The sequence below is a fragment of the Andrographis paniculata genome, unplaced genomic scaffold (genome assembly GCF_009805555.1).
Source record: "Andrographis paniculata isolate CXL003 unplaced genomic scaffold, ASM980555v1 Contig46END, whole genome shotgun sequence".
In the NCBI taxonomy this organism is placed as follows: domain Eukaryota; kingdom Viridiplantae; phylum Streptophyta; class Magnoliopsida; order Lamiales; family Acanthaceae; genus Andrographis; species Andrographis paniculata.
Window position 1 is genome coordinate 2366719 of NW_026137580.1, and position 72089 is coordinate 2438807.

Here is a 72089-nt window from a genome sequence, read left to right on the forward strand (position 1 = left end):
ACAACGTAGCTTAAGCTTCTGCCACAATTCATAGCTTGTGTTGATAAGGCTAAATGCAACTGTAATTTGTGGGGAAATTGAATTCAACAACCAGCCGAGCACCATGTTATCATTTCTCCTCTTACTCTAAAGCTGCGGTTGGATCCTCAAGTTTTTTTAATTTCTTCAGTGACAAAACCCTTCATTCCTTTTGCATATAAAGCTCTCAAAACAATTGTGCTCGAAATCAAATAATTTGTGTCCATGAGTGGAAGATGTGCGAGGCTCATATTTGGTTGATCATGAGAAGAAATTTCCAATTGCGCCATGGAGGAATTTGGAGGGCTTATAGTAAATGAGTTCATAACTCTAGTTGAAGGGCTTGTAAAACTCGGGGTAATAAAGTATTTGTAGCTTTTTGATTTCACACACAAGATCAATCAGATAATCTATCTAAGTGGAGTTAAACATAAGCAACAACACATAGAGCATAAGAAGAAAAGAAATTGATCTTAAGCAAAATTTGTCATACGCTCTGATACCATGATGAACGAATCAACAATCGAATAGGGAAAATTTGATTTCATTGAACTCGGAAAACTGAAAATTGTACAAAGAAATTGGTTTTTCACGCCGCTAACTAACTGCAATATATATTCGGAATAAAGTAGATATTTTCTAATTAATTTACTTGGACGATATAAAATAGTGAAGTAAAGGCCCAATAATAATGGCCCAAATATAGCAACTTCACCTTTAACCTCTGCACATTATTGCAACTGCAATTGAAGCTCTGTGCATTTCGCTCATCATGAGGGAGTAAAAAATTCTCTTGTGGTTTTTAGAATTTGCTGAAAATTCTCCATAGTCTTAAAATTTCATAAAACCTACTCGTGGTTTTCAAAATATTGCACACTCGCCCCTCATTTTAAAATTGGACTAACGGTGTTAATTTTTTACTTGTTTAACATACCCCTTGATACTTTTTATTTTTGACAACTTATTCTAAGTTTGACCTAGTTTTATTTTATTTTTTATTATATATATACATACACACATATTTACATAGATATACATACATACACAAACACACACCTATAACACGCGGCTACTCACCTATTCTTCTTTCTCTTTCTTTTTTGTTCTTTCTTCTTCCTTTCTTTTCTATTTTTTTTTCACCTCTGTATTTTTCTTTTTTAAACATAAAAATACACACATACATACATATTCTTTTCTTTTTTCTTTTTTCTTCTTTTTCTTTTTATCAATTTTTTTTCACCTACGTTTCTTCATTTTTTACACATAAACACACATATATACATATTGATTATCGATTCTTTTTATTCTGTTTGTTAGATTTACAAATCGAGTACCTAAATCGTAAAATCTAATTGTTTTTGTACTCATTCGAATTCGATTAAAACTCTTACCAATTTGAATTTGGGGAGTCTGAAATTTAACCCAAATCTTGAGAAAAACATACCTAATTTGAGAAATCTTGCAAAAAAACATGTTTGTTTCAGACATAATATCATTGTCCGGTTCTAAATAAAGTTTTTATTGAGTTCACGCACATAGTCGTTGTAAAAGCTACTGGAAATGTGTTATGAATAAGGTTTTTATTGTGTATGAAGTTTCTGATTTTCAAGTCGAATTTAGATTGCAACTGTTCGAGTCTCGTGATGTGCTTTAAATTTAATTTAAATTTTTGCTCAAATTTATTCTATTATGTAAATTGAGGTGAGTTGAAATTGAGGAATAAAAGAAAATGAAGAAGAGAAGAGAGAAGAGGAATGATAAACGGAAAGGGAAGGAGAAGAGGAAGAGGAAGGAGAATGAGAATGAGAGAAGATTGCATATAATAAAGTCAAATTGTCATTTTAGTAACTTCATAGAGAGATTTACCAAAAATCGCATTTGAAGCGCGTGAGAGACACTCTCCGTTAAGTCCTAACGAATGAGTGTTTTTTTGTAACGTTTTACAAACCACAAGTAGATTTTTTGAGTTTTAGAACCAAATGAGGTTTTTAGTAAATTCAGCAAACCACAGGAGTATTTTATTTAATTTTGCCAACTTTTTACCATGAGATTAAAATTGATGATTTTTTTTTTTTTTTTTTCATATTGAAAGCAAAATTGATATCATTAAGTTGTATTGAGACTAATATTTATTTTTTCCATGTAATTTTTAACTATATCAACTATTTTAAATTCAATATATATTTTTTTAAAAAATAAAAAATTAAATTATAGATCAAAATAGAGAGTAACATGGTTGTGTACAATTAAACACGGTGCTATGACAATATGAATGTGTATAATTGTACACAACTGTGTAGACACTAAAAATATATGTCTAAATTCAATTAAATATCATATATTTTGGAAGAAAATAAAATTTCAATAAAAGAACTATATGATATTTAATTATACACATATGTTAATTTTTTTTACAATAAATATCAACCATTAAATCTGCTAAAAATGGAAGATATCATACAAATATTACGTACATAAATAGCGTCATAATAAATTTGACAGCAAAATAAATTAATCTTATCAATTAAGGAAGTATATAAATTAATATCTTCCGAAAAGAGAAATAATATAAAGATCTTGACAAGATAGGAATACGCACAATTAAATCCTTCAAGAATGGAAAACGACATCTGATGAAAAATGAAGGATTATAAAATCTTTCTATTGGTCAAACGGGATGCGCCACATGGCACCATCCGAAAAGGAAGCCAAGGCCACCCTCCCCTATAAATAGAAGTCTTGGCCAATTCATTACACACTGAAGTTGCATCGAGGATCCAAGCAAAGTAGTAAGTCTCTAGACTCTTTCTGTATTGTTCTTCATGTTCTTCGTGTCTATCGTCGAAAGTCACTGATTTGGACAAATGATCCAATATTGGTTGATGAATCAATGGAGTTAACGTTCTTCGTTGTATGTCCAAGCCGGAGGAAGGATCAAAGCTCCCAACGCCGTTGAGGAATTCGTCAAAGCCAAGGGAAGGTCTCCAAAGTTCCTCTCAAAGCTTCAGGATGTTCATCGCGTTCTTCAACAAAACATCAACTAGGCCCTCTTCGATCCAAAACTCAAATGGACACGCCACCAAAAGTGTCATGGAGCACCAAATCCACATCTTTAAGGATCAAATCTCCAAAAGCTGTTGAAGAATCCATCAAAGCCAAGGAAGAGTATCCAAAGTTTATCCCAAAGCTTCAAGGTATTCATCGCGTTCTTCACCAAAGCATCAACTCGACCCTCTTCGATCCAAAAGTCAAAGGGACATGCCACCAAAAGCGTTATGGAGCACCAAATCTACCTCCTCAAAGATCAAAGCTCCAAAAGCTGTTGAAGAATCAATCAAAGCCAAGGAAAAGCATCCAAACTTCATCCCAAAGCTTCGAGGTGTTCATCTCGTTCTTCACTAAAGTATCAACTTGGCCCTCTTCAATCCAAAAGTCAAAGTGACATCCACCAAAAGCGTTATGAAGCACCAAATCTACCTCCTCAAAGATCAAAGTCGCGGATCATCAAAAGAAGACATTAAATCCAAAGTCGATGATCAAATCGCCCACATGGAGACTGAAGTCCTCCAAAAGCGGCAAAGCTAAACCAAAGATCAAAGCTGTGGATCGTCCAAATAAGACATCAAATCCAAAACCGATGATCAAATCGCCCACACGGAGACCAAAGTCCTTCAAAAGACGGAAAAGGCAAATCAAAGATCAAAGCCGCGGATCGTCCAAAGAAGACATCAAATCCAAACCCGACGATCAAGTCGCCCACACGGAGACCAAAGCTCTCCAAAAGGCAGCAAAGCCAAACCAAATATCAAAGCTGCAGATCGTCCAAAGAAGACATTAAATCCAAAGTCGACGATCGAATCACCCACACGGAGATGAAAGCCCTCCAAAAGGTGGCAAAGCCAAATCAAAGATCAAAGCCACGTATCGTCCAAAGAAGATATCAAATCCAAAGTTGAGGATCAAATCGTCCACACAGAGGCCAAAGCCCTCCAAAAGGTGGCAAAGCCAAATCGAAGATCAAAGCCACGGATCGTCCAAAGAAGACATCAAATCCAAAACTGAAGATCAAATCATCCGCACGAAGACCAAAACCCTCCAAAAGGTGGCAAAGTCAAATCAAAGATCAAAGCCATGTATCATCCAAAGAAGACATCAAAATCCGAAGTTGAGGATCAAATTGTCCGCATGGAGACCAAAGCCCTCCAAAGGTGGCAAAGCTAAATCAAAGATCAAAGCCACAGATCGTCCAAAGAAGACATCAAATCCAAAGTTGAGGATCAAATTGTCCGCACGGAGACCAAAGCCCTCCAAAAGGTGGCAAAGCCAAATCAAAAATCAAAGCCACGGATCGTCCAAAGAAGACATTAAATCAAAAGCTGATGATCGAATCGCCCATGCGGAGACCGAAGCTCTCCAAAAGGCGGAAAAGACAAACCAATCCGCGAATCGTCCAAAGAAAACATCAAATCCAAAGCCGACGATCGAATCGCTCACACGGAGACCGAAGCTCTTCAGAAGACGGAAAAAGCAAACCAAAGCTCAAAGCTGTGGATCGTTTAAAGAAGACATCAAATCCAAAGCCGATGATCAAATTGCCCACACGGACACCAAAGCTCTCCAAAAGGCGGAAAAGACAAACCAAAGATCAAAGTCGTTGATCGTATAAAGAAGATATCAAATCCGAAGCTAATGATCAAATTGCCTATACGGAGACCAAAGACTTCCAAAAGATGACAAAGCCAAATCAAAGATCAAAGCCTTGGATCATCCAAATAGGACATCAAATTCAAAGCCGATGATCAAATCGCCCGTACAGAGACCAAAGCTCTCTAAAGTTCGGCAAAGTCAAATCGAAGACCAAATCTCTTCGGATCAAAGAAACTATTGAAAACCAAATTGGAAAACAAATCGACCCGGAAAGAGAATCAAAAGACCCATTTAGAGAATATGATCCGCTTTAAATCCAAATTAAATATAATTTGCACAAATTTTTGGGTTTATTAAAAATAACACAATTTTTTGTCTACACCATGGACATGTATAATTTATACACGACTGTGTTGTTTCAATGTTAGGTGCCACGTCACTCCAATTATGTCAACGTCAATAATTTTCGTTAATTTTTTAACGGTTATACCAAAATTGGTTAAAATTGTTTATAATGAGACTAAAATTGATGTATTATATATATTAAGACAAAATTGATATATTTTAGTTATATTGAAACTAATATTGATTTTTTTTTTCAATTTAATTTTTAACTATATCAACTATTCTAAATTAATATATATATTTTTAAAAAATAACAAAAAAAATTAGATCAATACAAAAAGAAATATGGCGGTGTACGATTGAACACGGCCGTATGAGAATGTCGCGATGTACAATTGAACACGGCCGTATGAGAATATCGCGATGTACGATTAAACACGGATGTATAACAATATGAGCGTCTATAATTAATTGTATACGACTGCGTGACAATAGACATATATAATTGTATATAACAGTGTTATTTTTAAGTCAATTTCCATAATGTTACGTTCACATCAATAATTTTAATATTCTAATTTTTTAATTATATAAAAAATTAATAAAATTTTACTTTGAAAAGAATTATACACTTTAATCTTATTTTAAAAATTTAAATTTATATTTTTTTTAAATTTTAATTTATCTTCATCTTAATCTAGATAATTATATTTATAGTAAAGTGGAGGGAGTATTACTTATTATTATTATTAATTAAATATTACTTGAACATGATAGGTGGGATAGAAGAAATACTATGTAATAATAATAAAGATTCCATTTATGGGAGCGAGGCACTAATAACATCTCCTGTGCATAGCAAGTTACCACGAGTAAATATAATACACGGTTTTTTGTTTTTTCGCGACCGTCTCGTCGTCGTAAATTCAATCAAGTTCACTCCGAGCACAAAGCGAGTCGAGGTTAACAATGCAAAATACAGAGATTCAGACAACACCTCACGTATTGAATTTGAAGCTTTCTTCTTCTCCCACTTGTTTTACCCAAAATTAGGGTTTCTCTTTTACCAATACTTGTTCTTGCTTTGCTGCTTCACTTCCTTTCTTTAGGGACTAGGGTTTATACTCTTGCATCACATTTTCTTTTTTTGGGGGCTGTCGATTGAGTTTCGTGAGTTCAAGTCCGTTTTGGAGAATCTTGGTTCGGTAAAATCCTGGGAATCATGTCAATTTCGCAAGATCTATATCCGAGCGAAGAGGATTACCTCTACGAAGAAGAGGTTCTCCGCAATCCCAACAGTATGAAGCTGTGGTGGCGATACTTAATTGCCCGCAGCGGGGCTCCGTTCAAGAAAAGGGCAATTATTTACGAGCGTGCGCTCAAAGCTTTGCCAGGGAGCTACAAGCTGTGGCACGCCTATCTGCGGGAGCGTTTGGAGATTGTAAGGAATTTTCCTGTTAGTCATCCTCAGTTTCAGACGCTGAACAACACATTCGAACGAGCCCTCGCCTATATGCATAAGATGCCTCGGATATGGACAATGTATCTGCAGTCCTTGACTCAGCAGCAGTTGATTACTAAGACAAGGCGCACCTTCGACAGGGCATTGTGCGCCCTGCCGGTCACTCAGCATGACCGCATCTGGGAGCATTACTTGGTATTCGTGTCTCAGAAGGGTGTTCCTATCGAGACATCGTTGAGAGTGTACAGGAGGTATTTGAAGTATGACCCAAGTCACATTGAGGAATTTATTGAGTTTTTGATTAATTCAGAGTTGTGGCAGGAGGGAGCGGAGAGACTAGCAGGGGTATTGAATGATGATCAGTTCTTCTCCATAAAGGGCAAGACAAAGCACAGGTTGTGGTTGGAATTGTGTGATCTGCTGACCCAACACGCCAGTGAGATTTCTGGATTGAATGTGGATGCTATAATAAGAGGAGGAATTAGGAAGTTCACGGATGAGGTTGGGAGACTATGGACCTCACTGGCTGACTACTACATAAGGAGAGGTTTGTTGGAGAAGGCAAGGGATATTTTTGAGGAAGGGATGACAACAGTGATTACAGTGAGAGATTTCAGTGTTATATTTGATGCATATTCACAGTTCGAGGAGAGTATGCTATCCATTAAAATGGAATCATTAGAGGATAGTGAGGATGAAGATGATGAGGAGAATGGGGTGGTGGAAGAGGAGGAAGAAGAAGAAGTAGATGATCGGTTGGATATTGAGAAGTTAAGGAAGAGAATTGACAAATTCTGGTTGAAGGACGACAAGGATGTGGATCTGAGGCTGGCAAGATTGGAGTATCTGATGGATAGGAGACCAGAATTAGCTAATAGTGTGCTTTTGAGGCAGAATCCTCACAACGTAGATCAATGGCATAGGAGAGTTAAGCTTTTTGAAGGGAATCCAACAAGGCAAATTTTGACGTACACTGAGGCTGTGAGGACTGTGGACCCTATGAAAGCTGTTGGGAAACCACATACTTTGTGGGTGGCATTTGCTAAACTATACGAGAGCCATAAAGATGTTGCGAATGCCCGTGTAATCCTTGATAAAGCTGTTCAGGTTAATTATAAGGCTGTTGATCATCTAGCTAGTATTTGGTGTGAATGGGCAGAGATGGAGCTCAGGCACAAAAATTTTAAAGGTGCCCTGGAACTGATGCGGAGAGCCACTGCAGAGCCTTCAGTTGAGGTTAAAAGGAGAGGTAGTCTGTCTATCCTATACTTCTTTCTTTTTTTTGATCTGCTATCTACTGATTATTTTGTTGTAGGATACTTGTGGTAGTTTGGATAACAAAATAAACTGACTTGTAGATTTGTTTAACATAAAGTTGAATCTTACTCATTCAACATAAATCTGTCCAACGCATTAAAATTGAGATGTGCATGTCCAGATTGAAAGTATCAATACCCGTTATTGATTGATTCTTTATATTGTCTTTCTTGTTCATTATTGCCTGGTTATGATGAACATGATTTGGCCCTTCTAGTTACTTATGTGAAACAAATGGATGATTATTTATTTTCTGCCTGGAAAGCCAACTTTTGAGTATAGATAAGTTCACTTGCAAGTAACAAAGTATTAAGCCATTTTAGTTGGAAGGGTTAGGGTTGATAGATTGTATTATCAAGTCGAATCATGTGTTGATTTTGATGGATAATAGTAGGATTCGAACCTAGATGAGGTTCTGATCATCTATCAGAGAAAGAAGAATGAACTGATCTTGTAGTACTCCCGAGAAATGCTTTGATTTTGGATTACTGAAGCAGATTGAATTACACTTGCCATCAAATGATCATTCCCATTAATCTTTTAGGGCCTTAGTCCCAATAAGTACCTGATAAATGCTTCTTTGCCTTTACAATTACTCAATAATAACTTTAAGTAATAATTTAATCTAATGATTGGATTGAATATTTTCTTCTATTGTTGAAATTACTATGATTAATTGATGCTGCATTTCAATCTAATCCAGTTATCCTTTCTCACAATTCCCCTTTGATCTTCGTGGTAGGATCCTATCTCCTATAATAGACAGTTTGAACAAAAATGCGATATTAGAAATGCATGTGATTGAAATTTATATGATATTTTTGTTTTAAATTGAGAATAGACATTTTTATAACTTAATGAGTAGCACATATATATGTCCTTTCTTCTATGAATTACTATGCTACTTTTTGAAATGGCACAGTCCGTGCCATGGCCCTAGGAAATATCTGTTTAACTGTGACAACTATGCATATGATTTACAAATCCTGCCCTTCAACTATTTTTTTTTTCTCCCTTTCCTGCTAACCTGGGCCTCATATAGTTGATAAAGTTTTAGATGATGATTGTTATTAATAATCTAATCTGTTTTAGTATATTTTCCAATTTCAATCAGTTAAGTTCGGTGTTTCAAATTTTAAAAAGTGCCAAACTATACATCTGTTTTGCAACTCAGTTTTTGTCCCTTCCCATCACATCTTTGACACAATATGCATGCTTCTTGCATGATGGAGCATAAAAAGGTTGAACTACTGTATTACAAAACTAATGTTGATGATATGGATATGATTTCAATCTCCCCAAAAAGATGCGGTAGTGTAGCTTGTTCTGAGATTGCTGCTGCAAGTCAATCCCTTTATGTACCTTGAATTACTGGATCACATTATAGGCTGTAGCTTCTTCTCCCTTTGGTTTCCGAAATTTTAATCAAGTTTTAGCTTTGCTGCATTTTCATTTTATACTTTGGAGCAGTCTGAATTTGACTTTTTTGCCATCCATTGTTTAAATTATCATATAAGTGCTGCTGGATTGGAATGCGTTTAGGTTCAAGTTATCATTCTTTTTCTCGGGTTGTAAATTACTATTATCTGTATTATGTGTCGAAGATGCGAATATAATGTTGAAACACTGCTCCCTGAGGTATTCTGCTTCTAACTTTGCAGATGGGTCCTAATCAGTCATATTACATATGTAATTAGAGTGCATAAATAATATATCAACCATAATCATGCATACTAAACTTTCCCTTGGGGTAATAACTGTGGATCATTGTAAATATCTCTTCAAGTGGCTATGAAGAACTATCTCACTGAAGAGATGCTGGTTTGATTTTGTCGAACTTATTTGGATAATTGGCTTGTGAACTTATCCGAACTAGGTGGGGAGAGCTCAAATTATGTAGAGATGATTAAGTTTGGAATTCTTTTTCTCGTGTCTTTTGAATCATGGCATCTCTCTTTGTGGTTATTGCTTTGATTGACTAGAATGTTTTCTGCTTATTTATTAATGATTTTTTTTTTTTGTTTGGTAGTGGCTGCTGATGGCAATGAACCAGTGCAGATGAAGCTTCATAAATCCCTTAGGCTCTGGACATTTTATGTTGATTTGGAGGAAAGCCTGGGTAGTTTGGAGTCGACTCGTGCAGTTTATGAAAGAATACTGGACTTGAGAATAGCCACCCCCCAAATTATAATAAATTATGCAATGCTTTTGGAAGTAAGTAGAAAGTAATGTGGTCATGGTTTCCCTTGCTTTACTCTTAAATTTTGCTGACTGAAATAATGTGCTATGTATTATTGATGCAGGATAACAAGTACTTTGAAGATGCATTTAAGGTTTATGAGAGGGGTGTGAAGATTTTTAAATATCCTCATGTCAAAGATATCTGGGTCACTTATCTTTCTAAGTTTGTTAAGAGATATGGCAAATCTAAACTGGAACGTGCTCGAGAGTTATTTGAGCATGCTGTTGAAATGGTATGATTTTAAGTGCATGGTTTCCTTAAACTATAATTATTTACTGTGGTAAATTATTTATAAAAACCACATTCTTCCCTTTATCAGGCTCCTGCAGAAGCTGTGAAACCCCTTTATCTTCAATATGCAAAACTCGAGGAAGACTTTGGTCTTGCTAAAAGAGCAATGCGGGTATACAGTCAGGCAACCAAGGCTGTCCCCGCCCAGGAGAAATTAGGAATGTATGAAATATACATTGCTCGGGCTGCTGAAATATTTGGTGTACCCAAAACCAGAGAGATTTATGAACAAGCTATAGAGTCAGGTCTGCCAGACAAAGATGTGAAACTTATGTGTATAAAGTATGCTGAACTTGAGAAGAGCCTTGGTGAAATTGATCGCAGTCGGGCACTTTATAAGCATGCGTCGCAGTTTGCTGATCCAAGATCTGATCCTGACTTCTGGAACAAGTGGCATGAATTTGAGGTGCAACATGGAAATGAAGATACTTTTAGAGAGATGCTCCGAGTTAAACGGAGTGTTTCTGCAAGTTACAGCCAGGTAATATACCTAGTTACCTCTTCTCGTAAAACTTAGTTTTTAATTTTGTTTATCAGACATATATTGGCCATTTTCCATCAGCCTGACCAATCTGTTTTTGTATTTTTACAGACCCACTTTATTCTCCCAGAGTATTTGATGCAAAAGGATCAGTTGCAGACCCTTGAGGAAGCTAAGGATGTCCTAAAGAAAGCTGGTGTGGAAGAGGATGAAATGGCTGCCCTCGAAAAGCAATTACTTCCTAACCAAGACAATCCTACATCAAAAGATGCTGATAGGCGTTTGGGATTTGTGAGTGCGGGCTTGCAGGATGGAGGAGAAGTCAAGAGAAATAAGGAGGATATTGAGCTTCCCGAAGACAGTGACTCTGAAGATGAGGGCAATGTTCAGATAGCACAAAAAGATGTTCCAACAGCCGTGTTTGGAGGTCTGACACGAAAAAGAGAAGAAGAGGTGGATAAAGATTCAGAAGCTGGTGGTGAGCCAACTGGTTCAGAAAGCAAAGAGAGTGATGGGCAATTGGGTGCATTGGAGCGTATCAAGCGAATGCGACGAGGTGCATAAAGTATTAAAGTCTCCAGCCTTAATCCTTCGTACTCGTTAGAATTTACCATATTTGTGGTCAGATCATTACCATTTCTTGAGGTTACCATGGGGCTGTTACCGCTCATTCAAGGTTAGTGCTTTCGTTTTTCGGTTGTTGCATAGTTCCCGATTGATTGTCTTTCAGGGATGCTCTCCAGAATCAGGAAATATTAAGTGAAATTTTGTAAGCCCTTTCTTGATTCTTTTTGTCCCTATGTTTATGGATTTTAATGTACTTGTGTAATGTTTAGCCTTTTAACAATTTCTCATTTCATAGATATGGTTTATGGCCTTTATTGGTTCACTGCTTAAAATTCAATTTATACCAGATTTTACATGACTAACATTTTCTCATTCTTTCTTTAGTTGATTCTGTCTCTCTCCTCCACCATTCTCAGCCTGACCATTCTTTCCTTTTATTCTGTGAGAAACTATCTTGTTTCCTGATTTATTTGCTTTTCCTATGCATGAGGTGTAGATATTGCCCATGCTCGTTTATATATGAGAATCTATTATTATTATTATTATTATTATTATTATTATTATTATAAGAATGAGAATCGTATTGGTCAAATGTTTGCATTTTATAATATTAATGCAATTGTTCATTTGACACATGGAAGAACTTATTATAGTTTCTTTATATTATATACATAGAGATTCATAACTGAGATTGAATTTGGACAATCCATATAATACCCGTGTAAATAATTACCAGAAGATTTTTAGATAATCTTCTCTTCTTTTTTTTTTTTTTTTTTTTTTGGCTAAAATTACTTTGGGTTTATTTTTGAGGTTTTGAAATATAAAAAATTGTCCATAAATCATTTTGAAGGTGTCGGACAGTGACAAGTTTATTCCTCACATCACCAGACCACCTCTTACGGGATCACATATTAGTTCTTCTTCGGGAAGAGAAATGAATACTAGTTAAACAATATGATATATATTTTAGACCTATCTGTTGATTCCATGTGATAGTTTTCATGTTGTTTGAAAATGGGTTCTAGAAGTGTTGAATTTTTCTATTTTCTCGTTAGAAAGTTGGATTAGAATATTCTTAGCATGGTTGTCACGGCGTCGCCATGGACCACGGCGTTCTTACACTCTTCGGGGAGCGCCAGGCGTCACCGCCCTGCCTTGTGACATAAGGCGGTCTGGCGACGTCGCGGCGTGTGGCCCTAAACCCGAAATCAAGCCCTAACCCGATTCTACCCTTAAATCTACTTAAACCGGACTGAACCGGTCTGAATATAAGGATATTCTCTGTTTTGTTGCGTCGCTGTTGTGTTTCTGCGAATCTTCCCCTCCGCTCCAGTCTGCCGAAGCCGCTCCAGTCCACCAACGCCGCACCAGTCGCTGAAGCCGCGCTCCAGTGAGTGGAATCTTAATTAATTTTGATTTCTCGGTGGAATCTCAATTTTGATCTTTTATGCACACAATTGATTGAAATTGCTGCATATGCTTTATTTTTTTATTTATTTTTATATTATTATTCTATTATTAGTTTTTTAATATATATAGCTAGATTTTTAATAATATTTAGTTAATTATTTATATATATATTATTTGTTAATATAATAATATTATTTATTTTTATTTTGCAACATATTTTCTATAATTTTTCATTTTATAAAACAAGTTTTTTATTTATTTTGTATTATTTTGACATATTGATATATAAATATTTATGGGATTAAATTTGCTATGGCCGAAAGTGAAGCGTCAACGATAGATCCATCCAAAGATTCCAAAAGAAAATCTAAGTCAAATGATTCGGGTTGGAAATATACTTTTTGGCCGGACTTGAAAAATAGAGATTTGGTAGAATCTTCCCTTTGCCATAAGCAAGTACAATCGGGAATAAAACGATTGAAACAACACTTGCTTGGAAGGCAAGGGGTATCGCACGACTCAGTTTCTTATCCTAGCTCGGGTACTTTGAGCAAGAGGAAGCGTTCGCAATCTGTTCTAAATTTTCCATCGATGCCGTCACAACGTGGAAAAGAAAGCAAGTCGGTTGCTTCAATGCTTAGAAAAACCCCGGAGGAAGTCATTGAGGAAAGACATAGCAAAACGAGTAGTGGAAGTCAAAGAACATTGGAAGCGTGTACAAGGAGCAAGGAGGAGATCGAAAGATTTCATGGACATATTGCCGATTTTTTTTACGAAAATGGCATACCATTCAATATGGCAAAGTCTCGAAATTTTGAGATAATGATTTAGTCAGTGGGGCAGATCGGACCAGGTGTAAGAGGTCCAAGTTATCATGAATAACGAGTTCCTCTTTTGGAGAAGGCGGTAAAAAAGACAAACATCGAAAGAAAAATATGTTATTGCTTGGAAACAATACGGATGTTCACTTATGGCCGACCGGTGGACGGATAAAAGAGGGCAGCGTTTGATTAATTTCCTCGTCAATAGCCCATAAGGTACATTTTTTTTGGAGTTGATTGATGCATCAAGTCAAGCTCAAGTTGCATCACTATTGGTGGATTTACTTCAGACAAAAATTGAAGAAATTGGAAAAGAATACGTGGTTCAGGTAGTAACGGACAATGGTGCTAATTTCAAGGCAGCGGGGTAAAATATTGGAGCAGCGCATACCCACTTTATATTGGACTTCTTGTGCAGCTCATTGCCTTGATCTTATGTTGGAAAATATCGGGAAATTGTCTGTTTTCCCGGCAAAGATTGACAATGCAAGAAGAGTTACTACCTATATCTATAAGCACGTAAGGCTCCTTAATGCGATGCGGGAGAAGACGGACGGCAGTGATCTTGTGAGACCTGGGCCTACCCGGTTTGCTACTTCATTTTTGACTTGCAGAGCTTATATAAGCATAGGGATGCTTTGAGGAGCTTATTTTTGAGCGAAGATTGGACTGCATCGAAATTGGCTAATACAAATGCCGGGAGATTAGTAGCAAACACGATATTGTCTTCTCCTTTTTGGACCGGTGTGGAGTATTGTATAAAAGTATCGCATCCACTTCTAATTGTTTTGAGGATTGTTGATAGGGATGAGAAGCCAGTGATGCCGGAGCTTGCAGTAGCGATGAATGAAGCTAAAAGGAAAATAAAAGAAGATTTTGAGAAAAAGCCAAATTTGTTGAAAGAAGTTATGTATATTATTGATTATCGGTGGGAGGATCAAATGGAAGTCGAGTTGTATGGAGCTGCATTATTTCTTAATCCTTCCAAGTACTTTGATCTCAAGGTGAGTGATAATGCATATGCTCGTAAGGCACGAGCTATGTTAAATGATGTTCTTGAAAAAATGGTCACTGATGATGAATTGCAAACAAAGATTTGTGATCAAGTCGATGATTATGATAATATGCGGGGAAGCTTCGGAAAACAATTGGCTATTAAGCAACAAAAGGCGAAAAGTCCTCGTAAGTGCTTAATTTTTATAATTTCTATTTTATTTATTTATTTTTTCCATTTTTCTTTAGAGATCGAACTAAATATATTTTTTTAATGTTTTACAATTTTAGTTGATTGGTGGAATACTTTTGGAGGCCTTCATTTCGAGCTTCAATCACTTGCCTTTTGTATAATTAGTCTTTGTTGTTCGTCCTCCGGGTGTGAACGCAATTGGAGCTCATTTGAATTTGTAAGTATTTAATTACTTATATAAATAATATATTAAGCATTATTGCTATCGTAGTCATATACTAATATATTATAATTTATTTATTTTTTAGATTCATACGAAAAAACGAAATAGATTGGAGCATAAGAGATTGAACGATTTAGTTTTTGTTCAATACAATCGAAAAATTGCGAATAGATTTCAAAAGAGGCGCGAGGAAGGAAAGAACTTCAATCCTTTAGTGTTTGAGGAATTTGAATGGGATAATGAGTGGGTTCTCGACACCAATGATGTAGTTCATTCGGGAGAGGATCTTACATGGAGTCATGTTGATGAAGCTATGGGTGCATCGGCCAATCTTGAACGCCGCAATATTCCTAGAAAGAGAAATATCAGAGATACATTGGGTTCATCAATACAATTATACTCTAGACGTCCTAAGAAAGCGTCAACTTCGGCATTGATGGAGCAAAAATTAGACGATGAAGATGTATCATTAGATGATGACATTGATGATAATGATTTGGAAGATATTCCTAGTGGTAGTGGTGGACTTGAGCTCTTTGATTGTTGAACTTTGAGATGATTAAATTGGTGGTTTAGAGATTCATGGATCGTATTTTTTTTTTTTGTTTGATGATTGAAATTATATTTTTTATGGTATTATATTTCTTTTTATGGTTTAAGGTATATGATATTTATAATTATATATATCTATTTAATTTTATATATAGTACGCTGCGTTCGCCATTTTGTCGTCATGGCGGGCGCCACGTCGCCATGGCGGTATGGCGGTCCCCCTAGCGCCGCACTGCAAAAGGGCGCCGTGACAACCATGATTCTTAGGGCTTATATAGAAATTATTATGGTGTTTTAAGTTGAAAGTTGAAGCATTTGTGAAATGAATTAAAAACATTAATTTTGCCCAAAACTTTTTGAGAGGGAAATATGATCACTGTTATATATTATGATTTTTTAGGTTAAATTATGAAATTTTGAATAAGCATATTGTCCAAATGGTTGTTTGGCAAAATATGATGGGACTTGAGGGATTTTAAATATTTTCTTCATGCATTTAGTTGTCAAATGAAAATGTTGTTAAGATGGAAATATTTTATGAGCAAATTTGAAATTTTTGTTTAGCTTTCGCTTATGTTCAAAGCCGGCGTAACTTTCAAAGAGTGTGGTGCAAAATAAAAAAATATTGGCCCTTAAATATATATATATATAAGTAATATATTTTTATTTATAATAAAATATAAATAATTAAATAAAAAAATTTCAGTTGAGATTTCTGTTTAAGATTTGCCTAACAGCATGTGTCTATTGAGTCAATTTGGTAATTGAAATTATTCGTCGAGTCCGATTAACTCGTTGATTGTATAGGATGCTAATGCGTAGCCTTCCACTTCCGTGCCTTACAAATACGTGAGTATATACCGGTATTTTAGGATAAGTTAAAATTACATTTTAATTCCGGGGGAATGGTTGGCTAATAGATACGGTTGTCCTTGCTCATTATCTTTATCGTGCATATAATCCCCATATTGGGGATAATAGTGTTTTGTAAAATTGTATTCATATCCTTGTGCATATTTATGTCGAGTGAAGCTTCGGCTTCATCTTCATCTTTATCTTCTTCGGGGCAACCATCTTCTAGCACTTTTCATCAATTTTCTTTTCGGGCTAGTATTTTATTTCGGTATTCTTGATCATCAAACCAATTCTTGTATTCAATGTACATTTCTAAACTTTGTAGACTCAAGCGTGACCTCTTTGGTGTTACAGTTCTTTTACCTGAAAAAAAAAAAACACTTTCGAAAGCTACAAAAGACATTTGTGAAGTTAAAATATCACGAGCAATAGCCGAAAGTGTCATCAAACTTTGGTGAACCTTCCACTGATTTAATACATAAAAACCATCATTATCATTTTCCATAGACAAATTTATATAAAGATGTCATTCGGATGCAGCTATTTCATCCGTTGCACTAAAATCTTTATTAGTTTCTAATTTTGCAAACAAACTTCCTTGCCGACTACTAAAAGATTCATGAAACAATTGTCTTTTATAACCAATATTCCATTGACTATATTCTTCAAGTTTGGGGTGGACATAGGCTAGGTCAGGCCAGACTTTGACTAAATAGGCCCGGTTTTAAAAATATTTGGCCGCTTATTAGGCTAATTTTTTTTTTAAAAGCCTAACCTAGCCTGCAATCCTATTTAAAAGACTATATAATATATTTATTTATTTATTTATTTGCAAATTTAGTTAGAAGTAAAAAAAACATAAAGTACATACAATTATTTAATATATATAAAAATTAAAAAATTCTATTTTTTATAATAAATTTATAATTAAAATTATTTAATAAATATTATTATTAGATAAAAAGTTATTTTTAATATGTAATAATAAAAAATATATATATTTTTTAAAAATAATAATAAATAGGTCGGTAAATTTTGAATTTGAATAGTTGTATGATGCCATATAAATAGGTGTTGATGTGATGTTTTGAATGTGTTACGTATGAAAATTATGATTAGGTTAAAAAGCCCAAGTTACAAGGAGAACATGGACCAATGATTGGGTTGGTTGGATTGATCGAGGGGTAGTGTGAGAAAATCGGGTGAAATAGACATATTTCTAAGGTCCGTAGGTCGGAAAGTCCGCAAGACGGAAGGTCCGCAGGTCGTAAGGTCCGCAGGTCTAAAAGTCCGCAAGACGGAAGGTCCGTAGGATGGAAGGTTCGTAGGTCGGAAAGTCCGCAGGTCGGAAAGTTCGCAAAACGGAAGGTCCGCAGGTCGGAAGGTCCGCAGGTCGGGTGGTCCGCAGGTCGGATGGTCCGCAAGTCGGAAGGTTCACAGGTCGGGTGGTTCGCAGGTCGAAAAGTCTGCGGGTCGGTTGGTCTATAAGTCAGGAGGTTTGCGGCTGGACCAAACAAGTCGGATGGTCTGTCAGTCGGGAGGTATGCGGCTGGACCAACAAGTCGGATGGTCTGTAAGTCGGGAGGTATGCGGCTGGACCAAATAAGTCGGGTGCTCTACAAGTCGGGAGGTTTGCAGTCGTACCAACAAGGCGGAAGATTTGCGGTCGGGCCAAAAGGGCGGAAGGTCTGCGGTCAGTCCAGAGAGTCGGATACTGTTGCGAGTGAGCGAGAATGATACTTTGGTCGGTTGAGGGCACGTGTCAGCAGGAGAAGGGTTAGCAGACGGTTGAAAAATAGGCATTGTAACCGTTCGGGCGACGGTTTCCAGTACCATTTTTTAAGAGTATTTAAGGATTAAAATTTGCAACTGGCAAATTATCTTCAATCAACTTCGACAAAAGGAAAGTCAGATTCGGGGATCACCACTTTAAATTTTCAGTATTTTAATTTCCAGTTAATTTTCTTATGTACCGTATAGTGTTTAGAGATTCATAATCTCAGGCACTAATTAATCAAATTTGAGGATATTTCCATATCTTTGAATTTTACTTTTTGTTTGTTGAAAAAATACATCAACATATTGGCGACCACAGTGGGAGAAAGGCAAGATTGCTGATCCTACATCAACAGAGAATTTCATACGACTGAGGTCCGGCCGAATCATCAGAAAAATCAATATGGCAGGCACACAACCTCAATCATCATCAACACTGGTTGGAGAAAATATTTCACCAACAAAAATGCCAAATCCAGGGAAGATTCCCCAACCACCTACCGATTGGTTGTCTTATGTTCAACAAATGAACAATCAACAAACTGTGGTTATGCAGAATATGTTGCGCGAGCAACAAAATCTTATGCAGAATATGTTAGATCAAGCATTATCAAGGGTTACTCTTCAACCCACCCAGACGCCGCCAGAGGTGTCACTATCAAGAATGCAAGCAAATTTTGCAGGGCCATCATTTGTGGACAGCACACTTCCAAGCGCCACAATGTTCAACCGAACAGATAGGGGAAAGACTCCTCTGACTTTCCCAAATAATATTCCTTTGGGACCAAGGGTTGAAAATGTGCAACCGAACATTACAAGAGAGGAAAGGCCAGGGGGACATGTGCAGGATCCTATTCTTATTCCTGTGCAAAATCCCATTGATATTCCTGATCATCAACATTTTCGTTTGAGTGATGAAATTGCTCACGTATTAAGGGTTCATTTTGGTCTAAATCCTCATATGGCCAACCGACCTGCTTATCAAAGACCTTTTCCAGAAAGGATTATTAATGGATATCCTGTCCCCAGGAATTACATGCCACCAGATTTTCAAACTTTTTCTGGAAAGGATGGATCCTCTACTATAGAGCATGTGGGTCGTTTCACAGCGCAGTTAGGGGAAATTGGTAACAATCATTTTTACAAATTACAACTGTTTGGATTGTCTCTAACTAGGACAACTTTTTCATGGTTTGTAAGTTTGCCACCTGGGCAAATACAAACTTGTGAAGGTTTAGAGATGGCATTTCATGCCAGATTTTTCAATCCCTTGCCAACGGTTTCATTGACTGATTTATTGGAAATGAAACAATATCCAGAAGAGTCAGCTTCACAATTTATTAAAAGGGTGCGATTGATGAAAGGACGGTGTCCTACAATAATCAATGAAAAAGAGATAACCAACTTAGTGGTCCGAAATATGCATGGTCGCCTAAGGGATGTGGTCACTGCACATGATGTCGAGGATTTGGCAAGTCTCGCATCCAAGGTTGGACGTTTAGAATCTCTTTTTAGGGAAAGGGATCAGAATTTCAGGCGTAATAAAGGCCAACATATGGCTAGTATGGAAACAGAGGCATACGACTTTGATTATGATCAAACAGAAGGGATGGCGGCCGAAATAATTTCAGAGAAGCCTTATGTATGCTCTAAGTTAAAGCCAGCACCAGGAACAGAAGCTAAAGGGCAACCGACCTTTGACAATTCAAAGGCCGATGAGATATTTGATATTCTGCTAACTGATGGTTAGATTCGAATTCCAAAGGGGCAGAGGTTGGCTACTAAGGAAGAAATCAAAGGGAGGCCATACTGTAAGTGGCATAACTCTTTCACACACAATACAAGTCAATGCACTCATTTTCGAAATGAGATTCAAAAGGCTATTAAGGTAGGTCGGCTCAAATATATTACTTTGGGAGTGGAGCAGCAACCATTTCCAAAAGTAACCACAACAATGGTTAATATACAAGCAACTTCCAGAAAAGGGAAAGGGAATTCATCAAACAGTGGCCGACCAGAGGAGAAACTCAAAGTCTATGAAAAAACAGTGGCTGAAAAATGGGATAACCAAGACGGTTCTTTTAATGTGGAATTGAAGGAGCAAGTTTTGGTTTGGGACTACCCGACCAGGAGAACGGGTTCGGTCGGGAACAAATGGACTTGAAATAAGAAACCTTTACCAATTGATGTTGATCCTCGCTTCCCAGGCATGAATCGTACTCAGATTCGCAATGCCAAACGCAGGTACGCTGCGAGTTACAGAGAGAAGGTCGCCTCATCAAAGCAATCGAACAACAGCCGAGGCGCTGCTAAGTATACTGAGGGAGGTCGGTCCATCAGGGTTGTTTCGTTTGAGCAGCCGAATGAGGCAGAGGAAGGTCGGCTCATTGGGGTTGCCTCATCAAAGCAGCCGACCAGCATATGAGACACTGCTAATTACAAAAAGGGAGGTCGGTCCATGCAAAAGATGGGTAAAGGCTTGTCTGATGAAAGAGTTGAAGGTTTCAGATGTCAGTATTGCGAGAAGGTTAACATTAACCCATCACTGGAGGAATTTTTTGTTTGGAATCTCTAACTATTCACCCGGAAATTGAAGTCAGAGACGAAATTCCAGAGAATGTTTCAAGGTCTGTCAAATCTCGACTAGGGCCACGTATCCCTTGCCAAATGACAGAAATTAATTGGGTTGAGGAAGAGCCTTTGTGGGCAAGTCTGGTGGATGAGTTTATTGAAGAGCCATAATGGGCAAAGATTGCAGATCCCGATTTTCAATCAGAGGTCCCTCAAATAGTCTTCCCTCCCATTCCAGAAAGCATGGCGTCTCATGACCTGTCGCGCGGTCAATCAAATATTTCACCTACTCCATGATCACAATTTAATGTAATATAGGGGAAGGGATCGTCTCCACAGGGATTGTGTGATTCACTCTTTCGTGTTCTAATGCAGTAAATAAAGGGGGAATTTTCTTTTATTATCTAATGAAAATAAAATAACAAAGCAATTAAATTAAGGGGGAACTGACTTTCAATGGGATGCTTGGCTCAAGGGATGATGCAGCTATGACACTTGTGTTTTATCATTAATTCAATAAAATTAATTCTTATTAAAGTATCAATAAATTGGTTATAGTTATCAACAAGCTCTGACAACCAATTTTTCCTTACAGTGTAGGTAATTAAGGTACAACCGTTAACTACCCCTAATTAAGCAAATAAACCTAGGTGCGCCCATAAGAATATTGCCTAACCGCATTCCAATCTAGAAAAACCCAATTCAAAACAATTACTACCTAAGAGGAGCAATTAAATTTGATTGTCTAACCCCCGGGAAGGAACTATTCAACCCGGTTGTCACCTATTCAAGTGCGAATACAATTACGGATATCCTACCTGAATTGACTTTAGATTATCAGACTAATTTAAATATTGGTACCAAAATATTCAATCAATCTAACAATCACAAATGCTATTCTCAGAATTAGACAAATATTGATAATAAAAAGAACTTTTATAAAGAAAATCAAGAATCTTCAAAACAAAAGAACCAAAACATTATCACCCCTCAAACCAGAAAAGTATCTACTCCATAATCAAATAACAAAGAATAAAAGAGAGAGATGAAATCATAGTGGGAGGGGTAAATCTTCTCTGTTGATTTGCTTCTGCGCGATCTATGAATCTGTCAGTCTCCTGCTCTTGTGCGTTTCTGCCCTAGCCGTTCTCTCCTGCCAAATAGGCGTGTCTTTTTCTTCTTATTTGATTTTTGCCCTAATTATTTTGTAGATGGGCTTTTGGGCCTTTAATTAATTTTATTTCCTTTTTTTCTGCCAATTATGTCAAATTTAATATTTGCCCTATGCACACAGCAAATAAACAATTCGCATATAAATTAGGTAGAATCCAATCAAAATCACCCAAATATCACCTATGATATGAATATAAAACGCATGCGATTTCTAACATCAATTCTCCCCATACCTAGATCATGCTTGCCCTCAAGCATAAATTCGAAATAAGCCAAAGAAATCGCAGGCAACTCGATATGACAACAGGATCCAACACAACCAATTCAATCCGAATTTTAACACATCAAGCCAAGTCAACCTCACAAGATAAAGTGTATTCGCACATGCTCTCTGAAGAAATTAAGTGTGTAATTGGCTCAACACTCAGGTAGTGCTACAATAGATTATTCTATAGGCTTGAGTAAAAATCAAATCTCCCTTGCTTAAAATATTCGAATCTAGCATAAAGAATCAAAGGGACTTTCAATAAGGGTTGTAACGGGGCTTATGGTCAGTGTAGGAAAAATGATATACAAGGGCTAAAATATGTCAGAAAAGAATACAATAAGAACACGATGCTAGCATATGAAAAATAAATCGGCATAAACAATGAAATCCTTACTCTATTCACTGCCCAAAGTTTAATAATGAAATTAAATGAAAATACTTTATTAAGATAATTACTTATTTATTTATTTTTGTATTATTTTTTTGTTTTTTTTTTTTTCATTTTTTTATATATATATTTTTATTTCTTGTATTTTTTTTTATTTTTTTATTTTTATTTTTTTTACTTTTGTCTTTATATATATATGTATAAATATACTTTTACTACCCATAATTATTCCTTCGTAATGTGACTTATTCGTACCCAAAGTTTGTTTCTAACTAGTGCCGAAGAAATAAAGTGCATCACAACATGGACTTAAAGTAATTCTTTCTAACATAGGGTTCAAATCGGAGAAGGCTCAATCGAAAGAAGGGTATGAGGCTAAAAAAAAGTTTATTATAAAAGAAAAAAATAGGCTAAAAAGGCTCAAATGGGCTAACTAGGGAAATATATTGTGCTGGGTAATAAAGAAAGGCTTAATGGGTTACCTAATGCCCTTATCATTTTTAAAACGCGAGACTCGATAGTTGCAAGTTCAACATGCATAATCACTCAAGTTCTAGGTCATCTAATTGAGCACTACAAATCACACATGAAATAAATTTCCAAAAGCTTGAATATATGCAATTTATTTTCTAATGTGACTTTTGGAACATAGGCTCAAATTCTAACAGGGTTCAAACGTCGACTTGACTCAACATATCACCAATCAAATGCCATTAGTCATGCCAAACTAACCTATCACACAAATCACCTTTGACTCACTTCAGACTAATTTCAAAAACATGCGAAAAGACAGCAAATCAGGCATAAAAATAGCACAAAATGAAAATTTTGCCCAAAAATTTGCATAACTCTCCCCACACCTAAAGTATGCATTGTCCTCAATGTAAAGAAAGCAATGAAAGAAGAGAGGAACTTCCCTGAAGTCCATAGGGGTGTAGTAGTTGGGAGCTTTGTTAACACCTCTTCATTTGATCGTAATTTTTAGGGAGGCTTGAAGTTCTCCTTAGTCCTGCGAAAACAACTAACCAACGCAAGCCATTTAGAGGAGCGGATGTGGTGATCGGCGATGACTGAGCAGGGGAGGAAGAAGTCGACGGCGCCGGAGGTTGGAGGCGGTGACTAAACCAAACAAAACTTTGAAAAGTATTATTAGCAATTAAATAATAAAAATAAATAAAATTAAAGAAAACAATTAAATGATTTGGGTTGTCTCCCCAAAAGCGTTTTTCTTTATAGTCTTTGAGCTAGAGTTCGCATCGCATCAATTCTGAACATCAAAATCGGCAACGGGTGCCGACTTTATAGGATCAAGTGAGGGTCCCTCGTGGTATAATTTGAAGCGATGTCTATTGGCCACACACTTTTTCTTCGGCTTAGAATTTTGATTCTCCTTATGACATTTTTTCGCTGCCAGCAATGGTGATCCCTTGGGAATCTATCTCCACTTTTCGACAATATTTTTTCCTTTTTTACTCTCTCCAGTCGGTCTTTTCTCTAACTGTTTTGTCAACACAGTTCTTCGTTTATTCTCATTACCAACTTCACAAGTTTCCTGCACCACAGAATTAATAACATTAATTGCATATAACGATTTAGATTCAACAGGACATTTGACGGGATTAAAATATATTGAAATGAAATTCTTCTCCATCAAACTCCAGGCTGTGTGTGCCCTTTCTAACATCTATCTTCGCTCCTGCAGTGCACATAAAAGGTCTTCCTAACAAAAGAGGGGCTGGATTAAAGCAATATGCATCGTGCATATCTAGAATATAAAAATCAACAGGAAAAATTAAGTCATTCACTTGAACTAGTACATCTTCTACCATACCATCAGGATAAGCATTAGTTCGATCAGCAAGTTGAATAATAATTCCTATTTCTTTTAGAGGCCCTAGATTTAAAGAGTCGTATATTGATCGAGGCATGACATTAATAGCATCTCCTAGATCTAGCATAGCCTTAGTTATCTCAGTTTTTCCAATCTTACAAGGGATAGAAAACATACCTGGATCACCTGTTTTAGGTGGTACCTTTCTTTTGATAACAGCAGAAACGTTCTCACCCGCTATAATGTGCTCGTCTCCTCGCAATTTCCTTTTGTTAGTGCACAGTTCTTTCAAAAACTTTACGTACTTGGGGATTTGGTTGATAGCTTCCAGGAGCAGGATATTAAGTTCCACCTTCTTGAATATTTCCATCATCTCTTTTCGTTTGTTTGCCTTTTGTGGTTTCTTCAACCTGTCAGGAAAAGGAGCTGATTCAGTTTCAGTAGGAGGAACAGAGTTAGGAAGTACCTTTTCGTAAAGTTCAACTTCTTTTTCAATCTCCATCTCAATCTGATCCTCATTCTATTCCTTTGAGATAGGAGGTGGACCTTCCAATTCTTTTCCGCTACGAAGGGTTATAGCACTCGTATTCCTTGGATTAGGCCGGGAGGAACATTCAATCATCGTATCACTGCAGATAGTGATGGCGCCGACATTTGCTGGATTTGGCTCAGGTTGAGCATGTCACTTTCCTTTTTCACGTAGCTGTCTCACCTCCTCTGACACTTGATTGATCTGACCTTGAAATTTGTCTACAGTTGACTTCATCTCTTGCTGGAATTGCAGGGTACTGGTAGCCATAGACTTTACCAAGTCTTCCAAAGATGGACTGGAGTTGCTTATGGGTGCTTGGGGCGGCTGTTTCTCACAAAAACGAGGTTGTTGCATCTGCTGCATAGCTCCGAATGGTTGATGAGCATTACCCTGCTGGCGTTTCCATAACGCAGGTTCGGATGATCTCTCAAGACTGGATTGTAAGTGTTGGAGTATGGATTGTACATTGGAGGTCTATTCATACCGTAGTTTGCAGTGTTCACATCCACTGCACATTCTTCTTGGAGGGTCGGACATGCATCTGTAGGGTGTCCTGCACTCGTGCATATTCCACACGCCTTGACCTGGACACTCGGGTTGGATTTTTTCACGACCATCTTGCAAACGAAGCTCGTCAAATCAGAAAGTTGTTGCTGCATCGATTGGATGGCATGGTCGTTGTTGTTTCCGCTCATATGTCCAACATCTCTTGAACCAAATTGCTACGTGTTTTCAGCCATCCTCGCAATAAGATCCCAAGCTTGTGCTGGCGTCTTATTTACTAAAGGTCCACCACTTGCAGCATCGATAATGTTCATGTCCATCAATGACAAACCATCATAAAAGTATTGAATCAATAATTGAGGGGGAATTTGATGTTGTGGACATTTAATGATAAGCTTATTGAATTGCTCCCAATATTCATAGAGCGTTTCACCTGATTGTTGCTTGATGCCACATATCTCCTTTCTCAGGATCGCAGCTCTGGAAGCTGGAAAGTACTTCTCCAAAAATTTCTTCTTCATGTCATTCCACGTGTCGATACTTCAAGGTGGGAGATAGTAGAGCCAATCCTTTGCAGCATCTTTGAGTGAGAATGAGAAGGCTCTGAGTTTGATCTGTTCGTCAGTAACACCTGGTGGTTTCATGCTGGAGCACACCACGTCGAACTCTTGCAAGTGTTTATGAGGTTCTTCACCTGAAAGTCCATGAAAAAAAGGCAATAAATGAATTAATCCAGATTTCAGTTCAAAAGTAATAGTGTTATTCAGAGTTGGAAAGTTAATGCATAAGGGCTACTGCGCCAGGTTGGGAGCAGTCAACTCCCTTAGAGTGCGGGTATCCTCAGCCATGACAGTCTCTTGATCACTTTCAAAGTCGCTAGAGCTAGAGATTTTGAGGTGGTTTAAAGATTCTGCCAGCTTCGCAACCTGAGCAGCTTTTCATTGCTTGGCTTCCTTTCGTAGCTTTCGCACAACCTTCTCGATCTCAAGATTAAATATCAGTTCACCTGTACGAGAAGAACGGGGCATAAACAAGAGGATAAATTAAAATAACACAAAGAGTAAAACAAAGCGCCAATCCCCGGCAACGGCGCCAAAAATTGACCTGTCGCGCGGTCAATCAAATATTTCACCTACTCCATGATCACAATTTAATGTAATATAGGGGAAGGGATCATCTCCACAGGGATTGTGTGATTCACTCTTTCGTGTTTTAATGCAGTAAATAAAGGGGGAATTTTCTTTTATTATCTAATGAAAATAAAATAACAAAGCAATTAAATTAAAGGGGAACTGACTATGAAGGGGATGACTGGCTCAAGGGATGATGCAGCTATGACACTTGTGTTTTATCATTAATTCAATAAAATTAATTCTTATTAAAGTATCAATAAATTGGTTATAGTTATCAACAAGCTCTGACAACTAATTTTTCCTTACAGTGTAGGTAATTAAGGTACGACCGTTAACTACCCATAATTAAGCAAATAAACCTAGGTGCGCCCATAAGAATATTGCCTAACCGCATTCCAATCTAGAAAAACCCAATTCAAAACAATTACTACCTAAGAGGAGCAATTAGATTTGATTGTCTAACCCCCGGGAAGGAACTATTCAACCCGGTTGTCACCTATTCAAGTGCGAATACAATTACGGATATCCTACCTGAATTGACTTTAGATTATTAGACTAATTTAAATATTGGTACCAAAATATTCAATCAATCTAACAATCACAAACGCTATTCTCAGAATTAGACAAATATTGATAATAAAAAGAACTTTTATAAAGAAAATCAAGAATCTTCAAAACAAAAGAAAAAAAACATTATCACCCCTCAAACCAGAAAAATATCTACTTCATAATCAAATAACAAAGAATAAAAGAGAAAGATGAAGTCATAGTGGGAGGGGGAAATCTTCTCTGTCGATTTGCTCCTGTGCGATCTATGAATCTGTCAGTCTCCTGCTCTTATGCGTTTCTGCCCTAGCCGTTCTCTCCTGCCAAATAGGCGTGTCTTTTTCTTCTTATTTGATTTTTGCCCTAATTATTTGTAGATGGGCTTTTGGGCCTTTAATTAATTTTATTTCTTTTTTTCTGCCAATTATGCCAAATTTAATATTTGCCCTCTGCACACAGCAAATAAACAATTCGCATATAAATTAGGTAGAATCCAATCAAAATCACCCAAATATCGCATATGATATGAATATAAAACGCATGCGATTTCTAACTATCATCTTATTTGAAGCCTCTGTACGTTAATGCTCATATCTGTGGGAAACCAATCACAAAGGTTTTCATAAATAATGGGGCCGTCTTCAATGTAATGTCATTAAAGACTCTCAAGAAGTTAGGAAAGGGAATTCACGATCTATCTCCTGTGGATTTTGAGATGACTAGCTTTACAGGGCAGCCGACCAGACCAGAAGGCATGCTGGTCGCCTCAATAGAAGTCGGTCCAAAAAAGATTTCTTCTGTTTTCTTCGTGATGGATACAGATACCACATATTCAATCCTGCTTGGACGAGATTGGATTAATGCATCTAAATGTGTGCCATCAACCCTACATCAACAATTAATGTTTTGGGAAGACAATCAGGTCTTTAAAATGGAAGTGAATGACAATCCGTTCGGAGCATCAGAACAAGTTGAGGAATCAATTTGTTTTTTTTGGTCATGTGCCTTATATGTCTCAGTTTTTTATGGCTAATGAATACCCAAAGAAGGGTTTTTTATAATATTTTTATGGAAGAAGCAGAATTACAAGATTTTAGTTTACTTATTAATCAGTATTATTTAAACCAGCTTTTGAAAAAAGTAGTAGGGAAAAATAAAAAGATATATGATGTTCATTTCCAAGAACATAAACAATTTCGTTGGCCTGATTTGTTAGAGAAAACAAAGCCAACTTTTTCAGCACAAGATCCTTTGTTGGAATTTAACTTAGGAACCGACCTGGTTCCAAAAATAATCAGAATGAGTGGTTATTTATCTGAAGTGCAACAAACATTGATGCTCGAGGTTATAAGAAACAATATTGATTGTTTAGCTTGGGACTATTCAGAAATGCCTGGTCTGGAGCGAAGTCTGATAGAACATCGATTGCCCATTAAAAAGGATTTCAAGCCTTGTAAGCAATCTCCAAGACGTATGAGTCCTGACTTGATGCCTCAGATCAAAGAAGAGATTCAGAAGCTTCTTAAAGTGGGTTTCATCCGACCTTGCCGTTATGCGGATTGGTTGGCCAATCCAGTGGTTAAGAAGAATGGTAAGATCATGATATGCATCAATTTTAGAGATCTTAATATGGCTACTCCTAAAGATGAGTACGTGATGCCTATGGCCGACATGTTAATTGACTCAGTAGCAGGGCGCATGATTCTCAGTTTGATGGATGGTTATGCGGGTTATAACCAAATCTTTTTGGCAGATGAGGACATTCACAAGACATCATTTAGATGTCCAGGAGCATTATGTATTTATGAATGGACAGTTATGCCTTTTGGTTTGAAGAAAGCTGGGGCGACTTATCAGAGAGCCATGAACTCAATTTTTCATGATCTCATTGGTAAGTCTATGGAAGTGTATATTGATGATGTTATTGTCAAATCTTCTAGTTTTGAGGAACATTTGAGGGATCTTAAGGATGCTTTCAGTCGGATAAAGAAGTACAAATTGAAGATGAACCCAACTAAGTGTGCTTTCGGTATATCAGTTGGTAGTTTCTTGGGGTTCTTGGTTCATGAAAGAGACATTGAGATCGATGCTAATAAAGCCAAGGCAATTCTTACCAGCCGACCACCTCAGACGGTTAAAGAATTTCAAAGTCTGTTGGGGAAGGTGAATTATCTTAGGCGGTTCATTTCTAATGCTGCTGGCAAGGTCAGACCAATCACTAAATTATTGAAAGCATGAGAAAACGCCTTTGAGTGGGGACCAGACCAACAGACAGTTTTAGAGTCTATAAAGCAAGCATTGGCTCAACCACCTGTGTTGATGCCTCCCAAGGAAGGTCGGCCCCTCAAACTTTATTTGGCAAATACCTATGAAGTGGTCAATTGCTTATTAGCTCAAGATGGAGATGATGGAAAGGAAAGATGGAGATGATGGAAAGGAAAGGGCAATTTATTATTTGAGCAAGACTCTCACATGACCATAATAAAATTATACAATGCCAGAGAAGATGTCTTATTCATTGGTGTTTGCATGCACCAAACTTGAACATTATATGCTGCCTAGAAGAGTTGAGGTTATTTCAAAGATTGATCTCATCAAGTTGATTTTGCAAAGATCTACGATGCAGGGCAGACTCATGAAGTGGGCCATTAAATTGGCGCCTTTCGATTTGTGTTATTCCCCTTTGATGGCGGTCAAAGGCCAAGCAATAGCAGACTTTTTGGAAGACTTTGCAAGTCGTGAGGAGCAACCGACTGGGTGTATATCTTATGTAAACACCCGAAATTGGTTAATGTTTTTTTGATGGTTCTACCTCAGGAAACAGGTCATGCGCAGGTGTCTTGTTGGAAGGACCAGCGGCCAAAGGGTCAGTTTGCAGTTGCAATTGGAAGCTATAACCCATAATTCAGCAGAATATGAGGCTTTAATATTGGGATTTGAGGCTTTGATAGCCAGGAAAGTCCAATCGGTTATTATAAAAGGGGATTCTCAATTGGTGATTAACCAGGTAAACAAACAGTATGTTTGCAATTATCCCCACCTACGCAGATACAGGGATCTGGTAGGTCGGTTGTTATCAAAGATCTTCGAAGTGATAATTGAGTTCGTCCCTAGAAAGGAGAATCAATTTGCAGATGATTTAGCTCAAAAAGCTTGCAAGAGAATCCAAAAAGATATATGTGCAGAGGTCGGTCCTGAGACAGAAGCAGGAACCGACTGGAGGACAGAACTGGTCATGTATTTGCAAGATCCAGGAGCAAATGGACCGATTGGAATTCGATTGAAAGCATTGCGATTTCAATTGGTAGAAGGAGTGTTATATAAAAGGACATTCGAAGGATTGCTCTTGAAATGTCTGGGTCCCGAGCAGGCCTTGGAGGTGATGAAAGAAGTACACAGTGGAATATGTGGAGCTCATCGAGCAGGTCTGAACATGAGATGGGCTATTCATCGTTTAGGTTTCTTTTGGCCAAAGATTTTTGAAGACTGCATACAATTTGCCAAGGGCTGCCAAGAATGTCAGAGGCATGGGCAGTTAATTCATTTACCAGTCACAGAGTTGCAAGATATGGTAGAACCATGGCCTTTTAAATCCTGGGCTATGGATATCATTGGTAAAATTCATCCTCCCTCATCCAAGAATCATTGTTTTATTCTGGTTGCAACAGATTATTTCACCAAATGGGTGGAGGCGGTTGCTTTGAAAAATGTAGATCAGAAGGAGGTGATTGATTTTGTGCTGAATCGGATCATATATAGGTATGGGATTTCTCATTCAGTAACAACCGACCAAGGTTTGGTCTTTACTGGGGAGAAGTTTTTAAGCTTTTTGGTAGAGTTTGGAAATCGTCTAAATGATTCTTCGCCCTATTACCCCCAAGCTAATGGGTAGGCAGAAGCAGCTAACAAGATTATTATTGGAATTATCAAGAAAACAATTGAAGGGAACCCAAGGAAATGACATTTTTTGTTACCTCAAGCCCTATGGGCACATAGGAATAACAGAAGTTCTGCCATAGGGTTTTCACCAGATCAGCTCACCTTTGGACAAGATGTTGTGTTGCGAGCCGAAGTGCAGGTCTCATCTGGACGCACAAACTGTACCAATGATGAATTTACTGAGGAATACCAACAACTGATGCTGCGGAAATTGGAAAGTCTGGATGTCAACCGACTTCATGCAATTGATCAAATTGTAAAGCAGAATGAGATCAGGGCCAAGACTTATGGAAAGAAAATCTTTACAGAACATTCAAAGAAGGAGACTTGGTCTGGAAGACTATTCTTCCAACATATAAGAAGATTGATCAATTAGGAAAGTGGTCCCCGAATTGGGAGGGACCATTCATAATTCAGAAGAAAATCGGAAATGATGCATTTATTATTATAAATCAAGAAGGTAAAAGGGTACACAAATGTATTAATGCTAGATATCTGAAGAGGTATTTTCCTGCCTTTTCAGATTACAAGAAAGCATGAAACAATAAGTTTTTCAGAACCCATTTGCCAAGGGTTCGAACCTAACAAGGGTTCATTCATTGTCAGATGTTGAATCATGCAGAGGATCACTTTCTCCTGAGTCAGAATCGTCATTCCAGTGATGAGGGATTAGTTCTGGTTCTTCATCAATAAGGTCCTCTAAGCTAGGTCGGTACTTCTCCCATTGGTCCTGCATCTTCTTAAGATCATAATCGGTCCGAGCTTTCATGTCTGTCACGGCTTGGCACTCACGATCAACAAGGGTGCGTAATCTAGAAAAGACTGTACGCTGATTGGAGAAGGTATGATCCCAGCCAAGGTCTGGGAGTATGGCTGTCACATGATGTTCAATCAAATCCATGTGATGATCAATGTCGGGAAGGCGATTTTGTATGTCCCGAAGGGTTTCATATCCTTCTAATACAGTTTCCATCAGGCGAATAACACGATGGATGGTCTTTCTGCCTCATTGGGAAAACCTGAATTTAAAATCTAACTGTTTGAGGATGCTTTGCAGGTCTTCGGCATGACCTCCAACTGGATGATTACCCACAAAGAGGGTTGAATGACACCTTGCCAATTGTTCACAGGAACTTTAGGACGATGGGGTGGCATTTTAATGTCTGTTAGCAGGTGTGTTCAAGGTTTGATATATGGATAAATGCGTATCTGCTGATTTGCAAGGACTGCAAATATTTATAAGGGTGATGAATTGTTTGGTTCCCCGGAGAATTGGAATTTGGGAAGTGATCCTTAACAATAGGACAAAAATTTATTTACTGAGTCAAAATTTCCAAAAGTTTACAGAAGAGACCCTAAAACAAGTTTAATCTGGAAAGTCGCATGTTATTGGCAGCCGACTGATATTGCCTTATGAGTTGGGATCGGGAGTGAATCTGTAATTCCTGGTCCAGGTCGGCTGTATTGGTCTTGTACTGATCAATCAGGTGTTGCTCGTCGTTGATATGGCCTTCCAGGACAGACCTTTCTTGATGAAGCGCCCTCAGTTCTGCCTCTTTTTGCTTAATTGACCCTTCTATTTGTGCATTGGCATTATTAAGGCCTTCTAGCCGGCCAATTGCCTGTTGAATAGATTCTTTGGTTTTGGCCAAGGAAGCCTCCAGACTTATGCGATCCAAATCAGGCAAGGGTGTTTCAGTGGTAAGAACACGAGCGAACAGAACTTCATTCCGGAGTTCAGATAGTCGCTCCATCAGTTGGTGAAGAATGGATGTAGCAGCCGACTCTAAAGACATTTGAAACAAAAGACCACCAATGGCTTGAAGGAGGCTGTCAGGCAAGTCTGACCCCAGGTCAGGGAAGGATTGATCAACAGCCTGTGCGATTATAGTTCGGATGTCCGCCGGAATGGGGACAGCCGACAAGAGGGCTAGATCAGAACATCCCTGAAATAAAATGTGTTTTCAGACTGAATGGAGCATGAATATTGAGAATTGATTGTGGAAATTTTTCTTACCTCTGGATGAATGGTGGTCACTGAAGGTGCCAGAATAGCTTTAAGTCTGGAAGGCTGGGCGGCTGGTATTACAATGGCTGACTCGTCGGCTGCTTCAAGTGGGCGTTGTGGTATGGATCTGGGTCCCTGAATGATGGAGATATATTGTGTTAAAAAATCATGTTAACACTAGCTTGTAGTTTGGAAGGAAGAATCTCAAGTGGTTACCAAATTAACAGAAGTCTCTGAGTCGGAGGAAGGAATCTTTTGTAATTCTTGTAAAAGGCCCCTCGGTGGAGCAGCTACGGGTTCTTCCTCGTGTCTGTTTATTTCTGGTAGAGGGTCCGCTGCCCTTGGGTCTGCCACTCTCACGTCGGCAACCCCTAGGTCAGCTGCCCTCTGTTCTGCTACTCTCAGGTTGGCAGTCCCTAGGTCGGCTGCTCCCAAGTCTGCTACCCTTTGGTCGGGTGCATTTTGGGCTGCTGCAACAAGTTCGGCGGGAGCATCACGAACGGCCACCTCAGGGATAGTTCTGTCTTTTGAGGTGACCGTAGCAGAAGCAGTTGTATCACTGTTTGATGGAATCCTTGTTGTTGCTGGTTCGGCCGGTGAAGATGCTCTCACTGGGGCCCATCGTTTGGTCGGGGGTTCCGGTTCATGAAATTGGTCGGTTGGTGGCTTTGTTGGTTTATTTAGAATTGGAATAGTTTGGACGCTCTGGCCGAAGTTGGACCTGTATATCAGAATGATGGTTAATAAAATGCTAAGTACAAAAGTTGTATTGAATCAGGATTATTGGAAAAATACCTGCACGAGGTCGGGTCCTTGCAGGTGCCCGACTTGATGAGCGGTCTCTCAAAGGCTGTTGATCGTTTCTAGAAGAGGGAATAGCTTGAGTCTGAGGAGCTCTTCTTTTCCTCTGAGGAGTGCCCGACCCAGTGCCTTAAGTAATCAAGTTCCTTCGGGTGTTGGTCAGAAGGGTCGCCCCTAATGTTAACGCAGGTGGGGGAAGGAGAATGCCCAGCAAGCGATCCTGGTCAGGGGCAATCAAGGCCCAAGTAACCGACCACTACTCGCGAAAGGATTCAACTGAAGTTGGAGAAGATTTGTAAGGAATCTAAGAGTTGGAAGTTATGTAATTTGTGAGTTGGGATATGTATGGGGCAATCGAACCAGGAATGGCTCTCCCATCCGGACTTTGAATTATTAAATGTGGATGAGCAATGGGACCAGGTAAGCCTTGTTGGCATCCGAATTGACGGGCGAAGAATTGAGGCTGGTAGCTGAATGTATAAAAAACTTTGGGACCTTTTTTATCAATTTTCTTACTAGCAAATAAAGACCTGGGCTTAAAAGCAACATCCTAGGAGAAAGAGTAAGTCGGATGTGGAAGTGGGACTGGTCCAGACAAAGGTGACGTAACAGGGAATGGCCAAAACAGGCCGGATGCATAACCAATATACCTTTTATGTATGTAGAAATGGGTATCATTTCGATTATCGGTAAGAATGGCAGTTATGATCGGATCGGACGCTTGAAGGTTATTACGACCTAAGCAAAGTCGGTTAAGGGCTACTCCTAGAGACTTCTCAAGTGTGGGGGCAATGGGAGGATGACCGAGTTGGAAAGCGTCGGGAAAATAGAGACGGAACCAAAGTTCTAAAAACCAAAAGGGGCCTGATGCAGCAGTGTCTAATATTTTACCATTTTTTTCTGTAATACGGGTGCTAACCTTGGATAGCCCTTCAAAAAGATTGGCAAGAAAAAAGGTGCCTAATGAAAAGAAACGACCCGAGGCTATGTGTATAGCAAGATCAAGGTGAGAAGGGAGGACACATTTCGAAAGTTCGGTTGATCTTTCCATCCTAGATTGTAGGTATTCGAGTAGTGGTTGTATGGTTTTGGGATGAATCCTACAGTATTGACATGTACTTCTTGACTCAAAGTAGGACAAATATCCGTAGGATGTTCCGAACTTGTGCAGATTCCACAAGCCTTAACATGCGCCTTCCCTACAACAAATTGTCGAAAAAATGAAGTCAGTTTAGTCAATTGTTGTTGAATAGAACTCACCTCGCTCGCTTCTTTAACTGCTACTACTTCTCTTGGTTCGAACTGTTGTGAGTTCATCGCCGTATTGTTCAGTAAGTCCTACGCCTCTCTAGGAGTTTTGTTAATCAAGGCCCCTCCACTTGCTGCATCTATGATTCTCGTGTCGATGGAAGTCAAACTTTCATAGAAATATTGAATCAGTAACTGCACGGGGATTTGATGATGGGGACATCGAATAAGTAAAACATTAAAGTGGTCCCAATATTCAAATAAAGACTCCCCTGCATGTTGTGTCATTCCGCATATCTCTTTCCTCATGATCACAGCTCGTGAAGCGGGAAAGTGCTTTTCGAGAAACTTTCTCTTCATGTCAGTCCATATAGTGACACTTCTGGCAGGTAAATTGAATAACCAATCTTTTGCAGCGTCTTTTCGTGATAAGGGAAAAGTACGATGTTTGATTTGATCTTCTGTTACACCTTGTGGCTTCACACTTGTGCAGACGATATCAAATTCTTGAAGATGCTTATGTGGCTCTTCTCCCGACAACCCATGAAAAGAAGGCAACAAGTGTATTAGCCTTGATTTTAATTTAAAAACACTCTTACCGTCTATCGTCGGGTATGTGATGCAGAGATGGTGCTGGGTCAAGTTAGTAGCTGTTAGCTCCCTCAGTGTCTTTTGATTTATCTCTTCTTCCAGCTCGATCTCGTCAGAACTAAAATCGCTAGATGATTCTGAAGCTAAATCTTTTTTTTTCGGCGCTCCCTAGTTTCTTTTCTCAATCGAAGCGCAGTCTTCTAAATTTCGGGATCGAAACTCAAGATTCCTGGGCGATCAGATCTCGACATAAACTAGAAAATTCAGATTTATTTAAGAAAATAATATAAAACAACCAAAGATAAATTGAACCATTTAGAATTTCCCGGCAATGGCGCCAAAATTTGACAAGCGTTCGTCACATGCTGCAAAATTTAAATAAAATAAACCTACTTCTGCAATAAAAATAACGTAGTATAGATGAGGTAGGGTCGTCTCCTTAGGGAATTAAAAAGGTTTTATTTTCGATTGCTTAATTTATAAATATAATAAAAGGGGGGATTTTTTAAGTTGCAAATAAAAATAAAATAACAAACTAAAAACACTACGACTAAAAGATAAATTCAATAAAAATAAGTTTCCAATCTAGGAATGAAATTGACAACTTAAGTACTGGATTTGATCATCAATAAATATTTAATTTTATTGGTTTCTAAATAAATTAGTTATAATTACCGACACGCGCCTAATAACCAACTATTCCTTAATTTCTCAACAGTCTAGGTACGCTCGTCAACTACTTCCCTAGTTAGACTAGAACCCTAGTGACACCACAAAGAATTTACTAGCCTTCCGTGATTTTCTAATGGTGTCTGCCACTAGTTGCTACTTGAACCAAATCAAAATGCAATTATGGACGCCTAATTTAATTTAGCAATTAATCCTTAATCCAATTGAGATACCTGACCACAATACCCAACCAAATTAAAAATTATAAAAAAAAAAAAAAAATCAGAAATCGCAAAACTACTTAGGAACCAAAGAAATATCATAAATCAAAACAAGTCTAATCTCCTAAATTCATACCAAGTTGTTTTTCACTCCTATACTAGAAAAGTAAACTAGTCGCTAATCATAGGAGAAAGAATAAAGAAAACAAAGATAAATATCGTCTAAGAATGATGTTGGTAGGGATAGAACTCGAAATCTTCTTGGAAGAATCTTTCTCCTTCTTGCCATTGCACGGTTTCTCCCTGGGACTGTTCCACACGGTGTTCTCCTCCTTGGCATGTAAAGTGGCAAAACTGGCACCTCCCCCTTTTTTCTTTCCTTTATATTTATTCTAATTTTGTAACAATTGGACTTTAGGCCTTTTAATTAATTCTTCAAGTCATTGAGTCTTTTTGTTCTCTTTTCTCTCAAATTCTACAATTTTATTATTTTTCTCCTACAAATCTTAAATAAATAATATATATCAAAATCAGGTAGAATCTAATTAAAATCAACCAAATATCGCAAATAATATAAATATTTAACGCATATGATTTCTGGCTATCAACTATTCAATCCATTTAATTTATATTTAATCTCGGATGACCTAGCACCGTCTTATCAACGGAAGTTGGCCTGATACCGCCCAACTCCGAGGATATTACATAGCAAACATCAAAAGATATTCATGTGTTTAAAAATTACTTGGAATGTTCTTAGGTTGGCATTGACAATAAATCAAACATAGACAATAATAATTCAGCACTCATGATAAGTGAGATATTTGATTAAAAAATCTTCAATATATATGTTTCCATTAATGATAAAAGCTGGAAATGTGTAAATTAATTGATTGAGGCTTGAGAACATTATTGTATGAAATTAATTAATTAATATTAATTTATTAGAATGAACCAAAGTCCCCTAGATACATATTGGTTCAGATGAGTTAGGTTGTCATATTGTGTGTTTTATATCAACTTTCTCGCATTTTAAGTAATGTGAATACAATGCACTTAACATTCGTGATTGTTATGAGAAAAGAAAGAAATAGATTTTAATTTATTATTTTTTTGATTGATGTAATTGAGTAACAGTGATAATAATTAATCAATGGACTCAGTATGTAATCTCTATCATTTTTTTTATTTTTGTTAAAATAATAAATTGAAATTTTTTATTTCAATTATAAAAATTCGTACATATTTATAATGACGTACAAATATTCTGAATAATGCAAGAATCCTACAAATCTATTAGATAACTACCATAAATATAATATATATTTTTTAAATATATTTTAATACCCCTTCTTAAACTCAAAATATGATCGAACAAATTTGAATTTGTCAGAAGTGATAAAAAAGGGTATAGCCGAGATCTTCCACGAACGAACTTGAATTTGTCATTGACTGAAAGTGGTATAGTCGTCCACTGGGTCAGAGTCAAAAGCAGAACTCTCAACACCGTTAGAGTTGAAAACAGAACTCGCTCGCTCACTCACAACAAAACTAGAGTCGAAAACATGACTCATTCACTCTTAATGGAGTTAGAGTTGGAAATAGAACTCGCTCGCTTACAACAGAGCTAGAGTCGGAAACATGACTCCCTCGCTCTAAATAGAGTTAGAGTCGAAAACATGACTCTCAACGACATTAGAGTCGAAAGTAGACTCTGTCAGTTGAGTAGTAGAGACTGGGACCGTATGAAAATAACAACATGACCGTGAATAGAAGCAGATACATCAATAAAGTATAAAAATATATATGAGATATAACGGGTTATGGATGTACTCGGAGAGAATTTGGCTCTATTTCAATAATAAGAATTCATACATTCGTACAAATCATATGAACAATACAAGAATCTTACAAATCTCTTAAATAAGATAACTACAATAAATATAATATATATTTTCTAAATACATTTTAACATTTTTTAATTTGAGAAAATATATTATAGTATATAATAATAATAATTATTATTATTTAATAAAAGTGCATTCTAATATGTTTATTCTTGAAATAAAATATATTATACTAGATGTTATTATAGGATTTGCTATTAAAATATGTATTTATATATTCTCCGTCCGTCTCTAACGGTCACATTTACTTTTTGCGTCATTGTATTTAGTAATGAAAATATTCTTATATTTGTATAATTTTTTATACAAGTGTCATTCTATTAGTATTATAAGACACTAATGAAAGTATTTTAGTAATTTTTTTTTCTAATTTGTACTTTCTTTTGATATAATAACTAAGGCTAAATTGCACAAAACCTACGTATGGTTTCATAAAATTGTGTCAAATCCCCTATATTTTTAAAAAATTGCGTCAAACTCCATCGTGGTTTTATAAACACTGCATTTAACTCCTTCGGCGGTCCTTATTTAACGGTATTTAACTTAAATGCGCCAAAACTGCAAATAAATTTTAGAATATAAATTTCTAAACTCCTAAAATTAAAATATATTCAATTTTCTTATATTTAGCCTCAAAAATAGTAAATATACTAAAAAAATAGTTATTTTTATCGGGTTATAAGAGTTTATTATTATTATTATTTTTAGGCTAAATATAAAAAAATAAATATATTTATAATGTTAGGGTTTAGAAATTGAGATTATAAAATCTATTAGTAATTTTGGGCGCATTTAGGTCAAATATCCTTAAATAAGGACCGCGAAAGAGCTAGATGCAAAGTTTATGAAACCACTATGGAGTTTAATGCAATTTTAGAAGTAGAATGAATTTGGCGCAATTTCGTGAAACCACGTATAAATTATTGCAATTTTGCGTAATAATTAATATTCAAAAGATATACGGACTGTCTGGTCTTTTTATTACATTTTTTTTTTAATATATGTGGAATGGATAAATCTGTACATTAACCAAAGCGTGTAGACCAATTATGATAGTAATAATTCATTTTAGTAATATTAAAAGGAATTTGTTGAGTAATCATTACATACAAACACTCTATTTATGAATAATCACGTTTATTGTACTGTTATTGTTATCATATACAACTGTACCATCAACATTATCGCAAACAAACATGGTGCACTTTTTAAATTATTTATAATAAATAAATAATAAGTTAAAATGTGCTCATTCGTCCAAATTGAAATATTATTTTTATATATTCCGCTATAAAATATTACTCTCTCCATCCCATTTTGGATGTCTAGATCACTATAGACACGAGAATTTAAAATAAGTATAATTAATAGATAATTAAAAATGTATTAATAAAAATAATTATCTTATAATATAAATAATTATAGATTAAGATTAAAATAATTAATTAGTTTAATTAAAATTAAAAAAATTAAATTAGAAAATTTAAAATGAGATTAAAGTGTATAATCATTTTTTTAAAAAAAGAAAGTGACATAGAACGTTGGACGAACATAAACGACAATATGGACATGGTAGGTAGGACGGAGGGAATATTTTTTTACTATAACAAAAGTAATTATATACTAATAATAAAATAATCTTATCTTTTATCCAAATTACCAATATATCATACATACAATTAATAAATACAATACTATTATATCTTAATATAATATAATAATCCAAAAAATACTTTAGATGGAGACAAAGAGAGTATCTAATTTGATACTGTTTGTTTGTTTGGAGGATTGGATTTTGAGTTGGGATTTGAATAGTAAAAATTTTGAATTTGAATAGTTGTATGATGTGATATAAATAGGTGTTGATGTGATGTTTTGAATGTAAAATTAATTTTTAGTATAATATAAAAAATGAAAAATAGGTGTTTGATTTGATGTTTTTGGGGGGAAAAAATTGGATGAATAGTAAAAAAAAAATCCAATCCCTCAAACAAATTTAATCAAAGATAAAAATTGATGCGACTCCAAATAAGATACTGTTCTAGACAAATACTTTTAATTATTCATATGTATGTGTGACATCAAATAAGAGTGTATCTGTTTCGGAGTTTGGATTTTGGATTTGAATTTTTGAGGATTTTGAAGTATAAATTTTTAAGTTGCGTTTGTTTGGGGGTTTTGAATTTTGTAATATTTATGTTGGAAGAAATTATTAATTTAATAAAAAAAATAATATATTGATGTGATAGTTTGAATTAAATGGTATTTATATATAATTAATAAATATTTTAAAAATGATTGAAACGAAAGTTTGATATAATATTTTAAAAAATATGAATATATTCTATTATTAAATTATATTTGTTTATTTTGTGTGTATAAAGGTTGATTTGATAGAACAAATAAGAATATAGTCACCATCAATTTTACATACAGATTAAAAATTACTAAAATTTTAATAATAGCTGGCATTATTAGTTGTGTTGAGACATTTATATTCTTACTAAAAAAAATAATGGTATGTAATACTATGGTTGTAAATAAATGTAAAAGTAGAGATATTATTATATATATGTGTATAATGATTGATAGTTACTAAAAATGAAAAGATGAGTTTGAATTGAATAAATAAAAATATAAATATAAAACCTTAGAGGTGAACAGTATAATAATATTAGTATTATTGAGGTCATGATTATTATTTAAATTAGATACAAAATAAATTGTAAAGAAAGGTATAACAACTAAAATAAAACTTAGGTAGATTGGAACTTGAGCCAATTGAGTAAGTAGTTACCATTTAAAATAATATGAATTTTACACTTTTTATATATTTTTTTAAAAAATAAAATGTATTCAAATAATCTCGACTATTCAATTTTTGTGGCCCTACAACATCTACGGTTGTAATTTCTCAAGGATCAAAGGTCCTGGAGCGACTAAATTGACAGCCTTGCTAATATATTTGTTTTGAAGCCAGTAACGGCATTTTGTACTAATAATTATATTTTGGTTTATTCTTATAAAGTCCCTTAAAATAGTACTTTCCATTTAAATATCTTTTGCTACGAAAATAACCATATATATATATATATATATATAGATTTAGATCCCCAAATCGAAAATTTTCATTAATAATCACCCAAACCCACATATTTGGTCACAAATATATAGATTTATATTTGGTATTTTTTTTATGTCAGGTATGATGCAGAGGTTCATAAACAAGGAAGATGTATACTGCAATGATTTGTCATCAATGTATCCGATTGTAGTGTCCAATCAGAATAGTGGATCCACTGTGGGTACCACTGAGGGCCATGGACTTCTGATTTCAGTGCCAAATCAAAGTTTAGGAAAAGTGGTGCCTGTCGCCAATGGCTTGACTAACAACCAAGAGAAGAAGAACCTGGTCGTGAACGATGAAGCTGTATCGATGGTTCCACTTCCGGTAAAGCGGAATAAAAGAGCCGTAGAAGGTGAATTGGAACATGAGCATCATTTAATTAGTGAAAGGGAACGAAGAAAGAAGATGAAAAATATGTTTCATGATCTTGGTGATATGATCCCTCAACTTCCTCCAAGGGTAATTTTTTTTTTTTTTTTTTTTTTTCCGATCTTTTGGATATTTATTTATCATGGGTTATAGGATTGAAGTGCAATGGTATGAAGAACTTTGAGTAGATTCCATCATGGTATGCCAAGCTGCCTTGGATCTAGGGGGTGTGGATAAGACGAACATTTGAGATCTGTTTGTTAGTATTTGCTTCACATTGATCATCGTTATTTTATGGAAAATCGATTATAATCGATTTATGGTTTCAAAAGTCGGCATTATATTCCTTCGTGATATTGTCTTAGATTTTTTAAATATTGCAGAGAATTCTTAATTAAAAAAGGGATTTTGTGATATATTTTCGAAAAAACAAGGAAGTCTTATGCAATTTTTAAATCATAGAGGAGAATAATGCAGACTTTTTAAACGACAAGTTAATTATATGCAGTTTTACGTTATTTGTATTAGAGTGATTTAAGATATACCCATATACTCCAATTCTCGTAGTATATTAATTCTCCAACTATAGAGATCCACCAAATGTAGAGGTTCATGAACTCTTTGTAGTAAGTTCAAATTCTTTGTGTGTTATGTTTTATTTATTTATTCTTTTAATGATGTAAGAATTTGCATCTGCTATTTTTCGAGTGTTTTCTAAATAAATCTTTTTTCAAACCTAATAACATGCAAATAGGCTCGACAAGACAAGTCTTACTTGATGAATCATATTTCATTTCTTTGTTTGATAGATTATTTTATAATAATTTTTTCTTTAGATATTTATAGCATAGCTGTTGACAATAATCGATAATTTGTAGGAGAATTTTTTAATTTAAGTAATGAAATCAAATTTTTTTATTTAATATTCTTATATTTGGTAAGTACCAAACAATTAATATTATAATAATAACCCTCTCTTGTAATAATTATATTTTATTTATTCTTAGTATAGATTTATTTTTTTTTTCAATTGTGTCACATCTCTTATCATATCTCTTATTCTATTGTAAAAATAAATCATAGTATTATTTTGAATAATATGTTAGTATAGATTTGCATTACAATAATTAGAAGCATTATATATTTTTGATTATCTGAATAATTAATCATATACGATGAATTACTTAAAATTTCAATTATTATTATTATTATTATTTACTTGTATTACTATTAATTTAAAATATTAATTATTATAATGCCTCAAAATTAATGGGTGTACATGTTCGGTTTGTTTTTGTGTTCCTATTGCCTTTGTGTTTTAAGAGTGGTTTATCTTGTGTTACAAGGGAATGAATATTATATTTTTTTGACAAGTAAGCTAATTTTACAGTCATAAAACAAAAAACATTATTAAGGCAAAGAGATATTCTATTCCCAAGAGGGTAATTTCATAGTTCTGTAATTGTATGAAGAGAAAATCAACACATACAAACAATTAACTAATCATGATAATGAGGTGTGGAATTATTATGTATTACGTTTGTTTGCAGGCAGACAAAGTGAGAATAATAGATGAAGCAGTGGCGTACATACGGAAGATGCAGGAAGTCCTCCACAATCTGGAGAAGAAAAAGCTGGAAGAAGGTGAGAAGCAGAAGATGATAAAATCTGAATCTGAATCTGAATCCAGGATGATGAATTGCGCAGCAACAGTAGGTTTGAAGACGTGGGCATCTCCGAATGTGGTACTGACCGTTGCTGGAAATGAGGCACACTTGAGCATCTACTACCCCCGCACCAACCCCTACCCCTACCCCAAACCCCAACTGCTAACTGTTGTCTGCTTCCTCCTGCACAAGTACAACCTCTATCCGCTCTTTGCAAACATCAACACTACTGTCTGGGGGCGCATGCTCTTTTTCCATCTCCAGGTATCTAAATCTAATTGCTACTTTTATTTTTATTTTCTTTCTTAGTTATTATATATGTTTTTCTTAATCTTATCATGGGAATGGGATTTGCAGGCAATTGGAGTTCCAGATCACTTCCCTGCAGAGTCGCTTCTACTTGTGGAAGAAATTTACAAACAGGCTGCTTCTGATATCGTGGCCTGGATTAGTGCTTAATTACTTAAGATTTCTCTTTTTTATTTTTTTAGTTTAAGCGTCGAAGTTTCTATTGTTATTTCAAATTAAGTATGACTGTTTATTTATGCCGGACAACTATTGATGGTAGGAAAAAATAGTTTGGTCGTACATTTTGAACATTGAAGCTGCTAGTTTTCATATTGTCTATCAAATCAAATTTAGTACAATCTATCACCATCAATATATTGTTTTTATTTGAATTTACGTATGGATATTAGGATTTGCTTGTTTTTATTTTCATATGCTTTTCTTACTATAAAAAAGATATATGATTTTTTGTTATCTTGAAAAAGAAAAATATCATTCAGAGCACAAGCAACGGCCAAGTCTCCATTTAATCACCTTTCGCCAACGTGTCAAGGGTCTTCCAGCATATCAAGGTAGCTTCCGAGCCGTTTTTTATTGCTTCTCCCCTCTTGTCTTCCCTCCACTGCCATTCCCAATCCTCCGATCAGCTAATTCCTCCACAAATATTTGGGCTTAATTCTTCCGCCGATCCTAACTGCTCAGCACGCTGCTTCTTTTGCCCATGGTCTATTGCTTCCTAGGTCGCTGCCTCTTCTCAACTTGGGCCTCGTCTTACTTATTTGGGCTCGTCCACCAAACTATTTTCCTAGCCCAACATATTGTCCCCCTCCAAAAATAGGGAAAAAAATACAATATCAATTTTATCGTATTTCTAGATATGATAGGACGAAGACCACTGCCGCCGCACTGCCCAATATAGGGGAAAATATCACCTCAAGTCTCCCCAACTCTTCAAATTTTATTTTCATAACTTCCCACTCTTTCCATAAAACAACCGGGGCTTTTGAGAAGTTACCCAATACGTAGTCTTCTTCCCTCTACTTCCTCTTAGCTCTCCTCCTCTCATGGTTTCTGGAAAATCATCATCATCCGGCAGAAATTCTCCATACCAGGGCTCTGCCCCTCATTTGTCTATTTTGCCGCAATCTCTGCGCAACCATCTGCCACTTTCGGTGGGAGATCCACCTCCCCCCCCCCCCTTGAGATTTCTCCTTGTCAAAGACTTCTTCCCTTGGCAAAGGATAATGTTGATGCTGCTTCCCAGAAGGATTTCATTCTTGCGGCAGGTAACCTTCCGCTCACGTAACCGTGGTTGAATATTGATGCTTTCTCATATAGGTTTTTATATATTCTTAGTAACTTCACTAGTTTGGCCCATTGGTAGATAGATTAGCACCCCATTTCGGCCGTAGCTGGCGGAATTTAGGAATTCATGATATGATTTCTCTGTATGCTTATTATCTTCCCTGCGACAGTGAACTTATTAGGAGGGCTTTACTCTATTTTTAGGTTTCTCGATTGAATGTATTTTTTTTCTTTTTGGCATTCTAAGCCCCACAGTCCTCGATGTTGCTGTAATTTTAGGACGGCCTGTGAAAGGCTTAGAACCTCCACTTATAGCTTCCGAGATTTCTTCCTCCCTTGAATTCCCACGGCCGTATAATTACAAAACCACTTCAAATCAATTCATGATTCAAAACACATTGTTTGGTGATGTCGAGTCATCCAAGAATAATGCATTGTTTGGTTCAACAAGTAATTTGCTTGTTTTTCTTCTAAGGGGGTTGTTAGAGAAGCTGAACCAATTATGCAGACTATTATATTTAGGCAAATGATAACTCCAAACAACAATATATTTTTCGCTTAACAAATTTGTGTATTACTTGAACTTTTATGTAAAAACCATCACAATATCTTATTTATGGCATACTTTATTGATTTGCTTTGCTTGGCATATCCAAAGCCTGTTTGTTGAAATTATTAACATTTTTGGCATGTTTAAGCGATGTTTCTAGACCAGAAAAGCTAAGTGCTAAAAGTCAAGCGACGGCACTCTGACTTGGCAAGAGACGCTCTTACCACTTGCGCCAATGGTAGCGACCAGACATTCGTTGTTGCAGAAGCGAGATTGGACTACTCCAAATTGACTAAGTGTTGATCTCTTAGCGGTCAATCCATTTCACTACCAGTCAGCTACGGTAGCATATTTTGAGTTGCGCTGATGCCCTCCAGCCATCTAGGCAGGCGAGGAAGATTTGCGCCCTTACATTCTGAAGCGAGTGAAGCGGCAATCAGGGATTTATGGCTGGTGCAACTACTACAACAGATTAAGTGCCATCAACCGCCTAACTGCCCAGCAGTTTCAATTGTCGTTCAATTGTTCTCCAATTTCCGATCTCACAGACCTATAAATAGGGATATATACCATCTGTAGCATATTATCACCACAAGATTCATTACTTTCAATCCTAGTTTTTCTGCAGATTTTAGTGCTTTCCAAGAGTTCTCTAGATAGCAATAGCCAAGGGAGTTAAGATCTTCTCCTCCTCTAGCCGCAATAGTTTACTGTTTTGGTTCAGAACTTTGATTATTGCTTTTGTAATGTAGGATCTTTATTGTTTTCTTAGTTATTAATGAAATATCAAGATTTTTTCATATTCACTTCCACCCATGCTTTATATTTGTGTCAAAATGTTATGATTAGAATTCTATTTCCCTATGGAAGAACAGAGAAGAATCGACTATCTAAGTCTAGTTTTGTGTCGTATTCATTAACAAATTCTAGGTAGTCCAATGTAGTTAAGTACGTAGGAACCTTGTCGACCTTCTTAGCTATTGTTCTAAATTCAATTCTGATTAAAGAAAGGTAACATAAGGGTAAAGCGATTAATGAAACAGAGATTAGGATAATTAATAAGGCATATGCGTTGGTCTATTGGGTCACTGAAATTTATTGTAACAGTATAATTTCTTACTTATAATATTATGATTCTGGGTGCCATTGAAGTTTTTCTGTAAATCCCTTAAGATCAAGTACCAGCGAAGTCAGTTTCTGTGTTAATCATTTTATGCAATTACATTTACTTATTCTATCATTACGTGTTATAATATATGTTTTTCTTACTCATTATCATCATTTGTTTATTACATCATTGAGAACGTAGCCATCTAATAACATACATATCAGAAAACATTACTTAGTCTTCCTTATTGCTCACCTAATGACAATCATGGATGTATATAGTCCGCTCCCTTCATCCGCTCGCCCTTACTCGCCACCACTCTCACTGCACTCATTGTCGCATAGTGCCTCCACTAAATCTCACACCACCCGCTCACCATTACTCGCTTTACTTTAAATATTGTATTAGTTCAACTCTTTGGCTCCCTCACGAGCGAGCCAGCCTTACTGTTTTTTCACGGCACTCAATTTGTATGAAATTCTTATTAAATTTTACGACTTAAAATCCCTATGTTCGACCTGAAAACTCACTAGTAAAAAGACTATAAATAATTTTGATAATGTGATTCAGGGTCTACAAATTCATTTACATTATCTATATTTGAACATGTCCAATAAAGCACACTTCACTCAAGAAACTCCAAAATAAGTTCCCTGTTTTAATTTCTAAAATAAAAAAATTTGCAGACCAAGGAAATAATGCCGCTCCTCTTTTTGGAAAATTTACCAGAGAACGGACAATGACCAACCAAGAAAACAATGCCGCCCCTGCCACCGATGTCTCGGCTTTCCAGACTATTGTTGGGACATCTTCCAACTTTGCCACATCTGCATTTTTGCAGAAGATGCCGCTTCATGTTACACTGAGCCTAGCCGTCCCATATCATGACGACTTCTAACGAGCAGACTATTAGGACGCTGACAAGTATCCAGCAGGGGATGGCTGGAATGCAGGTGTACCTTGCTCAGGTTGAGCAGGCTCAGGCCGCCTAGGCTGCATTCATCGTTGCTCAAGCAACCTAAGCCGCTCGCACCGCTGCAAATTCTGCTACCTCTACCACCACCTACCGTTGAGCCCCATCAGAGGCAAATTCAGGGACACAGGGCTGCTGATTGCCCAATTGCTGAAATTCTCATGGATATTCACTATCATTTCCTAATGAATAATACTTTAATTAGCATTTATGTGCCCAGAGGCTCTGGCAACTATGAGGTGAAGCAAGCGCTGGTAGGCCTGGCCAGCCAGAGTCCATTCTATGGGCTGCTTAAAGAAAGCCTTTATGAGCATCTTCAGAACTTTAACAGGATCGCGGCCACCTTCAAAACCCATGGCATTACGGAGGATACTGCCAAGCTAATTTTGTTTCCCTTCACTTTACCAGGTGAAGCCAGGAAGTGGTTCGAATCGCTCTACCCAATTCCTAGAACATTCAAAGAAGCAGCACAAGCCATCGTCAGCAAATATCATCATGTATCTAAGACCATCAGTCACCGGAACAAACTTCTCAACTTCAAGAAGGCTGCAGATGAGACCCTGTCCAAGGCTTGGAGTCACTACAAGCAGCTGCTCCGCAATTCCCTCACCATGAGACTCCTGACTTCATGGAGCTCCAGATCTTCTATTCAAGGATCGCTCATGAGTTATGGATGTCTCTGGATGCGGAAACGGGTAGTTTGCTCATGGGACAATGTACCTCTGAAACTAGGGCCTTGATAGTAAAAATTGCGGCCAATCGAACAAGCTGGCCGAAAGCAAGCAGACCAGAGCCATCCAGGGGTCTATACCAGGTTCCTGCTACTATTTCACAAGACATGCGGATAGACAATCTGTCTGTCCAGATCAAAGAGCTAGCTAAGCTAGTGAAACAGGATTTATCTGGTAATAAAATAAATAGGTATTCAATGAAGTCGTGGCCACTGATGAGTGCGTTTATGTTGACTAATCTAGTCTGCAGGTTGCTGAGAGCTCAGCTGAGTAGACTCAGAACCCAGTGGAGATCTTTTACATGGCAAATAAAAATCTTCCTCAGTACCAGGAGTTCCAGAAGGGGCAACCCCAAAGGCCTACCAATCCGCGCCCTCAACAACAATTTTATTAGCCACAATAGTTCACTGTGCCACAATATTATCAGGGGGATACTATCCGCAACAACCTTATTATCAGACCCTCAACCTTCTGCAGTAGGCACATGTCTTTGCCTAGCCTCCCACAACGACAAGTCAGCCGCTGAGTTTGGAGAAATTATGAAGAAATACCGAGCGGGCAAATCAGGAGTTCTAGAGGAATACATCTGCCTCGATCAAAATGCTGGAGATCCAAGTCGGGCAGATAGCTGAAGCGATAAAGCTAAAGCAGAAAGGAACACTGCCTGGGATAGTCGAGATAGTACCGAACCAAGTGAAAGATGTAAAAAAAAGGGGAGGAAAGCGAACAACATTGCCACCACTGCCAGATAGAGGTATTAATCATTTTTCGTCTCATATTGTTTGAAATACATTACCTATAGATGAGGATAATAATCAAGCACCAAACGAGGGTGTTTCTCCACTTAAGCCACGAGTGACGCAAGCCGCTCGAATGCCAATTCAGATAAAGAAAAGCCGACCCAAGCGATAGCTAGGGCCCTCTTTCCAGCAAGGTTTAGAAATAAGGACAATTCCAAGGAGTTTCAAAAGTTTGTACACATTTTCCATAGTCTTAAAATCACTATTCCATTTGTTGATATTTTGCTGCAGATGCCACAATACGCTAAGTTTATAAAGGATATAATCAATAAAAAACGAACAATTCCTTAAGTGGATGCAACGGTGTAGCTGGAGGGTGTGCGCAACACCATGTTTTCAGAGGAGCTACCTAAGAAAATCAGTGATCTTGGAAGTTTTATCATTATTTGTACTATAGGGAATCTGAAACCGATTAGGGCATCGTGCGACTTAGGAGCTAGTATCAATCTTATGCCTTTTTTTCATTTTTTAGTAAATTAGGGCTTTATGAACTTGAGCCATGTAGAACTGTAATTTAACTTGCCGACAAATTAATAAGACTCTCGGAAGGGATTATTTATGATGTACTGGTGAAAGTAAATAAATTTATCTTCCCTGCAGATTTCATAATAATGGAAATAAGCGAATACTGAGAAATTCTAATAATTTTGGGAAGAAATTTCCTTGCCACCACTCAAGCTAACATCAATGTCACCGAAGGCAAAATTACATTGAGCATCGGTGGAGATAAAGTCACATTTTCTATGAACAACGCATTACGCCAACCTCAGGAAGAAAACTATGATTTTATCGATGAATTTAATGAATTAACTTCCCTAGAGAATAGTTTAGCCTTAGAATTTCTTGAAAAAATTTCAGAGAAGGATTCGCTCAAGCTGGAGCAGCTAGAGGACTCAAATGAACGGAGCGACAACTCACATGTTCCCACTAAGTCCGTAGATCAAGCGAAACGAGAGCCAGAGAGTGAATCCAACAGAAGAGAGGAGTTGAAGAAACTGCCGGAGCACCTGAAGTATGTATTTCTTGGCCCGAAAGAGATTACCCGCTGATAATCTCCATCTCGCTCATGCTGGACCAAGAGGCTCAACTCCTATCCCTTCTCAAGAAAAGGAAGATGATGTTTGTATGGAAGATCTCAGACATTGAAAGAATCAGCCCATCGGTCTGTATGCACCATATTAGACTAGATGCTGAAGCGTAGCCGTGCAGACAGCCTCAGCAATACCTTAACGAAAATATGTAATAAATTGTAAAAAAATGTAATTAAGCTTTTTGATGCATTTATCATCTATCCTATTAGTTACATCCAGTGGGTCAACCCAACTAAGGTGGTCCCCAAGAAATAAGGGTTTTTCGAACAAACAAGCGACAATTGGGAGGTTTTCAGGACAAGACCAGTAATGGGATGAAGAGTTTGTATCTATTATAGAAGGCTCAATACAGCGACGAAGAAAGATAACTTCCCGTTCTCATTTCTTGATCAATGCCTTAAGAAGCTTACATGTCACAAATACTACTATTTACGGGATGGCTACTCAGGCTACCACCAAATTCCCATCAAGACGGAGGACTACGAAAAAAACTACTTTTACTTATCTATATGGTACTTTCGCTTATAGAAGGATGCCTTTCGGGCTCTGCAACGCCTCAAAGACCTTCTAGTGATTCATGTACCACATTTTCAGTGATCTCTTCGACTCCTACATTGAAGTATTCATTGATGACTTTTCAGTCTATGGAAAGACCTTTTTTAGATGCCTGAGTAATTTGGATAAAGTGCTGCTCCGCTGCATTGAGACTAATTTCGTATTGAATTGGGCAAAGTTCCATTTTAATGGTAACTTAAGAAATTGTTCTTGGCCATAAGATCTCGCTCACCGTAATAGAGGTAAACAAATCAAAAGTTAGTGTAATCAAAAGAATGTCAGCACCGTCGAATAAGAAAGGAGTACAAAGTTTCCTTGGCCACGATAGTTTCTACCATCGTTTCATCAAACCGTTCACCGTGCTACTATGCAAGGATGCTAAATTTGAGTGGTCGAGCGAGTGTGAGGAGACTTTCCCGATTCTAAAGAAGAAACTCACCACTGCTCCTATCATTTTGGCACCAGTGTGGAGCGAGCCATTCAAGCTGATGACGGACGCAAGAGACTATGCCGTCGGCGTTGTACTGGGACAGAAGGTGGATTCCAAGCTGAATGTCATTTATTATGCCAGTAGGGCGCTGGACTCCGCTCAAAGATATTACAGTACGATTGAGAAGGATTTGCTAGCCACTGTATTTGCTTTCGAGAAATTCAGATAGTATCTCATTGTGAAGAAGACCATAGTTCATACAGACCATGCAACAATCAAATATTTGATGGAGAAGAAGGAGAGTAAGGCCCGTTTGATTTGCTGGGTTCTTTTACTCCAAGAATTTAATATAGAGATCAAAAATCGAAAAAGAAAAGAAAATTTTGTCGCTTATCATTTAAGCAGACTTCGACAACCGGAGGACACGTCCTTAAGTAATAATGATTCTTTTCCTGATGAGAAATTGCTCCTTAGAAGGGTAAGGAGCCATGGTTTACAGACCTGTCAAATTTCTTGGCCACAGGACAGTTTCCCGCTCACACAGTTTTAGGCGAAAAGAAGAGTCTTCTTAGCTTGGAAAAGGATTATTTTTGGGATGAACCCCATTTTTTAACATTGACTCTAATGGGATTATGCGTCACTGTGTAGCAAAATCAGAAATCCAGCTGATCTTGATGAATGTCATGGATCCCATGTAGGAGGGCATTTTGCTGGCCAGTGTACAATGGCCAAAGTTTTGTAGTCTGGCTTCTTTTGGCCAACCTTACAGAAAGATACTGATACCTTGCCAAGGCTTGCGACAAGTGTGAAATATTAGGCTCTATCTCGAAGCGAGATGAGATGCCTCAGACTATAATTTTGTTTTTGGAATTATTCGACGTGTGGGGAATATATTTTTTGGGACCTTTTCCGAATTCAAATAGAAAGCAATATATCCTAGTGGTGGTGGATTATGTGAGTAAATGGGTTGAAGCGCAAGCGTTCCTACTAATGATTCTCGCTCTATGATCCGCTTCCTAAAGTACACTATTTTTTCGAGATTCGGGGTTCCAAGGACTATCATAAGCGATGAAGGCACCCATTTCGTGAATAAGGCACTACAATCTTGCCTTCAACAGTATGGGGTTCGCCAGTATCTAACTACTCTTTATCACATACAAACAAGCAGTCAGGTGGAAGTTTCTAATAGAGAATCAAGCATATTCTCTAGACCACAGTCAAAAAGAGTCGCAAGAACTAGGCTGAAAAATTAAATGATGCAATGTGGGCATACAAAACAGCCTTCAAGACGTCAATTGGGATGTCACCATATCGGTTGGTATATGGAAAAGCATGCCACCTTCCGCTGGAACTCGAACATCGTGCATACTGGGCCATCAAGTATTTGAAATTTGATTTATTGCAAGCCCAGCAGAAGCACAAAGAGCAATTACTTGATCTAACCAAGTTCCGGTATCTTGCATATAAAGTGCAAAGATTTACAAAGAAAGGATGAATTTCTATCACGATAGGAAGTTGAAGAAGAAAGAATTCATTTAGGGATCTTAGGTCTTACTGTATGATTCTAGGCTTCACTTGTTCCTAGGAAAGTTGAAATCTAGGTGGACTGGGTGTATGATGTCAGACAAGTTCTGCGAAACGGAGTCATAAGAATTAGTGATGTGGATAACCCGGGGGAAAGCGATTCCTGCCTAGTCAATGGAGCAAGACTGAAACTGTATATCGAAGGGTTTATATTGCAGTAGGCTGAAGTTCAGAAGCTCACTCCGTGATAAGAACTTAACTAAAATCCAGAATTTCCTAATCTTATATCCGCCAAAAGTTTTACTTGATTTCTTTAATCGCATTCCTAGTTAAAATTTTATCATTTTCTTAGTAGCAGTTTACTGCTTTTGTAATTAGATTTTATTGTTTTTATAGAGTATTATTTTCTTGGTTTCGTAGTTAGTTTACCGCTTTCACATAGGAAAAGAATTATCATTTTCCTAAGTAGTTTATTGCTTTCACTAAAATTTAATTGTTTTTTATCGCTTTTCTAGAGTAACGTAGGTAGAATTTTTAACTTCTAACTTGAGTCTGACCCAAGTCAGCCCTCACTTCACTCGTTTCACCCTGATACATGCTGGAGGAGTGTTACCACTCACCCAATACAGTTTGTCCAATAGCTTATTTGTCATACTTAGGATAAATTAGAAGTATTGCTTTAACCGCTCACCAGTCCAATATCCCGCCCTTAAGCCTTTATATTAATATCATAATACTGGACTAACTAGAGGCTGAATTGTCCGTCGCTTACGTCACTCTTTAAGTGAGCGATGACCTCTCCACTATAATACCCCCTCACTCAGTCATTGCCACTTTTACCGTAGAGTAACTTCTTCAGTACGCTAAAGAGAAACCGCTGGAGTGTTCTATTTCGTTGCGAGAGGAATAAATAAGGCTCAAATAAGTGAGATTTAGGATATTTCTACATGTTTTACTTGATTTTTTATCCGTTTTGAAACTAATGTTGCAGGTTCGAGATTTACTAAGATGTGCTCTATTTTTCTTTATGAAGTACTAAAAAGCCCTAGGCTATCTAAGCCATCACCACAGGTCCAAGCGACATAAATCGAAGTATGAATGAATAATTTGAAAAAGTTGAAGCGTGATTGAAGGAGAGTTTATAGGATACTTTCCACGGATGGGATGAGAGTGGTAGAAAGAAGCTCTGGTGAATTGGTTGAACGAGTGCCACCAGAAGATTGCTACTAGCGAAGGAGATTTCTTGAATTGACTGAGAATTGGAGCGAGCTTAGGAGGCTGAAATCCGTTGAGTTCAGAAAGTACATCCTAGTGTTCTCAGAGGATTACTTGAGATTTGAGTATACATACAAGAATGACCAGAGGTATCTAGTAAGCGATTGGTGGTTGAGCTATAAGAGACTAAAGGATTTCAGTAAGAGATAAATCGAGCAGGAGTTCGCTCATTAAGCCACTACAGAAAAGTTGAAGGCCTTTCGTTCGGAGAATATATCAAGGAAGGACGTTGCCAATGAAGCAAAGGCAGTACTGGCTGCCAAGCAATACAATTCAGTTCACTTTTTGAACTTGGAAGCATGGACGGCCTACGAAATGACAAAGGCCATGGGAATCCTCTACGAGAGAGGATTCACCACCAAAAATATCTCAGGCCCGCTCACTGAATGTATAAAGGAGCAGGACCTGACATAGTTGATTCAAAATCCCAAGGATACAGTGGATGTATCACTAGTGAAGGAATTCTACGCCAACATGAGCCAAGCCGAGAGTCACAGGAGCATCTACGTTTAAGGGAAATAGATGGACTACTCGGTGAGGCAAATCAACCGAGTCCTGGGATGGCCATTTCGATACTCATCCCAAGAGATAAAGAATAAGTTGAATGTAGCGGAGAGCTACAGCTCGCTCTACAGGACCTTCGCCACCACCCCCGAATTCGAAAAGCAAAATTTGAAGTTTGGGTTGGTGGACGACGACAAGAAAAAATGGGTGAAATGGTCACTGAGTAGGATTATGATAACCTCGCACACGACTGACATCAGGCCCGAATATATGGTCATGTGCATTCAATTTTTGAGGAAAACGCTAACATCGACATGGGCGCCATCATCTGCATAAACATCTAGGCGCGAAAGAAGATTGATAGGATGTTGGGTCATGGTACCCTGATAACAGAGCTATGCAGATGCACGGGATTCAGGGCGTGTTTGACAATTAGTTGATAGTTGTTAGCTGTTAGCTGATTCAATTAGCTGATAGCTGTTAGCTGATTCAATTAGCTAGTTTGACTAGCTGATTCGATTAGTTGTTTGTATTAAAATGTTTGGTAAAACAACTGTTTGATATTTGTTGTTTGTACGTAAAATGACAATTGAGGATATTTCTATTTTATTTTTGTTTTTGATATATTCAATTATGTTCTTTTGAGTTTAGAATGTTTAGAATTTTTTGTTATTAGTTATTGAAAATTGTAAAAGTGTTATAAAAGTATTTATTTTTATTAGAGTTAGATTTTAAAAAATAATATATTTTTATTAAAATATATAAATAGTTTTTTCTATTAAAAATGATGTAAAATATAAAATAATAAATTTTTCGTGTATATATTTATTATGTTAGTTATCGATTAGTTCATTATATTTATAATTTTCAATAAATTTAATTTATTTAATTTATTTTTAGTATAAATTTTATATAATGTAATTTTAATATAAAAATAAATTATTAATATTTATATTTTATATTTTATGTTGATTTTAATAAATTTATATATTTTACCATTAAAATAATTTATATATAAAAATTAATTATTTTAAATTTATAAAAGTAAAACTATATTATAATAAAATATTCTAATATAATCAAAAATATATTTATTTGTGTAAAATGCATAATAAATTTTTAAGGGCATATAAGGAATAAAAATTTTTTTACAGAAAAAACTATTTCAAAACGCTGGGTAAATTAGCTTTTCAGAAATTAGCTTTTTGGGTCCAAAAAGCTATTCCAAAAAGCTAATTTACCAAACACCTAAATTAGCTTTTTGACTGGTCAAACTGCTAAAAGTTGTTCAATAAGCTAAAAGCTCTTCAATAAGCTATTTGCCAAACACCCTCTCAATCTGCCCACTCTAGCCCCTGAGCTTTAATGAAACCGTTGTTGCCAATGGTGTTTCACAAGAATTGGCTGGAGTCGAAGGGGTTTAGCCTGATCCCCAAGGAGAAGAAAAAAAAGAAGAAAGCGACAGCTCGTCCCCCCCCCCCCCCCCCCCCCCCCCCCCGGCACCAAAGAAGAAGGTGAAAGTAATTGAGGAAGAAATTGCGGAGGGTGAGGAAAAAAGAGAGACTGCATCGGAGGCTGAAGAAGAAGGGGCCGCCACTGATTGCGATTCAGAAATGACAGTCTCCGAGGAAGCCACTGCAGCTGAGGAAGATGAGATTGATTCTCTCTTCACTCAGGAGACCAAGGAGCGAAGGGAAAAATGTTCGGCGAGAAGGAGGCCCGGAGCGATAAGGGAGGAAAAGGCCCGAAGAAGGCCATTGGAGAGAAGAGGAAAGAAGACTCGGCTCTTAAGCCAGCTGTGAGGATACAGATGGTGAAAATGGCACTAAAGAACTCACCTCGGAAGCTGACTAAGAAGGAAAAAGGGAAGGGTAAGACGGTGAAGGAGAAAAGCAAATCAGATGAGATCCTTTTTTCTCGCTAAAGGAAGGGGATCACAGTTAGAGAGCCCACCGACAAACCCGAGCAACCCTTGCCAGTGAGCCAACCGCGTAAAGCGACACCACTCTGTCAACTCAGTCCAACTGGTGATGAACCTACTCTATTCCACCAGCAGGGGGTAGGTAAGCCAACTGCTGCTGGAACACCTGGCGATGAACCTATTCCCGTTAACTAGCTGGGAGTTGGCGAGCCAATTGTTGTTGGAACAGAGAAGGAACGAGAGACTATGATCACATAAGAAACAATCGGTGGCATAGACATAAATGGGAATCATTCAAGATTATGCCGCGGAGGTCCCCATTGTTGCAACCACTGAATATGCAGATGAAACTAACTGGGTCAAGGCAATAAAAATGTTGCTGCCTATTTTATAGGTGTCTTCCGAAACAACAGAGCCAACAACTCTGGGGCAGTGGAAGATGAACCTATGCCATACAGCCCCCCAGACACCAACAGAGATATCCACACCGGCAAAAGCTCCGACTCCATTCTTAGCTAAATCTGACAAAACTATTATTGATAAAGAGGAATGGCAATTGAATGAGCGACAGGCTCGGTTTCTCGCAGAGATGTAAAAACTAGAACAAAAGCGGCAGCACGAGCGGATTAAGAAAAGGAAGATGAAGGTGTAGGCCAAGCAGCTCAGATGGTGAAGGCCGCTAACCCAACTCCAGCTGCAATTCATAAAAGATTTCGAAGCAAAGAAGGCAGCACAATAGTAGTATGAGGCAATGAGGCAGTTAGTATTTTAGAGGGATGTCACCCTTAAGCCAAAACCCAATTATCTAAAGGAAGAGCCAGAGCCGGTAGACATCAGTTCTGCACCCAAGCGACAATCACCATCACCCGCTGAGGCAAGCACTTTTTCCCCTCACGTAGCTTTTAAATTAATCGAAAGACAACTGGATGACCTCGATGTAGCTTTGATTAGCCAATACATATTGTTGCAATCAAAATCTGGAGACATTACTTGTACCGTGAACGTTGGGAGATCTATACCGATCACAAGAGTCTGAAATATTTCTTCATTCATAAAGAATTGAATATGAGACAACAAAGATGGTTAGAACTTGTGAAAGACTATGACTGTGTGATCAACTATCATCATGGTAAAGCTAATGTTGTGGCATACACATTGAGTCGAAAATCAGTAGAAAGAATGGCAGCTATGACTTTAATTCAGAAACCTGAACTCCATGTCCTACAGAGGATGAACATCGAACTTATTGAACCTGGACTTGTAACAGCAAAACTTGCAGCTTTAACACTCAGACCGACATTGCTAGATCGAATTCACACAGGGCAACAACATGACGAGTATTCTACTAAGGTGAAGAAGGATATCACTTTAGGTGAACCTTCTGATTTCCAGTTGACAGAGAATGACGTACTCCGATACAAGAACCGGTTATATGTCCCAGATACTGATAAAATTCGTGAAGATGTGATGGTTGAAGCACATTTGACACCTTATTCTGTACATCCAGGAGCCACTAAAATGTATAGGGACTTGAAATTGCATTATTGGTGGCCAGGTATGAAAAAGGACATTGCTCGATATGTAGAACAATGTTTGACTTGCAGCAGATCAAAGCATAACATCAGAGACTAGTATGGAACTTTACAGCCCTTGTTTATTCCAGAGTGGAAATAGGAGAGTATTAGAATGGATTTTGTTACAGGGTTTCCCAAGACAGTCAAGGGTTATGATGCAGTCTGGGTAATTGTTGATAGATTGACTAAATCAGCTCATTTTCTACCGATCTGCACTACATATTCTATGGACCGTTATGCTCAGATATATATACAAGAAATTGTTGGACTTCATGGTGTACCCTTTACTATCATTTCAGACAGAGACTCCAGATTTTTATCTAATTTCTGGAGGAGTTTGCATAAAGCATTAGGGACTCAGTTATCTTTCAGCACTGCATACCATCCACAAACAGATGGACAGTCAGAGAGAACGATACAAATTTTGGAAGATATGCTCAGAGCTTGTGTGTTAGATTTCCAAGGTCAGTGGAGCAAATTCTTGCCTTTGATTGAGTTTTCTTACACTAACAGTTATCAGTCTACTATCGCAATGGCACCATATGAAGTACTGTATGGTAGAAAGTGTCGATCTCTAGTACATTGGGATGAAGTTGGGGAACAAAAATTTTTGGGTCCAGATTTGATTCGAGAAATGAGTGAAATTGTAGTGCAAATTTGGGAAAGAATGAAAGTTGCTCAAAGCCGACAAAAGAGTCATGCTGATAAAAGAAAAAGAAAACTAGAGTTTGAAGTGGGTGATCAGGTATTTCTAAAAGTTTCTCCAATGAAAGGGGTAAATGTGGTTCGGCAAGAAAGGAAAGCTTAGTCCAAGATACGTAGGTCCATTCTCCATTACTGAAAGAATTGGTAAAGTGGCTTACAAACTTTATTTGCCTACATCCATGTTTCAAATACACAATGTGTTTCATGTATCAGCATTAAGGAAGTACATAGCAGATCCATTATATGTTTTGAAAGTGAACCTATAGAGCTAAAATCAGACCTGAGTTATGGAGAAGTTCCAGTAGAAATTCTTATGAGAGAAATGAAACAACTTAGAAATAAAGAGATTTTACTAATCAAAGTACTATGGAGAAATCAGTCAGTAGAAGAAGCTACTTGGGGAAAAAGAGGATGAAATGAGATCTAAGTACCCAGAACTCTTCAGGTAAGTTAAATTTCGAGGACAAAATTTTTATAAGGAATGGAGGATGTGATACCCGAGTTTCTCACTACTCATTGGCCAATATATATTTTATATTTTAGGTGCTACTTATATGTTAATTTTTGGTAGTTTAGATATAATTCATGAGCTGCATACATTAGTTTACTTGAGTATTAATTGTTAATTATATGTTATGTTTATATTATTTATGTGTTAATTTATAATTAGTTGAGTATAATTCATACGTTGAATGCACTTTATATTATTTATATGTCACTGGTGATGTTAGGTTATTTATTTTACTATCGAATGTTAAATTGTTTATAATTTGGTATCTGCCTTACCTGTTTATTAATAAGAAAATGTTATCATAATTTATCTGAGATTCTAATAGGATACAAATAGGTTGGGTAAATTATTTGGATATTAGTGGTGTAAGTTAAGAATAGATCACTTGAAAATTTATTATAGTAATTAAATAAAAAATAAAAAAAAATAAAAAAATTAAATATAATAATAATAATAATAATAATAATAATAATAATAATAATAATAATAATAATAATAATAATAATAAAAAGACAATTTAAGGCGGTGGGGCGGGGTAATAATCCCCAACCCCCACCTCAATTATACATATCAATTTTAGAAGATAAGGAGAAAGGCAGAAGGCAACGCGAAGAAGAAGAAAAAAAAAACTTTTTACGCCGAATCCGTTAAAAGCTTAGTTCAGGTAATTTTCCGTGTTCACAAATTATTGCTATTTTTAATAAGTAGAGGAAGTTTTGAGTAAAAATAATTATTTAGTAAATTGGGGTAGTATTTGTAATTAATTGTTGTTAGATACGATACTGGAATCGTGAAAAGGGCTTTAAGAGTTAGAGTTATTGACGTTTTTGGCGAATTTCAGGTAAGTAGAAATTCATTTGTAACTACAATGCATAAATATATTATTTTTAGAGTTATTTATGTTTGATTGATAATACGTGAATATCAGAAAAATGTAATATGAGATTAATATTCTATAATTATGTGGTTTGATCCTGCGATCTCCGTATATAAATTGGTTTCAGCTTGTGAGCCCTGTATGTGATATGGTTGAGCCTGTGAACTTTATATTTGATGTTGAAGGAGTCTGTAAGCTCCAAAATTGATGTGGTTTGAACCAGTGAGTTCAATAATATCTATATATTGTGAAATATGTTGCTTTGCATTTCTATTAAGCATGCATATCTGCATTGAAATGAAATAAGATGGTTTTACTATGTTAGACCACTGATTATAAACCGAGGGCGGGAGAGGCGACCTGGGAAGAAGCGACTTGGGGAAACCTGGTGTAGGCCACCGTCTATTGTGACTTTACATACAATGCATAAACAATGCATTCAGAATAGACGACTTGGGAAGAAGCAACCCGGGGAAACCTAGCGAGGAAACCCGGTGTAGGCTACCTGCTGTAGGCCACTAGTTGATTTTAATTTGTGGATATTGAGCTCTTTACGGTGTATAGCAGTGTGTCTAGGGGCCCTGGAAAGTATTTCATAAATAAATTGGTGATTTCAAACGAGAGCACATTCTGCATAATGAGAATTTTGAGATAAACTTCACATCATGCATAATTTCTACTTACGGAGATTTATAAATCTCACTCAGGTTATGCATTGTAGGTAATCTTGATTATATATGACGTGATGGTCAGACTAAAGTAGCTGTGGCGCTCTTACAGGCATTTTGAGTTACAGTGTACATAGATGACGATCTGCGGGCAAGACCGTGGCTTGTTTTGCTTCCGTTGTTCTATATTATGTCTGTTTTAAAAGTTGTATGGTGTTTTTATAAATAGTATGTCGATTGCGTAGTTTTTGATATGGTTTGAGATCCTTTTGGTGAATGTGAACAGGTTACTATTAAGTTATGATGTTTTTCTTAAAATAAAAAAATATATATAGCAGGTTAACAGGTTGTTATATATGTAAGTAATTAAGAGGGATTGTAGCATGTTTATCGTTTACTTATATGTGAATTGGTGTTAATAGTATAGTGTAAGTGTGGTCGTGTCAAAATCCACTATCCAAGTTGTCAATTTCTTTCCTAGACTGGAAACTTATTTTTATTGAATTTATCTTTTAATCGTAGAGTTTTTAGTTTGTTATTTTATTTTTATTTCCTACTTCCAAAATTCCCCCATTTTATTATATTCATAAATTAAACAATCGAAAATAAAACCTTTTTAATTCCTTGAAGAGACGATCCTACTTAATCTATACTACGTTATTTTTATTGCAGAAGTAGGTTTATTTTATTTTAAATTTTGCAGTGTGTGACAAACGTCTGTCAAAGTTTGGCGCCGTTGCCGGGGAATTCTAATTGGTTCAATTTATCTTTGGTTTTTTTATATTATTTTTAAAAATATGACTTTTTCTGGTTTATGTCGAGATCTGATCGCACAGGAAACTTGAGTTTCAATCCAGAAATTGAGAAGACTATTCATCGATTAAGAAAAGAAACTAGGGAGCGTCGCCAAAAAGATTTAGCTTTAGAATCATCTTGCGATTTGAGTTCTGACGAGTTAGAGTTAGAAGAAGAGATGGATCATATAGCCGACGGTAGATGGTAACAATGTTTTTGAATTAAAATCAAGACTAGTCCACTTGTTGTCTTTTTTCCATGGGTTGTCAGGAGAAGAACCACATAAGAATCTCCAAAAATTTGATGTCGTCAACACAAGTATAAAGCCACAAGGAGTAACAAAAGATCAAATCAAGCTTCGTGCTTTTCCCTTCTCACTGAAAGACACTGCAAAAGATTGGCTATTCAATCTACTTGCCGGAAGCGTCACTACATGGACTGACATGAAGAGAAAGTTTCTTGAAAAGTACTTTCCCGCTTCACGAGCTGAAATCATGAGAAAAGAGATATGCGGAATGACACAAATATGGGAGTCTTTATTTGAGTATTGGGACCGCTTTAATGCTTTACTTATTCAATGTCCCCATCATCAAATCCCCGTTCAATTACTGATTCAATATTTCTATGAAGGTTTGATTTCCATCGATAGGAGAATCATAGACACAACAAGTGGAGGGGCCTTAATGAACCAAACTCCTAGAGAGACGTGGGACTTACTGAACAATATGGCGATGAACTCACAATAATTCGGACCAAGAGAAGCAGTACTAGTTAAAGAAGCAAGCGATGTGAATTCTATTCAACAACAATTGACTGAACTGATTTCATTTGTTAGACAATTTGTTGTAGGAAAGGCATAAGTTAAGGCTTGCGGAATCTGCAAAAGTTCAGAACATCCTACGGATATTTGTCCTACCTTGAGTGAAAAAGTAGATGTCAGTGCTGCCGGATTCATCCCAAGAGCATATAACCACTACTTGAATACCTACAATCCAGGATGGAAAGATCAGCCGAACTTAAAGTATGGGAATCAACAAGCTAACTTTGGAGATCATTCGAGAGGATTCCCATCACCTAACCACCCTCTACAACCCCCTCAAACAGTTCCGAGTAATTTCTTAGAGGATATGACAAAAACTATGGCGTCTAACATGTTGCAATTTCAACAGGAAACTCGGAATAGCATAAGGAACTTAGAAGAACAAGTAAGTCAAATAGTGAATGAGATGTGCGAGATGAAGTCAAGAGAAAAAGGCATATTGGCTTCACAACCCTACGCCAATCTGAGGAATGTGAGCTCGATTTTTATACAAAATGGAAAAGATTTAGAAGTATCAAAAGCTGAAGTTCTAAAGGACAAGAATGAAGATGCCATTGAGAAAGAAATAGAGAAAGCCGCCAATGAAGTATCGGACAAGGTAACTTCTGAAACACCTACTAATACTAAAACTAATATTGCACCATTTCCTTGCAGGTTGGCGAAACGAAAGAAGGATGACAAAAATAAGGAGATGATGAAGATGTTTCGAAAGATGGAATTGAGCATACCCTTATTGGATGGAATCAAGCAAGTGCCGAAGTATGAAAAATTTCTGAAGGATCTTTGTGCGAACAAGAAAAGGCTACGTGGAGACGAATGCATTATTGCTGGCGAGAGCGTATATGCCGTTTTACAACGTAAGCTTCCTCCTAAATGTGGAGATCCAGGTATGTTCTCAGTTCCTTGTAAGATAGGTAAATTGGAGATTAAATGAGAAATGTTAGATTTAGGAGCTGCAATTAATGTGATGCCTAAGTCTATTTATAGGGCTTTGAATATTGGACCTTTAAAGGAAACTGGAATTATTATTCAACTAGCCGATAGGACAAATGCTTACCCTGAAGGAATGATTGAAGATGTCCTATTGCAATTTAACAAATTAATTTTTCCGGTTGATTTTTATGTGCTTGATATGCATGATGATAATTCTCCAAATCCTGCACCGATTTTACTAGGTAGACCATTTACGTGCACCGCACAAACTAAAATTGATGTGAAACAAGGTATACTTTCTATGGAGTTTGATGGTGAGAAATTGCAATTTAATATTTCTGATTCTATAAAATACCTTGAAAAATCTAATGAATTGTGCATTGTGAATGTTATTGACAAAGGTATGCAGAAAGTCTTGGGAGTGCATGATAAATCTATTTTGGATATAAAATCGAAGCCCCCTTCGAATCAGCTGGAGTTGGAGCCTGCTGACTTAAATAATGATGATGTGAATCTTGCAGAGAAATTTTTTGTAAGTAATCATCGTTTTAAACATGGAAGTAAAAGACAAAAACTGAAGTGGGTAAGACGGTCTGAAGTAGTACTACCTAATGGCTAACATGGTAATTGCGTCTAGCCAAAGATGTTAAAGAGAGGCGCTTCTTGGGAGGCAACCCAAGTTTTCTAGGATTATTTCTTTTATTTTCTTTAGTTTTTTATTTATTTATTTATTTATTTATTTGACATCACTATTTGAGTTGGATTCTTTATTTTTTTTGTAAGGAACTTCTTGGAGAATTTTGAAAAAAAAAAAAAAAAACCGTCGTCTTCCTTCTTCTTCCTCCCTGAGCTATCAATTTTGGTGTTCGCTAAAAGAGACGCACAATCAACTTGAAGAAGTTTGGCATCCAAAGCAAAAACATGCAATTGCACCAATTGTCCGGACTCCAGGGAAGTTCCTCTCTTATTTTACTTTCTTTTACATTGAGGACAATTCTTGCTTTAGGTGTGGGGAGAGAGTAATGCAAATTTTTTGGGCAAATTTTTCATTGTGTGCTATTTTTTATGCCTGATTTTCTGTCCTTTCGCATGCTTTTGAGATTTGTCTGAAGTGAGTCAAAGGTGGTTTAAGTGATAGGTTAGTCTGACATGATTGATGACATTGGATGTTAAATATGTTGAGCCAGGTTGACATTTGAACCCTGTTAGAATTCGAGTATATATTCCAAAAAACTTACATTAGAGAATAAACTATATATTATCAAGCTTTTGGAAATTCTTTCTTGTGTGATTTGTAGTGCTCAATTAGATGACCTAGAACTTGAGTGATTATGCATGTTGAACTTGCAACTCTCGAGTCTTGCATTTTGAAAATGATAAGGGCATTAGGTAACCCATTGAGCCTTTCTTATTACCCAATACAATATATTTCCCCTAGTTAGCCCATTTGAGACTTTTTAACCTAATTTTGTTCAATATTAAACTGTCTTTTAGCCTCGTACCCTTCTTTTGATATTAAGCCTTCTCCGATTTGAACCCTATGTTAAAAAGAATTACCTTAAGTTCACGTTGTGATGCATCTTATTTGTTCAACACCAGTTAGAAACGAAGTATAAGTATAAATAAATAATGCATTCAAAAGTATCTGCTTCAATGAAAACGGGTAGTGAAAGGTGTATATATATATTTAAAACAAAAGAGGCCAAAAAAAAAAAAACAAACAAAAAACGAAAAAGGTACCCCAAAAAAATTAAAATAAAATAAAATAAATCTTGATAAAGTATTATTGATATAATTATGTTATTAAGGTTTGGGTAGTGAATAAAGTAAGGGTTTCATTGTTTATGCCGAACTATTTTTCACATGCTAGCATCGTGTTCTGATTGTGTGTTTTTTTTTAACATATTTTAGCCTTCGCATATCCTTTTTCCTACCCCTAACCATCAGCCCCGTTACAACCTTTATAGAAAAAAGTCTATTTGATTCTTGATGTTAGATTCAAGTATCTTAAGCAAGGGAGATTTGATTTTCATTCAAGCCTGCGAATGAAAAAACCCTTTGTTATTTTTGACATATGGACAAATATGCTTTTCATTTCCTTGCAGCAAGTTTTCCTTTTCAAGTAGTCTGATGTTGCAGTAAGGCTATCACTGCAACTATGCTGCAGTCTGAATCTGTGAGCTTGGCATTATCCATTGTGTCCAAACATTAAATGCCTGCAAGAGTCAAACATGGTATTTTGGGGATGGTCAAACTTGTGCAGATTCATTGAAGAACATTTCATCCATTTCTATACTAAGGAAAATTAATGTGAAGTGTGTTCTTTCCAATGATGCATAGGTTATACAACCAAAGAAGACAAGCAAATTAGTTTTGTGTGAGCTGATGTGCATATCTTAGAGAGAAATTTATTGAGTAAAGCTCCCACTACCCATCCAGTTCAACTCTCTACATTTTGAATGTGTGTTCTACACTGATATCAACTGGAGAGGTCGAAGGTGTTCAGAATTAATGGAATTCCAACCGGAGGGAATGATCAAGCTTTGGACTTCTTTGTTGTGTGGTCGCTGTTAGTACGAGGTTGTAGCAACGCGAACCTAAGGAGGTATTTTCCTGGGTTAACCATGACAAGCGTTCGAGTTAATAAGTTGTGGTTGTTTTTGTCCTTAATCAACACTGGTTAGTGCAATTCCTCCTGTGTAGATTTGTTGATAATCGAACCGGGTCAACAAAAACCTTGTTTCATTGTTGTTTTATGTTCTGCATTATCTTTCATTGTTAAAACGTTGTTATAACTGTGAACCACCCATGCTTAGGGAGTTGGCCCTTTAAAGTGTCTGAATGTGTTTTGTTCGATAAATCACTTTCCTAACAAAGCCTATGGGATAATCTTTTGTCGCACTACTTGAGCGTTGGCTGATTATATACACTTATTTCTTTCAGAGAGTATGTGTGCATACACTTTATCCTATGAGGTTGACTTGGCTTGATATGTTAAATTTCTGATTGATTTGGTTGAGTTAGATTTTCTTGTCATATTGAGTCGCCTATGATTTCTTTTGGCTTGTTTCGAATTTATGCTTGAGGGCAAGCATGATCTAGGTGTGGGGAGATTTGATAGCCATAAATCACATGCGTTAAATATTTATATTATTTGCGATATTTGGTTGATTTTGATTAAATTATACCTGATTTGGGCATATATTATTTATTTATAATTTGCAGGAGAAAAATAATAAAATTGATATAATTAACGGGAAAAGAGAACAAAAAGGTCCAAGGCCCAATTGTTACAAAATTAGGGCAAATATAAAGGAAAGAAAGAAGTGGGAGGCGCCACTTTATGCCACTTGCCGAGGAGAACACCGTGCAGAACAATCCCAGAGAGAAACCGTGTAAGGGCAAGAAGGAGAAAGATTCTTCCAAGAAGATTTCAAGTTCTACCCCTACCAACATCATTCTCGGGCGATGTTTCTCTTTGCTTCCTTTTTCTTTGTTCTTTCTCCTATAATTAGCGAGTAGTTTAGTTTTCTAGTCTAGGAGTGGAAAACAACTTGGTATGGATTTGGGAGATTAGACTTTTTTTTATTTATGAAATTTCTTTGGTTCCTAAGTATTTCTGCTGTTTCTGATTTCTTTGAGTTATAATCTTTTATTTGGTTGGGTATTGTGGCCAGGTACTTCAATTGGATTAAAGATTAATTGTTAAACTAAATTAGGCGTCCGTAATTGCATTTTAATTTGGTTCAAGTAGCAACTAGTGGCAGACACCATTAGGAAATCATGGAATAAATTTTAAAAAATTTGCATAGTTAATTGTTAAATTGAATTAGGCTCTTCTAGTTCTCAAGGCGGTTAGGCTATTAAATTTTTTTGGCGTCACTAGGGTTCTAGTCTAACTAGGGAAGCAGTTGACAGGCATACCTAGACTGTCAAGAAAGTAAGGAAGATTTGGTTATTAGGCGCGTGTTGGTAACTATAACTAATTTATTTAGAAACCGATAAAATTAAATATTTATCGATGAACAAATCAACTACCCAAGTTGTCAATTTCACTCATAGACTGGAAACTTATTTTTATTGAATTTATCTTTTAATCGTAGAGTTTTTAGTTTGTTATTTTATTTTTATTTCCTACTTACAAAATCCCCCCTTTTATTATATTCAATCAAAAATAAAACCTTTTTAATTCCCTGAGGAGACGACCCTACTTCAACTATACTACATTATTTTTATTGCAGAAGTAGGTTTATTTTATTTTAAATTTTGCAGTGTGTGACAAACACCTATCAGGTGCCGATTGCAACTGAGGAACTTAGATAGTTTTAAATATGCTTCGATCTCAGTCCTCCAATCATTTCTTGCATCCTCATTATTACTACACTATCTAACTGCTCTTTGAACAACTTGGTCAATCTGCTTGTGAGCATTCTAACAGTACACCACACACGATTTATCTATGTTTTCATAAATAAGGTCAATTGCATGCATACAAACCTAACACTTGGTTAATTACCAGTTGAGAATCCCCTTTGATGATCACTGACTGCACTTCCTTTTTAACCAAAGCCTCTAATCTCAAAAGCAGAGCCTCATATTCTACAAAATTGTGTGTCATAGCTTTCAGTTGCAACCAAAGCTTGATCTGTTGAGAATTAGAGCCTTCCAAAACTACCTCAGCTCCTTATCGTTCTTGGGTACTATAGCCATGGAAAAACATAACCCAAGGTCGGATTTTCACATAGCTTTCTTCAATTGGATCTTCTTTGACTTGCCTTAGTAAACCTATTCTTGAGCTAGTAGATAGCTTATCACATCGGCCATGTTTGCCAGATAGAACTTAAGTGGTCGGCCACATTGGGATGAACCAAAACTGGTGGTTGGTTCGGTCAACACCCGTTTGATGGCATCTAGCGCCTCATGTTGCTCTTCTCCCAGAGTGATATTCAAAGCCTTGGACTTCAAGAGCTTAGTGATTGGTTTCATCTTCTCTGTTGCATTTGCAATAAATCTCCTTAAATAATTCATCTTTTCGAGCATGCTTTGAATATCTTTGATTATTCTTAGGGGACAAATACTATGACTTTAGATTTATTGGTATTCATTTCGATTCTCCTTTCATGAACAAGGAATCCTAAGAAATTTCTAGCAGATAGGCCGTGCACACTTCGAAGGGTTCATCTTAAGATTATACTTCTCCATTCGGATTAAAGCACTTTCTGAGTCAGAAAGATATGCTTTAAAATTGGTTGATTTAACAATAACATTGTCAATATAGACCTCCATGGAGTGCTTGATCAGATCGTGAAAGTTAACATGCATATCCCTTTGATAAGTAGCCTTGCATTCTTCAACCTAAATGGCATGATTGTCCATTCGTATATCCCAACGCCTCGGGACATCTAAAGATATTTTGTGGATGTCTTCTTCGGTTAAGAAAATTTGATTATAGCTTGCATACCCGTCTATCAGGCTCAAATTTTGGTGGCTTGCGGCATAATCGACAAGTATATCGGCCACTGGCATAACATACTTGTCCATTGGAGTAACCAATTCAAATCTCTAAAATCTATATAGATTCTTATCTTACCATTCTATTTAGTTACTGGAACTATGTTAGCTAACCATTCTGCATACCTGCATAGCTGAATGAAACCAACTTTAAACAATTTTTCAATTTCTTCCTTGATCTCAGGCATTAGTTTGGCGTAATATTTTGTGGGGTTTGTTTGTAAGGCTTAAAACCCTCTTTGAAAGGTAGTTGTGCTTAATTTGGCCCCGATCTAATCCAGGAATCTCTAAATAATCCCAAACCAAACAATCAACATGCTTCCGAATCAAATTGACCAACAATTATTGTTGTGATCATGGTAGTAATCCATTAACGTGAACCATTACAGGGCTCCATCTGCCCCACATTGAATTCCACTAAAGGATCTTCAAATGTAAAAAATGGTTCTATTTATCTAAAATATCTGGCCGCTTAAATTGGTCATCTTGGGTCTGGATATAAAACCTCAAATCCGAATTCTTTACTCTAGACATCAAATTTTTTTATAATAATTATCATAAATGATGCTATTATATTCCTCAATATTCCTAGTACTCATCATCATAGCATAAAAATCAAAAGTAAACTTTTAGGTATTATCAATCATAGAAAGATGATACATTTCTCTTCTTAAAAGAACATGTATCCCTAACTATTAAACCTGCAGCTCTTCCATAGATATTCGTTCACCAAGGCCATCTAGGAAATCGGTGGAAATTGGCCTGAATATAAAGTAATTTCTTCAATTGTATTAGTAAGGTAGAAAGGGTTATTGCTAGCCTCCGTTGCGAGGATTTGATTTCCTTCCCAATACATTAACTGTTAATGGAGTAATGAAGGCACACAATGTGAAAGATGTATCCAATCTCTTCCAAGCAACACGAAATAATTGGTATCTGTATCTACAATGAATAAGACCGTAGAAATAGTCTATGGTCCAGCCTCTAATGGGGTGACCATCATGCCTTCCAGTTTGATCGGTTGCCCACCAAAACTCGTCATTTTGATATTCACTGGTGTGAGATCAGACACTTCCTTTCCCAACTTACGCAAGGATTTTAGTGGCATAATATTAAAATCATAGAGAAGTTTGAGGTGTAGCATCACTCTTTCTGGAATGGGAGAAAAACCATTGGAGGTGGTCTAAGCAATTCAGGTGGCACTAAAGCCACCAACTTTTCTTCCAAGGTCTCGTTATCAGTAAAACGAACCTAAATCGGTTTTTCTTTCATGAAGTACATCCCTGACATCCTCACTTGAAAAGGAAAGGAAATATCTCGATGAAAAACCTTGTTGCACCTAATTTGATCTTCAAAGTCCGGTGAAACTTGCCATAGCCGCATGAGATCTTGAATCTTATTCGGGAAAAAGGACCCGAATGTCATCCCTTCCAACTCGGGAAGGTTCCCCAATTCGGGATCCACATTGATCCGGTGACAGAACTGACACCTCAAACATTGAGCCCTTTTCAAAGTGGGCTCTGACCTTCAAATATTTCTCCTTGCTTGATTATCCTGATATTCCTTTCCAGCATTATACCCGACTTGTTCATAATTAGGTCATGCCGACTGTCCTTCTTTGGTCGCCTTCTCTGCATCACAACATATCTTCTTTTATCAAAGTGGCCTTCGATTTCGATTCCATTTATCGCCTTTTGGCATTTGGAGCTTTCACATACTTCTATTTTGTACCAAGACCCTGTCTTTAACCTCTACTTACTACGAGTTGTCTGTCTTGTCCCACTTTTTTGCCACACGCACAAAAATTTGCCTCAATGTTTCTTCTTTGACCCTCTTGTGTTTACTCTTACTACAAATTTTGACTATAGCCAATGTTACCCTTGGGAATAGTTGCTTCTCAACTCCTAAAGTAACATACTTGAACCTGCCCTCTTTGATTGCCCTTTGCATCTCCTTTTTGAAATGAGTACACTGGCTCGTATTGTAAGTAAACAAATTATGCTACTTGCAATACGGTCTCCTTTTGATTTCTTCTTTGGTGGCCAGTCTTTGCCCTTTTGCTATTTAGATTTGACCGTCGGCTAAAAGGATGTCGAAGATATCATCAACCTTAGATGTGTCAAACGTCGGTTGCTTCTTGTTTGGCTCCAAACCGGGGGCAAGCTTTAGTTTAGAACAAATGTATGGCTTTTCTTTGACAATTTCGGCCACCATTCCTCTATTTCCTTAACATAAGTCAGATTTGGAGCGTGTGCTTCCATATCCATGTCGGCCATTTGCTGGAACTTCCCCCTTTTAAAGTTTTGATCCTTTTCTTTGAAAAAATTTTCAACCCCACTTGACTTTGAGGCGAATTGGGCCAAATTCTGGATATCGTGGGCGGTCAAAGCGTCTCTTAATATGGTGTGCATGTTTTGAACCACAAAATTCGTCACTCATTCATCAATGATAGTCGGACACCTCCATTTCATCAATTGAATGTGCTCTATAATATAAGAGACGCTTTCTTCGCTCATCTGCTTTGTCTCCAACAAATTGGTTAGGGATACGGTCGGGACGGGATTTAAGAATCTAGCATGAAAAGTTGTTTCTAACTCTTCTCAGGTTTGGATTTGGCCAGACGGTAAATTGGCAAATTAAGAAAATGTTGTTCTCGTTAAAGAGAGACCAAACAACTATAGTTTGTAATAAGGATTGTTATTGATTTTACCCAATTGGGCGGTGAAGCGGCCCATATACTCGATAGAAGAAAATCAGCTTCGGGAACGGCCTCGAGTAGGCGGGTCGGTTAGCCATCTGCAGATTCATGCCAAAATGCACTCTCAACACATGTGCAACCTCTTCGGGATTAACACTGAGCGGTAGGTGGTTGGAAATAGGGATAGGGTTGGGAGCTTATCCTCCTGGTCGTTCTTCCCTTGGATAAACCGGAGGGATGACATCGGATCTTG

General features: G+C 36.8%; 3 protein-coding genes and 2 non-coding genes across 5 annotated transcripts; 4 read left to right on the forward strand and 1 right to left on the reverse strand.

Moving 5' to 3' along the window:
* The first annotated feature begins 5889 nt into the window (after nt 1–5889).
* Nucleotides 5890–11650, forward strand: LOC127252541 (uncharacterized). Its single transcript, XM_051276757.1, has 5 exons — nt 5890–7721; nt 9819–10003; nt 10093–10263; nt 10351–10803; nt 10915–11650. Exons 1-5 carry the CDS (start codon nt 6233–6235, stop codon nt 11365–11367), a joined length of 2751 nt encoding a protein of 916 aa, XP_051132714.1. The 5' UTR covers nt 5890–6232; the 3' UTR covers nt 11368–11650.
* Nucleotides 11651–24137: 12487 nt separating this feature from the next.
* LOC127252379 (uncharacterized) lies at nt 24138–24929 on the reverse strand. Its single transcript, XM_051276533.1, has 2 exons — nt 24428–24929; nt 24138–24148 (listed from the first exon to the last, which is right to left on the reverse strand). The coding sequence occupies exons 1-2, from the start codon at nt 24927–24929 to the stop codon at nt 24138–24140; spliced, it is 513 nt and encodes a 170-aa protein (XP_051132490.1).
* A 900-nt stretch (nt 24930–25829) lies between these two features.
* On the forward strand, nt 25830–25936 carry LOC127252739 (small nucleolar RNA R71). The gene has a single exon (XR_007839132.1). It is a non-coding gene; the product is annotated as a small nucleolar RNA R71 (small nucleolar RNA).
* Nucleotides 25937–35343: 9407 nt separating this feature from the next.
* LOC127252742 (small nucleolar RNA R71) lies at nt 35344–35450 on the forward strand. The gene has a single exon (XR_007839135.1). It is a non-coding gene; the product is annotated as a small nucleolar RNA R71 (small nucleolar RNA).
* Nucleotides 35451–41933: 6483 nt separating this feature from the next.
* LOC127252680 (transcription factor bHLH95-like) lies at nt 41934–44271 on the forward strand. The gene is made up of 3 exons (XM_051276961.1): nt 41934–42112; nt 43573–43953; nt 44047–44271. Exons 1-3 carry the CDS (start codon nt 41963–41965, stop codon nt 44146–44148), a joined length of 633 nt encoding a protein of 210 aa, XP_051132918.1. The 5' UTR covers nt 41934–41962; the 3' UTR covers nt 44149–44271.
* The last annotated feature ends 27818 nt before the right edge of the window (nt 44272–72089 follow it).

What these genes read in the sequence shown, in the direction of transcription:
- LOC127252541 (XM_051276757.1), top strand. Translation starts at nt 6,233, where the DNA reads ATGTCAATTTCGCAAGATCTATATCCGAGCGAAGAGGATTACCTCTAC. An exon ending in AGTTGAGGTTAAAAGGAGAG is followed by an intron (nt 7,722 to 9,818) that starts GTAGTCTGTCTA and finishes TTTGTTTGGTAG; the next exon opens with TGGCTGCTGATGGCAATGAA. An exon ending in TTTCTGCAAGTTACAGCCAG is followed by an intron (nt 10,804 to 10,914) that starts GTAATATACCTA and finishes GTATTTTTACAG; the next exon opens with ACCCACTTTATTCTCCCAGA.
- LOC127252379 (XM_051276533.1), bottom strand. Translation starts at nt 24,929, where the DNA reads ATGGAGATTGAAAAAGAAGTTGAACTTTACGAAAAGGTACTTCCTAAC.
- LOC127252680 (XM_051276961.1), top strand. Translation starts at nt 41,963, where the DNA reads ATGGTTCCACTTCCGGTAAAGCGGAATAAAAGAGCCGTAGAAGGTGAA. An exon ending in TCCCTCAACTTCCTCCAAGG is followed by an intron (nt 42,113 to 43,572) that starts GTAATTTTTTTT and finishes GTTTGTTTGCAG; the next exon opens with GCAGACAAAGTGAGAATAAT. An exon ending in TGCTCTTTTTCCATCTCCAG is followed by an intron (nt 43,954 to 44,046) that starts GTATCTAAATCT and finishes TGGGATTTGCAG; the next exon opens with GCAATTGGAGTTCCAGATCA.